The sequence below is a fragment of the Apium graveolens genome, unplaced genomic scaffold, assembly GCF_009905375.1.
Source record: "Apium graveolens cultivar Ventura unplaced genomic scaffold, ASM990537v1 ctg451, whole genome shotgun sequence".
Classification (NCBI taxonomy): domain Eukaryota; kingdom Viridiplantae; phylum Streptophyta; class Magnoliopsida; order Apiales; family Apiaceae; genus Apium; species Apium graveolens.
Window position 1 is genome coordinate 124,872 of NW_027418573.1, and position 72,089 is coordinate 196,960.

The window sequence follows — 72,089 nt, forward strand, 5'->3', positions numbered from 1 at the left end:
CCATTAAATCGTAAAATTCTAGGTACAAGATTAAATTTAGACAGTTAGACTGGATAAATATAAGTCTGTAGGGATGAACACAACATTAATTCATAACCTAGGGAAAGGCAGTGATAAAAGAGAAGCCAACAATCACCTAAAATACACTTTATAATCAGCCATGCAAATAGATACACCAAAAATCTAATCCAGATTGATCATCATACAAAGTCATAATGCATGTACATCTTCAATCCAAGCCTCCTTAAAATATGTTTAGTTAATTGAAACTGGGTCATTGGATTCAACTTCCAACCAAGGGAATATAAAATCATATTTTTCCACTCTCTAAATTATGCTCTTAACATCAAAAATTTACTTAATTTATCTACTTGAAATACCCATCAATAAAATTAAATTAACATTAACATTAAAAATAAATTAAACATATCCATATATATCTCCCTCATTGAAACCACCACATTACAATGCTCAGAGAAAAATAAACGAGAAACTTACCTGAAATTAGTTCTCTTCAACTATAGAAGCTAACATTAAAGCGGAAATCAGGTCCTTAAATCAAAGTGAGAACCCCAATTCATTTTTTAGCAACCATGGACTTTTTGAGCTAATCTTTTACCTACATAAAAATGAGAAATTGAATAATTGAAACTTAAATAAATAAATACCTAAGTGAGAACTCAAAATAAAGAACCCTCAATTTGAAGACTGGACAAGATCTAAATATTCATAAACCGAGAAGAACCGAAGTACGAGATTTGAAGAAGCAAATTAAATCTCTAGTTGAAGAACCCATTTAAAGTGACGATGAGAACTATAGAGACAATTAAATCTCTAAGTGAAAAACTCATTTCAACCCGTTTTACTGAAAGTGTGAACGAATAAGGAAAAGTCCCAGATAAGAAGAATCGGAATAAGATAAACAAGAGAATTGAAAGAAAAATGAAAGTAAGAAGAGAATAGAGAGAGCATCCAGAGAGAGGGTAACAAGAGAATAGGAGAAGTGAATGAGACTTGGTGGGTTGAAACTTGAAATGGGCTGAAAAATTGGGCGGCTTTTACCTAAAAATTTGCCGCTCATGTAAAAACTAGGCGCCGGGTTTGAAACTTTTGATGTATTTCCCGTAGTTACATATAGAAATTGTAATAAATGAATACTTAATTTTTTTCAGAAAATAAATAATTTTTTTATGTGAATTTTTACTTTTATATCATAGATTTATAGTTTAATATTTGTATTTTGAAAAAAATATCTATAAACACTCATTTTAATATGGGAGGTAGATTTTACTATATTTATTTTTATTAAGACATCTTGAAATTGGAAATTCAATTAGTATTATAAAATTCCTTTTTTAATTTTATCTATGTGGAAAATACTTAGATCATCATGTATTTTATTTATTGAAATTAATTCGTCTATCTCCCCAAATTCTTTTAAATTAATATTTAAACTTAAAACAATATTATATTTTTCATTTTAATACTCTAAGCCAACATTTATCAATGATGTTGCAAACTTTAACACTTTGTAGCTAATGCAACACCAATTTTTTGGCTAAGCTAACACAAAAAATATAACGTTATATTAGGTCTTAAGTAGCATACCTAAGGTAACATATTTGGCTAACATTTGTAAGGAGGGGGTTGTGATATGTCATTTATGGTGTAGTGTCATTTACTTTCTCAAGATGAGGTCTATGTAGATTGCATAGAGAGAGGCCCTCATGTACCAATGAGAGCTGCAACTGGAAATGAGCCATCAGTCCCCAAGCCAATGCATGGATGGTCAGATCCTAATATTGAACAAGTCAGGAAGGACAAGAAGGCCATGAATATTCTGTTCAATGGAGTTGATGGTGACATGTTTGACAACATCATCAATTGTAAAATTGCCAAGGAAGTTTGGGATACAATACATATTATCTGTGATGGCACTGAACAAGTCAGGGAAAATAAGATGCAGCTGCTAATTCAGCAATATGAGCACTTTCATAGTGAAGATAGTGAGTCTATCACTGACATTTTTAGTAGATTTCAAAAACTACTAAATGCTCTGAAGTTGCATGAAACAGTCTATCAGACAAAAGACTCCAATCTTAAGTTCCTTAGATCTCTTCCAAAGGAATGGAAACCAATGACAGTCTCATTGAAAAACTCTCAAGATTACAAGGAGTTTACTTTGAAGAGACTGTATGGCATCCTGAAAACTTATAAGCTTGAAATAGAGCAAGATGAGAGGATGGAGAGAGGAAAGAAGAAAGGAGGATCCATTACACTGATTGCTGAGTTGGAAAAAGAGAAGGAGATGAAGATAGAAGCTGTTGAGTCAACTTCAAAGGTCTGTGAAAAAAAGGGCAAGGGGCTGGTAGCAGAAAATGAAGATTCTTTGAGCCAAGATGACATGGAGGATATTGGTGAACATCTTATATTTCTTTCCAGAAGATTTTCCAAGCTCAAGTTCAAGAAGAACTTTGGAGCAGCTAAGCCATATAGAAACATGGTGGATAAGTCAAAAATTCAAATGTTTCAAATGTGGCTTGGCAGGGCACTTTGCTAGTGAGTGTAGAAAGTCAGATTCTAGCAAGAAGAAGTCTGTGGATTATAAACAGAAATATTTTGAGTTGCTCAAATAAAAGGAAAGGGCTTTCATTACACAAGAAAATGACTGGGCAGCAGATGGTCTGGATGAGGAAGAGGATGTCAGCTATGTCAATCTAGCCCTAATGGCCAAGTCTGATGAAACAGAGACAAGTTCTTCAAGTAATCAGGTAATCACCACTAACCTTGCATATTTATCTAAAGCTGAGTGTAATGATGCAATAAATGATATGTCTACAGAATTATATCATTTGTGTGTTACACTTAATTCTCTTACTAAGGAAAATCATAAAATCAAAGAAAATAATTTGTTTTTAAGTGAGAGGAATAATGTGCTAGAATCTCAGTTTATTGAATTTGAAAAATTAAGAATTGAGTGTAAAATTACTAAGGATGAATTAACTGAGTCCTTGAAGAAAGAAGAGATCTTGAAGAAGCAGCTTGAACAAGAACAGGAGGTGATGAAGGCATGGAAAATGTCTAGAGATATTCATGCTCAAATCACCAAAGTTCAAGGTATTGAGTCCTTTTGTGATGCAGCCTGAAGAAGAATAAGGAGAAGCTGGAATCCAATTTGGTTGAAGGATTGCTTACAGATGTGGACTCGACGGATGATGAGAGTCATCCGTCGGATAACTAAAAGGATTATCCATCGAGTGACATAAATCCTCATCCGTCGGCTGTGAGAAAACCTGTGAGTAAAGCCAAACTCGCCAAGTTAAATGAAAAATATGGATCAGTTTCCAAAAACTTTATTTCAGGAGAATCTAGTCAAGTGAGGAAGGAGAAGAAAGTGAACGTTGGTCATCTGTCTATCAAGCAATTGAATGACAGACTAGAAAAGATTGATGTTAAAACAGAGGCTAAAAGGAAAAATAATAGAAATGGTAAAGTAGGGATTAAAAAGCATAACAACTACACACCTGATAAGTATGCTCTAAGATAATCTGTGTTAAGTGTGGTAGTGTAAATCATCTGTCTGTTAATTGCAAAACTGCCATGCCTACTTCCATATATGTGCCACCCCCTTATCCCAACATGAATGTCATGTCTTCTATGCCTATGAATGTTATATCTACACAGAATATGAATGCACAATTTGCTAATATGCCATTTGCACCTAATCCTTATTATGCTGCAATTAGTATGCCTCAAATGCCATTTAGCATGCCCTACTGGAATAACATGTTTACTAATAGCATGCCATTTCCCGTTAATCAAAATGTGCATGATAATTCTGTTGCAATGAATGGTTTCAAAGGTCCAACTCAAATGACTAAGGATGAATCTGATATCCCCAAGTCAAATGAGATCAAACCTAAGAAACAGAAAAAGAAAGCTAAAAAGGCAGGACCCAAGGAAACTTGGGTACCAAAATCAACTTGATTTGATTTTAATGTGTGCAGGGAAATAGAAAGAATCTATGGTACTTGGATAGTGGCTGTTCAAGACACATGACTGGTGATTCTACCCTGCTCACAGAGTTCAAGGAGAGAGCTGGCCCAAGTATAACTTTTGGAGATGACAATAAAGGTTATACTGTGGGATATGACTTGATTTCAAAAGACAATGTCATCATTGAGGAGTTTGCCTTGGTGGATGGTCTCAAGCATAATTTGTTGAGTATCAGCCAGCTGTGTGATAAGGCAATTCATTAACCTTCACCACAGAAGCCTGTATTGTGACAAACAAGAGAAGCAACAAAGTGGTTCTCACTGGTGTGAGAAAAGGAAATGTGTACTTAGCTGACTTCAACTCATCAAATGCATAATCTGTTACTTGTCTTCTCAGTAAAGCAAGTCAAGATGAAAGTTGGCTATGGCACAAGAAGCTATCCCATCTAAACTTCAAAACCATGAATGAACTTGTAAAGAAAGAACTGGTTAGAGGCATTCCTCAAGTGGAGTTTTCTAAGGATGGACTGTGTGATGCTTTCCAAAAGGGAAAGCAAATTAAAGCATCATTCAGAAAGAAGCTTGATTCAACAATTAAAGAACCTTTACAACTGCTACACATGGATTTATTTGGACCAGTCAATGTGTTGTCAATCTCAAAGAAAAGATTTTTCCCAGTAATTGTAGATGATTTCTCAAAATTCTCTTGGACATATTTCCTTAAGTCTAAAGATAAGGCTAGTGAAATCATCATCAATCACATAAGGCAAGTCAACAATCATCCTGATTTCAAAGTTAGAAGAATCAGGAGTGAATATGGAACTGAGTTAAAGAATTCTGTCATGAGGGCATTTTGTGAAGAAAATGGGATTTTGCATGAGTTTTCAACAGCAAGAACTTCACGACAAAATGGAGTAGTGGAAAGAAAGAATAGATCACTTATTGAAGCTGCAACGACAATGCTTGAAGAATCCAAGTTACCAACATATTTCTGGGCCAAAGCTGTAAATACTGCATGCTACACTCAGAATATTTCTCTAGTTAATCAAGCAAAATGCATGACTCCCTACCAATTGTTCAAGGATAAGAAACCAATTCTAAATTTTCTTCATCTCTTTGGCTGCAAATGTTATATCTTGAGAAATCAAACTGACCAGAATGGGAAGTTTGATGCTAAAGCAGATGAAGGAATTTTTGTTGGATATGCTGTTGGTAAAGCATATAGAGTCTATAATCTGAGAACCAATATTGTTGTGGAATCAATACATGTTGTGTTTGATGATAAAAATATTGAAGGACTGCAAGATGGAGATCACCATGAGAGCCTCAAATTTAATAATGTGGAGATGGTTAGTGATGAAAGTGATGATGAAAGTGATCAAGAGACAGTATCAAAGGATAATGCAGAAAAATCCACTACCAATGAAGCACAAAATTCAACATCTGTCGAGTTGCAAAATGCTTCATCCATCAGGAGACAATCTGCTTTATCCGTCGAGAGACAACCAGCTTCATTCGTCGGTACTCAAAATTCACCATCCGTCGGGTCATTAAAAGAAGCTGAAAGTCAGAGTAAATCACTTACAGAAAGTTCCCCTTTCTCAAATCAAAGATCCATAAACTCAGGGGGATTTTCTAATAATCAAAACTTAATCACACATCAAGACAACAATGAGGCCTCTTCATCTAGAGCTAATCTACCTCAACAAAGGAAATGGACAAAGGATCACCCCTTTGAGCTCATCATTGGTGATGCATTTTCCAGAGTTCAAACAAGGAGAACAACTCAAGAAAAATGTCTATATAGCAGCTTCCTCTCTAAGGAAGAACCAAAGAAGGTAGAAGAAGCTTTGTTGGATCCTGATTGGATTTTGCCTATGCAGGAGGAGCTAAACCAATTTGAAAGGAATAAGGTATGGAAACTGATACCCAAGCCTAAAGGGAAGAATCCAATAGACACCAAATGGGTATTCAGAAACAAGATGGATTAAAATGGCATAGTAGTCAGGAAAGATTTTTTTTTTGAGTGTGTTCATTCAGTTGGATCAGTTTTTATAAATAAATGTACCATTTTATATCCGGAATGATCCAACGGGATACTAATTTTCCGTAAATATAAATAGCCTTTTACATATTTTATTTCGTATCAAAATCATTTGCAGACAGATAACTATATAATTTTCCAGAGAAAAACACTAATTTCATAAACTGTTCTAAAAATCAAATAGCAAAACGAAGGCGTTACCGATCTCTGTTTTCAAAGCTTGAGTAACCAAAACGAAGGATTTGAAGTGTTCTACCAGATTCTGAGCTTCGTTTTACTGCAGAAATCAAGGTTTATTTTGTATATTTTTATTTATTTTCGAATTTATTTTATTAAAAATATGAATTTTTGTTCGGATGATTGTTTGTGTGATTTGATGATTGCATGTTGTAGAGCTTGTTTTCCTGATGACTTTGATATATTATACGTCTAATTTGGAGTTCAATAACATGTTCAAAATTGAGTTTGATTTTCGAATTTTAAAATTAGGGTTTATAACCCGTATGAATGTTCTTAATTGAAATTTGGGGGTTTCTTATTTTTGAATAGATAGACGTTGTGGTATAGTGGGTTGTGCTCTCTGTGAAATTTGCAATCCAGTCATATAAGTTTCATGAATCAACGAGGTCTGTAGAGAAGGGAGTTGTGTTTTGAAGTTTACGTCGAGCTCGCCGGAAACCGGCGAACTTCTTGGCCAAATTCCGGCCAACTCAGGGATTGTTAGGTTGATTTGATGGTATGGTTAGATTCCTGGTGAATTGTAGATTTAATCTGGAGTTTGTGGTGGTGGAAGGATGCCGGAGTTGAGTTCTCCAGCGAACCCACTAAGGGCTACTGTCAACAAGAAGGAATAGATTTTGATGAAACATTTGTGATTGTTGCAAGACTCGAAGCCATTAGAATCTTCTTGGCCTATGAAGCCCATGCCAATTTCAAGGTCTATCAAATGGATGTCAAAAGTGCCTTTCTGAATGGAGATTTGGAGGAGGAAGTCTATGTCAGTCAACCTCCTGGATTTGAAGATCCAAACTTTCCAGAATATGTTTACTATCTTTTAAAAGCACTTTATGGACTGAAGCAAGCACCTAGAGCCTGGTATGACACTTTATCAATGTTCCTTTTAGAGAATCATTTCACAAGAGGTATTGTTGAAAAAACCTTATTCTTTAGAAATGTTAATGGCTCTAGTATACTTGTTCAAATTTATGTAGATGACATTATTTTTGGCTCTACAGATGAAAAACTTTGCAAAAAGTTTGCCAAATTGATGCAAAATAAGTATGAAATGAGCATGATGGGAGAACTAACTTACTTTCTTGGTTTACAAGTTAAGCAAGTTAGTGATGGAATATTCATTAGTCAAACTAAATACATTTATGATCTTTTAAAGAAGTTTGATCTAATGGATTGCACATCTGCAAAAAATCCCATGGCCACTGCAACACTACTGAAAAGTCTGTGGATATTTCAAGTTATAGGGGCATGGTTGGCTCACTTCTGTACTTAACGGCTAGTAGGCCAGATAAAATATTTGCTACATGTCTTTGTGCTAGATTTTAGGCTGATTCTAGAGCATCTCACTTAGTAGCTATTAAGAGAATTTTCAGATATCTCAAGGGAACACCAAAACTTGGCATTTGGTACCCTAGAGATTCTGGTTTTGATCTAATTGGTTATTCAGATACAGATTATGCAAGTTATAGAATTGATAGAAAAAGTTCAACAGGAACCTATCAATTTCTAGGAAACAAGCTTGTGTCCTGGTTCAGTAAAAAGCAAAATTCAGTTTCTACTTCTACAACTGAAGCTGAATATATTACTGTTGGCAATTGTTGTGCACATATTTTGTGGATGAAAAACCAATTGCTAGACCATGGTCAGCAAGTTGAAAGGATTTCTATTTTATGTGATAACACAAGTGTAATTGCCATCACTGAAAATCCAGTACAGCATTCATTGGCTTGGCTGCTCCAAAGTTCTTCTTGAACTTGAGCTTGGCAAATCTTCCGGAAAGAAATGCTAGATGTTCATCAATATCTTCCATGTCATCTTGGCTCAAAGAATCTTCATTTTCTGCTACCAGCCCCTTGCCCTTGTTTTCACAGACCTTTGAAGTTGATTCAACAGCTTCCATCTTCATCTCCTTCTCTTTTTCTAACTCAACAACTAGTGCAATGGATCCTCCTTTCTTCTTTCCTCTCTCCATCCTCTCATCTTGCTCTATTTCAAGCTCATAAGTCTTAGGATGCCATACAGTCTCTCCAAAGTAAACTCCTTATAATCTTGAGAGTTTCTTAATGAGACTGTCATTGGTTTCCATTCCTTTGGAAGAGATCTAAGAAATTTCATATTGGAGTCTTTTATCGGATAGACCCTTCCATGCAGTTTCAGAGCATTTAGTAGTTTTTGAAACCTACTAAAGATGTCAGTGAGAGACTCACTTTCTTCACTATGAAAATGCTCATATTGCTGAATCAGTAGCTGCATCTTGTTTTCTCTAACTTGCTTAGTGCCATCACAGATGATCTGTATAGTATCCCAAACATCCTTAGCAATTTTGCAATTGATGAAGTTGTCAAACATATCACCATCAACTCCATTGAACATGATATTCATGGCCTTCTTATCTTTCCTGACTTGTTCAATATCAGGATCAGACCATTCATGCCTTGGCTTGGTGACAGATGGCTTATTTCCAGTTGCAGCTCTCATTGGTACATGAGGACCTCTTTTTATGCAATCTACATAGGCCTCATCTTGAGAAAGTAAATGAAGATGCATCTTTACCTTCCAGTGATGGTAATTATCTTTATCCAGAAAATGAATCTTGACTGCAACATCCTTCTTGTTCATCTTGCTGTTTTGTTGATCTTTAAAACTCTTTGTTTATCAAGAGCTTGCTCTGATACCAATTGTTAGTCCCTTAAAAATTCAACAAGAATTAAAGAAGGGGGGTTGAATGGAATTCTTGAAACTTTTTCTTAAATAAAATTGTTCTAACTTAAATATATATATCACTGTGAATTTGCAGAGTGCAGAATAATGACTTCAAATGAATCAAAATACAAGTAATTAAAAATGCAAGTCTTTAAAAACTTTTTGGTGGATTTGAATGTATACACCAAAGATATATAAAATATATCGAGAGAACTCTGTGTAGCAAAAAGCTCACAGCTGCTTACAAGTGTTGAACAACTAAGAATGTAGAGAAATGATAAGAATACAACTTACAAATGTTTCTCTCCATGTATCTCAGTTACTTGTTCTATTTGCTGCTTCTTGGTTTATATATCACCAAGATTACAAAGCAATAAGACAAGATAATAAAATAAAAACTATCAAGTTTAATACTATGCTACTTCATTACTCTATTCCAGTATCTTTGAATATCTTCATATTAGCATGGGAATGGCAATGCTTCTTTGTTCTCGAAAACCCAATTGAATAGGCTACCACATTCCATTTGCATACACTCGACGCATGTGACTGTGTTGTCACTGTCAACGGATGTTTGAATTGATTATCCATTGATTACATGATCATCCATCGATGGCTTTGTTGATCATCCGTCGACAGCTTTGTTGATCATCCATCGACAGCTATATTGGTCATCCGCCGATAGCTTTCTTAATCATCCGTTGGTAGCTATTTGGCATTTGACTTCATTTCATTTATGCAGAATTACAAGACATCATCTATGTACAATTAATCAACCTATTCTGCATATCTAGTTAAAGTCAATCATGACTTATATGCTACTACATAATCTATACAAAGGTGTATGCATAAATGTGCTACAGACTTATTGTTACATAAGCTACTCACTCGATGGATAATAAATCATCATTCGTCGGGACTATATTGAGTCATCCGTCGGGACTATAATCCTTATCCGTCGAGTGCTAAATTTTTCACTAGTAAAATCTACCAAGGTGTTTTGTTAATGAAATCATCAAGTTCACAACATATACACAACAGTTTGTTCAAGATCAAATAGAATTGAAATTTCTGGAGCTCAAGCAGGGGAATTTTTCAGTGGCAGATTATGAAAGTAAGTTTGAGGAATTGTCTAGGTTTGTACCATCATATGTGGACACTGATAGGAAGAAAGCTAAAAAGTTCCAGCAAGGACTTAAGATATGGATTTGAGGGAAGGTGGCCATATTTGAATTGGAAACGTATACGGGAGTTGTGCAGAAAGCCATGATTGCGGAGACAGAAAGTGAAATGTCTCAGAAGGAGAGGGAAAGTAAGAAAAGGAAGTTTGAAGAAAGTGAAGGAAAGTCACAAGCAGGGAAGTTTCCAAATTTCAATCAGAGGAAAGGCAAGTTTTAGCCCGGAAGGAATTTCAACAGGCAGAATACAGGCAACGGAGGCCAAAGTAACCGTCCAGCCGATGGGAACCAGCCAACCCAGCAGAGGCCAGCTATACCAGATTGCCAAGTCTGCGGGAAGAAGCATAGTGGAGTTTGCAACAAGTTGAATGTGGCCTATTACATATACAACCAGAGAGGGCACTATTCAAGGGAGTGCCGTAATCAGCTAGTCATGGAGCCAGTCAACAAGGATTAGCCTACCAGGAATCAGGCAGGCAAAGTTCCAGCAATTGGGTATACCTGTTTCAATTGCAAAAATCCAGGACACATAGCAAGGGATTGCAAGCCACCAGTTCCAGTCAATAATACACTGCGAATCATGGGAGCCCCTTCAACAGTGAATGAACCTCCCAGAGCTAGAGTTTATGACATGTCTATGAAGGATGCTATCATGGACACTGATGTTGTGGCAGGTATGCTTACTGTAAATTCTTTAAGTGCTAAAGTGCTGGTAGATTCGGGAGCAACTCTATCATTTATTTCCCAAGATTTTGTTGATAAGCTGAACTGTCCAATTGAATTGCTAAGTGAAATTATGACGGTAGAACTAGCAAATTAGGAACGTGTACCTGTTAACCAAGTATGTAAGAGCTATGAGATTGAGATTTCTGGTAATAAGTTTGATGCTGACATGATACTATTTAAGTTAGGAGAATTTGACATTATTCTAGGAATGAACTGGCTATCTATACATGATGCTCAGATTGACTATCATAATAAGAAGGTAATCTTGAAGACGCCAGACGAGAAAGTGGTGACGTTTAAAGGTCAGAGGCAAGCAAAGAAATTCTGGATGATAATTCAATCTAAGAAGTTACTGCAACAAGGATGCGAGCACTTCATTACGTATGTGATAGAAAGAAGTCAGGAGCCAGCAAAACTGGAAGACATTCCTATAGTAAATGAATTTCCCGACGTGTTTCCAGACGAATTACCAGGAATTCCTCCAAATAGAGAAATTGAGTTTGCGATCGACTTAGCACCTGGAACGGAACCAATATATAAAGCCCCATATAGAATGGCACCTGTTGAAATGAAGGAATTGGCAAAACAATTGCAAGAATTATTAGAAAAAGGAGTAATTCGACCCAGTGTTTCCCCATGGGGTGCACCGGTATTATATGTTAAGAAGAAAGATGGAAGCATGAGGTTATGCATCGACTATCGAGAACTCAACAAGCTTACAATTAAGAACAAGTATCCGTTACCTCGAATCAACGATTAGTTTGATCAGCTGAAAGGAGCTAAGTATTTCTCAAAGATTGATTTGAGATCCGGATATCATCAGTTGAAGACTAAACCCAAGGATATACAAAAGACATCTTTCAGAACAAGGTACGGTCATTATGAATTCTTAGTAATGTCTTTTGGATTGACCAATACCCCAGCTGTATTTATGGACTTAATCAACAGAATTTTTAAGGAATATTTGGACAAGTTTGTAATTTTGTTTATCGATGATATTTAGATCTACTCAAAGTCAAAGGAAGATCACGCAGAACATCTAAGGATATCTTTGGAAATTTTAAGAAAGAAGAAGTTGTATGCAAAGATTTCAAAGTGTGAGTTTTTGTTACAAGAAGTTCAATTCTTAGGACACGTAGTACGTCATGAAGGAATCAAAGTGGACCCAACGAAGATTAAAGCTATTATGAATTGGGAAAGGCCAAGAACACCAACAGAAGTGAGGAGTTTCTTGGGATTAGCGGGATATTATTGAAGATTTGTTCAAGATTTCTCGAAGATTGCGACGCCTTTAAAAAAGCTTACTAGGAAAAGTGAGAAGTTTATATGGAACGAGAAGTGTGAAGAAAGTTTCCAGGAATTTAAGAAGAGATTAATCACGGCACCTGTTTTGTCACTTCCAGATGATCAAGGGAATTTCGTAATCTATACTGATGCTTCTCATAAGGGATTAGGTTATGTTTTGATGCAGCATGATAAAGTCATTACATATACGTTGTTATTCCCAGTGGACTAACAATGAGATTTACAGAAGGGGGGTTGAATGTAAATCTCAAAACTTTTTCAAGTTTTGAGTAGTTTCTAAGGCTAAGTGTTTTAGTGAGCAAATATGTGTGAATTGCTTGAAGCTAATGCAGATAGATATATATTCAAACACAAATGTAAAGAACACAGAGAACTTAAAAACTTTTCTGGTGGATTTGTTGTTCCACCAGAGATGTGTTATTTCAGAAAATCTGTGATTCAAAGAATTAAATCACAGCAGCTTCCTAGTACAAACTAGATGATTTTCTCTCTGGATTTTTCTAAACAGCTCTGGAAAATTCACATCTAATTACTAGCTGCTACTTGGTTTATATATCACCAAGTTTACAAGTGAAGACAAAACTGTAAAATATAATTAAAAAGGCTCTTCACATGTTTCTTCTTCATTTCTCTATCCAATGCAATTTAGGCTTAGCTTTTAATCTTTGAATACTTCCTTGTTTGCACCAGAATGGAAATGCTGCATTTTCTTGATTCCTCCTAGAGGCTTCCATATTCCAGTTTGTCTCTGTCAACCCATGTGCCTCTGTCAGCTTATGAATTGTCACTATCAACTGCTAATGAACTAAGCATCCATTGAAGCTTTCATCCGTTGATGCCTTATCCGTTGAGGCTTTATCCATTGAAGCTTTATCCGTTGATGCATTAGCAGTTGAAGTCTTTATCCGTTGAAGCACTTATCCGTTGATGGATATTATCCGTTGAAGCTTTAGAGACATCCGTTGAAGCTTTGTTTCTTATCCGTTGAAGGTCTTCAATATCAGTTGATACTTCTTCACTTATATAAAATTACAAGGCATGAAATATTTACAATTAGCCCTCCTATTTGCATATCCACTAGTAGTCAACATGACTGATAATTTCCTACAACATCTAAGAATTACAACTTGAATCCAGAGAATGAAATGTGCTACAATACTGAACTTATTGCTAAGTAAAGCTACTCCTTCAACGGATAGCCAAGATGGTCTTATCCGTTGAGGCTACAAACACTATATTTCTACTTAAGTGTTTTATTTAACTCATCATCAAACTAATACACATATTCCTAACAATATCCCCCTATTTATGTCTACTAGAACTGTAGGCATAAATTTGGGTTTAGCTTGATGATAACAAAACACTTGACAAATATATTAACTGTAATAAAGCAGAAATTCAAAAGTGCTGCAAAAATGTGTATGCTGAGATGGAATTGAAGAATTACATTGTTTCCAAGGGTGCTCCTTTAGCCTGAGCAGATTAATTTCTTTTCCTTTGATCCCTTGTTTTCTTTCCTAGCCTCCTGTCATTCTCCTCTATTTGAAGTTGATGTTGTCTATAGAACTCAGCTTCATCTTCTTCATTGATGTCCAACTTAGATTGCATATCCTTGAGAGTTTCATTATTGGCAATCTTGAGCTGATCTTCAAGTCTGAAAAATCTTCTGACTCCTTTGTTGTCTCTGAACTCCATCAACCAATGAGGTGATTTGTGAACTGTAATTCCTCTTTCTTGAATGAGTAATGTTCTAGGCAAGGCATTGGGCTCCCACCAAGTTTTCCTTATGTTGGCAATCTTGTTGAGAATCTCAGTCTTGGCAGTCCTGGTAAAGCCAGAATCCCTTTGTATGGCTGAGTAGACTCTAACCAAGGTAGAGTAGCCTTCATTCAGAATCCTGTAGAGAGGCCAAGTTCTTTCCCCACTTCCTTTGTATTTGAACACTAGTCTTTCTGGTAGCTGTATGTAGGCAGCTATTCCCCTTACTTCCTCCAGCTCATCTAGATAGAGTTCAATTTCTGAAAATTCTTTTATGTCACAAATGTGAACATAATCATCCTTAGAGGCTTGTGGCTTAGGCTTAAGCTTCTGAGTGAATTTGATTGAGGTTTTAGGAGGTGTTGATTTGATTCTTCTTTTCTGCTTCTTTGATAGTGGAGAAGAGGTTAAGAAGGTGGGCAATTTGATGGTGTCCCAATCAATAGGTTCCTCCTTAGGAATGATTGTTTCACCATGAATGTTTATGAAGGGGTCAGGCACAATGGGTTCAGGAATAGAAGGTAGTGGTTTGGATTTTGATTGGGTTTCTTCAGTCTCATCTACCATCTTTCTCTTTGCATTGGCCTTCTTTCTATTCCCTTTCTGCCATTCCTCTCTTTCCTTACTTCTTTCTTCTATATCATTATCAACCATGTCCCCCATACCTTCATCTTCACTTTTTTCTTTAATTTCTTCCTTTTCTTCAGCTGGACTTGACTTTAGCTGTTTTTCAAGCTTTGCTTGTGCTCTTTTGTCAGCCTTTAGCTTTTTGGCTTCTTCCTTCAACCTTCTGGTTTCTTCCCTCTTGGCTATTAAGAATTTGGGATGTCCTTGCATCACACAGATGCTCTTTCCCTCTCTAAAGATAGTAGCCATGTTCCTCCTTTCAACAACATCCATGGTATCTTTGTGCTTTATGATACTTCCACCCAAAACCTTGTCTTCATCAGGCTTTGGAAGAGGAAAATCCACTTCTTTCATCTGAGCAAGGCTTAGAGGATTCTTTGTAGAGTCCTTAATGGATTTGTTGTTGGGCTTGAGAACCATAGGTTTCAGATTCTTGGAAGAAGTCTCTCCAACCTTATTCCTCCTTACTGGCTTGATCTCCATAATAATTGGTTCCACCTTTGTGCTATGCTTCACAGATTGTGATTTAGAAGTTGTAGAACCAAAAATTTGTTGCATCTTTTCATCAATTTTCCTCCTTTGCTCTTTGACTTGCAATTCAGCTGCTGCTATCTGGATTAGATCAATTTCATCAAGCTTTCCTTTGATTTGAATAGGTGGAGAAGTGGTGATGGCAGGAACTAGCACTTGAGATATTTGAACTGTTGTTGATGGCTCTCCTTCCCCTTCCCCTTTATTCTCCCCCTTTTTGTTATCATCAAGGGTAGGGGTCAAGCCTAGTGCTTTTGCCAGCTGCATGAGTAGATTTGTCTGAGTTTGTTAATTCTGAAGAATGGTGACCATAGAGTCTTCAATGATCTGAACTCTGTCTTCCAACCTGGCCAGCCTCTTGTCAGCATCAGATGCTTTCCTCAGTCTCCCCAACAAATCTTGCATAGTACCATAAGGCATGACTGAATCCATCTTCTCAGCATTGTAGGATTTCAGATCAGCAATGTCCTGCTTGAGTTCATCCACACTTATATCCTGTTTGAAATGCTGCAACTGCAAGAGATGCAGAGATTCCAGATGAGCTTGAAGAATTGCCTTGGTACCAGCATTTGTAGTCTCCTGAAGGGCCTTCTGAATAGTCATTACTTGCCTGACCAAAGTTACACCAAACTCTCCTGGTGTAGATGCCTTTGCCCATGCCCAATCAGGTAGATCTGGAACAGAACTTGGGTCTGCTTCTCCCCCTAAGTTCATGCTCTCATCCAAAGAATTAGAGTCATCATCATTAGAATTTACTCCAAATTCTTCAGATGGCTCACCAGCTTGAGAAGGCAGCCTGTTAACAGCAGCTTTGTCTTTGAGAAGAGATTCTGAAGTGTGTACAATGTTTAAAGTCTGTTCTGCCTCCACATTGCCCTGAGCAGCCAATAATTGATAAGCTGGAATAGGGTGAGTAAAAGTGTCAGCATCCAAGGAAATGTTATCAATTACAGCTTTATAATGTTGCTGAAATTGTCTTTCCTTTTCTGCATCATCCACTATCATTGACTCACTAGCAATGGCTGGATCCACCCTTATAGCTTCTGTACCTGCCTTTCTCTCATTTTCTCTATTTCCTTGCATCAGGGACTCCCCCTGGCTCACACACACCCTCACACCCTCACCCTCACCTTCTAAGGTGGCACTCCCCTCACTCAGTTTTGCCATGCTGGAAGAAATAGCATGCATATGATGACTTTCAAGCTCTCCTTTTGCCTGGGAGCAACCCAGCCTCTCACTCAAATTATCACTCCCTTCCCTCAAACCTAAGAGTGATTGTACAGTAACCATGTCCTCTACAGTTGAAAGTGTTTCTGTTATATGTGTAGAGACCATCAACGGATAGGGAGTATCCGTTGAAGTGGAAACTGATGGTATCAATGGATAACTGCTGTTAAGCTTATCCGTCGAAGAACAACCACTTGTCAATGGATGAAAAATATCCATTGAAGAAGAAAAAAATGTAGATATTGAAAGTGACATAATTGTTGAATCTGTGTGAATTGATTTTAAGTGAGATGACATAGATTATTCAACTATATCTAAAAAAATTGGCTGATGATCCAACAAATCATCTAAAAGATGATGATCATCAGGTTTTGGGTGGAGCTCCTCCCTGAGTTTTAATGAGGGAGAATCAGGAAGTGATGTGAATATCATATCCACATCCAGAGAGGGTGATGGAGAGTTTGATGATGAATGTGTTTCTATTATGAGAGAATGGGGATGTGACTCCACATTTACCGGAGTCACATCAAGCTGAATTTGAGAAGGCAAAGATACAGGTGGATGTATCTGTGCTGTGTGTGCCCCTTGTATGGAAACTAGGGTCTTGGCCTTCTTCTTTCTTGAAAAGGCTTTGATTGGTGAATTTGTGGCTTCAGTGTCCCTCCCTCTTTTGTTCTGTGTCCCTGGTTGGGGACTATTTTCAATAGTTGCACCCTTTTGGGAGGATGCAACTAGGGATGTGTTTGACTCCTTTTGAACCACCACAGTCTTTTGAGAGACTGTGGCTTGGCTGGCTGGGGTACCACTCACCTCTCCCACCTTATCCTGGGGGGTTTCTTGATGTTCACCCCTCCCCTCACCACTCACACCCTGTTCACTCCCTTCAGGGTTTATGGTAGTTGTTACAACTGTTGTCTTTTGAGAGACAACAGAGGTGGTTTTCTTTGACTTGTGTTTTGAAATTTTAGTTTTGGTGGCTTTGGTAGGAACCTGTTTGGACAAAGACACATATTCCATTGCCACACTGGAAGGCAAAGAAACAATGGGGTTGGAAACAGTAGGAGTTATAGAAGTGTTTACCTCACTTACCTGTGGTGCATTTATGATTGGCAAATATACCAATGGCACCTGGCTGTTGAGGTTCATTCTCAAAAGGTCTGCAAGGACCCTTTTCTCTTGTGCCCAGCATTTGAGTTTATTGTTCTCATTAGATATAACCAATCCTTCAGCAACATGGTTAGCCAATAACATAAAGAATCTAGCATAGTAGATGTTATGTGGTCTATTAGCTTTGTTACCTAATCTGTAACCTAATTCTAGCATGACATGGTTGCTAAAATTAAAGTACCTATCAGAAACTAGCATATTGAGCATATTAACAAGAGATGAAGTTATGGCATCAAAATTGCTAATCTTCCCAGAGAAAACCTTGATAAAGGCATCTCCAAGAAAACTCCATTCTTTCCTAAGGCCCTTCCTTCTAATATTACCTAAACTAGCAGAATCAAAAGCATAGCCTATGGAATCTAACATAGCAGATACATCTTTATCAGTGTGTGGTGTCATGGCATTATTCTCAGGTAACTTAAAGCAAGACTGTATATCATCACAGTTAATACAATAATCCTTACCTTTGAGAGAGAAGACAATAGTCATATCTGTGGAATTGAACTCTGCAGTTGTCCAAATCTCCTCAATCACCTCACAGTAGATGGTTGGGGCTTCCAGCATTGCATAGCTTAGTTTGCAGTTTTTGATGAAGTCCATCATCTTGTGATAATCAGAATGGGCTTCATTCTTTTCAACCAAGGCTACGAAATTATTCTTTTCATAAACAAATCCAGATTGAGACATAATTTTGACTACTGGTGCCATTGTTGTGAGTAGAGGTTACAGAGAAAAACTTGAGAATTTTGGGAGAGAAGGAGAATAAAAATTGCAAGAAAGCGTAAAGTGAAAATAAGAATTCAATGGGCTTTTATACTTTCTTGAATTAAAATGTAAATAAAATGATTAAATGATACTTTTAAATAAAGTACAGCCGTTTAAGAATAAAGAAAACTGTAGAAATTCTGAAAACTGCCTTTAATACAAATACATACAACAATGTATATTTGTATCAACGGTTAAGGAAAAGAATCAACGGCTGTGACTCACTTAAAGTAACTGATGTGACACTTCAACGGATAAGGTAAATAGTTATCCGTTGATGATCAACACTATTTTATCCATTGAGGGATAAAATTACCAGAAATGTATTTGTCTTTCAACGGATAATGAACATCCGTTGATAGAACAATTTTGGCTTTCAACGGATAGGGAATATCCGTTGATAGGATAAGTCTTACTTAAAGCCAACTTTGTTCTTGCAACAAATTCATTTCAGGCTTTAAGGCAGATTATAAAGAGGACATAGATTTATGAATAATTAAGCATACCTAGTTCACTTACTAATCTTGTGAATGTTGATTCATCAAGTGGGTTGGTAAATATGTCTGCAATCTGCTTTTCACTTGGAATAAAATGAAGTTCCACTGTACCTTTCATCACATGTTCCCTAATGAAGTGGTACTTGATATTAATGTGCTTGGTTCTTGAGTGCTTCACTGGATTTTCAGTAATGGCAATGGCACTGGTGTTGTCACAGAATATTGGAATTTTGTCAACAGTTAAACCATAGTCAAATAGTTGATTCCTCATCCATAGCATCTGTGCACAGCAACTACCAGCAGCAACGTACTCAGCTTCAGCTGTTGATGTAGAAATAGAATTTTGCTTCTTGCTGAACCATGACACAAGCTTGTTCCCTAGAAATTGACAGGTTCCAGTTGTGCTTTTCCTGTCTATTTTGCAGCCTGCATAATCTGCATCTGAGTAGCCAATTAGTTCAAAACCAGAATCTCTAGGGTACAAATTCCTAGATTTGGAGTCCCTTTGAGATATCTAAAGATTCTTTTAATAGCTACTAAGTGAGATTCTTTAGGGTCAACTTGAAATCTAGCACAGAGACATGTAGAAAACATTATATCAGGTCTACTAGCAGTTAAATATAAAAGTGAGCCAACCATGCCTTTATAACTTGAAATGTCCACAGACTTTTCAGCCTTGTTTAATTCAAGCTTGGTGGCAGTGGCGATGGGAGTTTTTGCAGGTAAACAATCCATTAAGTCAAACTTCTTTAAAAGATCATAAATATATTTAGTTTGACTAATGAAAATTCCACCACTAACTTGTTTAACTTGTAAACCAAGAAAATAGGTTAGCTCTCCCATCATGCTCATTTCATATTTACTTTTCATTAACTTAGCAAACTTTTTACAAAGCTTATCATCTGTAGATCCAAATATTATATCATCTACATAAATTTGAACAAGTATTGTAGAGCCATTAACATTTCTAAAGAAGAGAGTTTTGTCAACAGTACCTCTTGTAAAGTGATTATCTAGAAGGAATTTTGACAAAGTCTCATACCAGGCTCTAGGTGGTTGCTTTAGTCCATAGAGTGCTTTCAACAGATAATACACATAGTCTGGAAAGTTTGGATCTTCAAACCCTGGAGGTTGGCTTACATAAACTTCTTCCTCCAATTCCCCATTTAGAAATGCACTCTTGACATCCATTTGATAGACTTTGAAATTGGCATGGGCTGCGTAGGCTAGAAAGATTCTGATGGCTTCAAGTCTGGCAACTGGAGCAAATGTCTCATCAAAATCTATTCCTTCTTGTTGAGAATAGCCTTTAGCAACCAGTCTGGCTTTATTCCTTATGACAATGCCATTTTCATCCATCTTGTTTCTGAATACCCATTTTGTGTCAATAGAACTCTTGTTCTTTGGCTTGGGTACCAGCTTCCATACTTTGTTTCTCTCAAATTGGTTTAGCTCCTCTTGCATTTCTAAAATCCAATCTGGATCCAATAGAGCTTCTTCTACTCTCTTAGGTTCCTCCTGTGATAGAAAGCTACTATACAGACATTCATCTTGAGTAGCCCTTCTAGTTTGCACTTTAGATGTAGCATCACCAATGATCAGTTCAAAAGGGTGATTCTTGGTCCATTTCCTTTGAGGTGGTAGATTAGCTCTAGATGAGGTTGCCTCAGTATTGTCACGATGTGAGATAGAATGTTGATTGGTTGACACTCCCCCTGAGTTGCTGATCCTTTGAAAGGAGTTGGGAGCTCTATCAACTGATGAAGTGAATTGATTATCCATTGACAGACTGTGATCAACGGATGCTTCATTATGAACTTCAACGGATGATGCACTTTGTCTTTCAACGGATGCTGCATTGCCTCTTTCAACGGAAGCTGAATTATGACTTTCAACGGATGCAACATTCTGTGCATTATCCAAAGGCAGATTTTGAATTCTTCTTGAGATGCCTTCTTCATCATTCTCATCTTCACTATTATCACAATATATCTCAATATTGTCAAATTTGAGTCCTTCATGATGTCCCTCATCTGTTAGTCCATCAATCTTTTTATCATCAAACACAACAATGACAGATTCCATGACAATGTTAGTTCTTAGATTGTAGACCCTATATGATTTTCTAGCAGAATAACCAACAAATATTCCTTCATCAGCCTTTGCATCAAACTTCCCTTTGTGATCAGATTGATTCCTTAAGATGTAGCATTTGCAACCAAAGACATGCAGAAAGTTTAAAGTTGGTTTTCTTCTCTTGAATAATTGATAGGGAGTCATGCCTTTTGCCTGATTGATTAGAGAAATATTCTGAGTGTAACATGCACAGTTAACAGCCTCAGCCCAAAAGTAAGTTGGGAGTTTTGACTCTTCAAGCATTGTCCTTGCAGCTTCAATTAGTGATATGTTCTTCCTTTCTACCACACCATTTTGTTGTGGGGTCCTTGGAGCTGAGAACTCATGCATGATCCCATTTTCTTCACAGAACAACTTCATGGTTGAATTCTTGAACTCAGTTCCATTGTCACTCCTAATATTCCTTACTTTGAAATCAGGATGATTATTGACTTGCTTGATATGATTGATAATGATTTCACTAGCTTCATCCTTTGATCCAAGAAAATAAACCCATGAAAACTTTGAGAAATCATCTACAATCACTAGGCAATATCTTTTACTTGAAATTGACAATACATTGACTGGTCCAAAAAGATCCACGTGTAGCAGTTGTAATGGTTCATCAATTGCAGATTCAAGCTTCTTACTGAATGATACTTTCTTTTGCTTTCCTTTCTGACAAGCATCACACAGTCCATCCCTTGTGAATTCTACTAGAGGCATTCCTCTAACTAAGTCCTTTTTGACTAGATCATTCATTGTCTTGAAATTCAAATGGGACAGCTTCTTGTGCCATAGCCAACTTTCAACTGGACTTGCTTTGCTGAGAAGACAAGTAATGGATTCTGCATCTGTAGAGTTGAAGTCAGCTAAGTACACATTCCCTTTTCTAACTCTAGTTAGAACCACTTTATTGTCCTTCTTACTTGTGACAATACAGGCTTCAGAATTGAAGGAAACAATATTCCCTCTGTCACATAGTTGACTGATGCTCAATAAATTATGTTTGAGACCATCAACCAATGCAACTTCATCAATGATGACATTTTCTTTTGAAATCAAGCCATATCCCATAGTGAATCCTTTGCTGTCATCTCCAAAGGTTATGCTAGGGCCAGCTCTCTCCTTAAACTCTGTGAGCAGGGTGAAATCTCCTGTCATGTGTCTTGAACAGCCACCGTCCAAGTACCATAGATTCCTTCTTTTTCCCTGCACACAACAAAATCAATCAAGTTGATTTTGGTACCCAAGTTTCCTTGGGTCCAGCCTTGTAAGTCTTTTTCCTAGACTTCATTCCTCCTGTATCTTTTGACTTAGGTAATTTTGGGTCAACCTTGATCTCAGATGTGGTTGGTTGAAGTGTAGGGTTAGTCACAGAATCATTTAGCACATTTGATTGAATTTGATAAGGCATAGATTGTGCAAACATGTTATTCCACATAGGCTTGTATGGCATTTGAGGCATACTAAATGCAGTAAAATAAGGATTATTAATATATGGCATGTTTGCAAAATGTGCATGGGGATTCTGATGAGACATAACAGGCATAGCATGCAGAGGTGACATAGACATGTTAGGCATGGAGGGATTTGAAGGCATGGGAGCATTTTTAACAGATTTGCAATTATCAGATAGGTGATTAACACTTTTACAATGCACACAACTTTTACTAGGAGCATACCTATCAGGTGTGTAATTGTTATGTTTATTAATCCCTACCTTCCCATTTCTTTTAGATTTTCTTTTAGTTTCCTTCTTATCCTCAACCAACTTAAGCCTATTTTTCATCTGATCTAAAGTCATGTGTCCTATATTCACCTTACTGACATCTTTGGATGTGCTAGCTCCTTCTTTGACAAAGTTCTTGAAAGTTGAATCATCCTTCTTATTGAGATTTTTATTTTTAAAATTACTTGCCTGTTTTAATTGATGAGCCTTCAACGGATGCTCTTTTTCTTCCTTCAACGGATAACTTTCATCATCCGTTGATTCCACATCCGTTGACAATCCATCAATTAATTCTAACTCCTTTTTGTTTTTCTTCCAGGCATCCTCACAGAATGATTCAATTCCCTGAACCTTGGCAATCTGAACACTAACATCCCTATATGTTTTCCAGGCCTTGATTACCTCTTGCTCACTTTCTAACTGTTTAGAAAGAATTTCTACTTTCTTAACAGCTTCTTCTAGTTCACTCTCAACAATCAAGCATTTAAGTTTAATCTTTTCAAGCTCAATTACCTGATCCTCTAACACAGCATTCCTATCACTTAAAAACATATTATTCTCTTTGATCCTAGTGTTTTCCTTGGCTAGTGATTTAAGGGAAACTCGCAAATGATATAATTCATTTGACATATCATTTATGGCTTCATTGCATTCATTTTTAGAAAGCTGAGAGAGATCAGTAGTAATTACCTGGTTGCTTGATGAACTAGTTTCATTTTCATCAGAATTAGCCATCAGGGCTAGGTTGACATATTCCATATCATCATCTTCATTGACTCCATCTGCTGCCCAATCATCTTGAGTGAGAAAAGCTCTTTCCTTTTGTTTGAGCAAATCAAAGTACTTCTTTTTGTAATCAACTTGCTCAAATTTCTTCTTATCAGAGGTTGGCTTCCTACACTCACTTGCAAAGTGTCCACTAATGCCACAGTTATAACATTTGAACTTGGATTTGTCCACCATGTTTTTGTTTGGCTTAGTGAATTTTGTATTTTTCCTGAACTTCATCTTTGCAAACCTCCTGGACAGAAAAGCCAGATGTTCATCAACATCATCAGAGTCATCCTGACTGGAATTGTTTTCATCCTCAGCTACTTGCTCTTTACCCTTGCTTGATTCTGATTTGCTTGTGCCAATTTTGAGACTTGACATTGTCTTCTCCTCATTCCTGGTTTCAACTTCTCACTGTCAGCTACAAGTGCAACTGATCCTCCTTTTCTCTTCCCCTTTTCCAATAGCTCATCTTGCTCCATCTCAAGTTCATATGTCTTTAAAATTCCATATAATCTTTCAAGTGTGAAGTCCTTATAATCTTGAGAATTTCTTAGAGAAACAGTCATAGGCTTCCATTCCTTTGGTAGATACCTTAGAAATTTTAAATTGGAGTCCTTGACTTGGTAAACTCTCCCATACAACTTCAATCCATTCAACAGTTTCTGAAATCTGTTGAAGGTATCATTCAATGATTCTCCTTCTTCAAAATGAAAATATTCATACTGTTGAATGAGAAGCTGCATTTTGTTTTCTCTAACTTGCTCAGTGCCTTCACAGATAAGCTGCACAATATCCCAAATTTCCTTAGCAGTTTGGTTGTTAATGACATTGTCAAACATATCTTGATCCAGGCCATTAAACAGAATGTTCATGGCTTTCTTGTCCTTGTGAACCTCTTCAATATCTTCAACAGTCCATTCTGCTTTTGGCTTGGGAATAGACTGTCCAACAGCAACTGTTGCAGTAGCAGCTGTGGCCACCTTATGAGGGATGTGAGGACCATTTTCAATGCAGTTGATGTAGCTTTCATCTTGAGAGAGAAGATGTAAATGCATCTTCACCTTCCAGTGATGATAGTTATCTCTTTCCAAGATTGGAATCTTTACACCAATATCCTTCTTACTCATGTTGTTAGTAGAATAGATCTTTAAACTCTTTGTATGTTAAGAGCTCGCTCTGATACCAATTGTTATTCCCAGTGGACTAACAATGAGATTTATAGAACGGGGGTTGAATGTAAATCTCAAATTTCAAGTTTTGAGTAGTTTCTAAGGCTAAGTGTTTTAGTGAGCAAATGTGTGTGAATTGCTTGAAGCTAATGCAGACAGATATATATTCAAACACAAATGTAAAGAACACAGAGAACTTAAAAAGTTTTCTGGTGGATTTGTTGTTCCACCAGAGATGTGTTATTTCAGAAAATCTGTGATTCAAAGAATTAAATCACAGCTGCTTCCTAGTACAAACTAGATGATTTTCTCTCTGGATTTTTCTAAACAGCTCTGGAAAATTCACATCTAATTACTAGCTGCTACTTGGTTTATATATCACCAAGTTTACAAGTGAAGACAAAACTGTAAAATACAATTAAAAAGGCTCTTCACATGTTTCTTCTTCATTTCTCTATCTAATGCAATTTAGGCTTAGCTGTTAATCTTTGAATACTTCCTTGTTTGCACCAGAATGGAAATGCTGCATTTTCTTGATTCCTCCTAGAGGCTTCCACATTCCAGTTTGTCTCTGTCAACCCATGTGCCTCTGTCAGCTTATGAATTGTCACTATCAACTGCTAATGAACTAAGCATCCGTTGAAGCTTTCATCCGTTGATGCCTTATCCGTTGAGGCTTTATCCGTTGAAGCTTTATCCGTTGATGCATTAGTAGTTGAAGTCTTTATCCGTTGAAGCACTTATCCGTTGATGGATATTATCCGTTGAAGCTTTAGAGACATCCGTTGAAGCTTTGTTTCTTATCCGTTGAAGGTCTTCAATATCAGTTGATACTTCTTCACTTATACAAAATTACAAGGCATGAAATATTTACAATTAGCCCTCTTATTTGCATATCCACTAGTAGTCAACATGACTGATAATTTCCTACAACATCTAAGAATTACAACTTGAATCCAGAGAATGAAATGTGCTACAATACTGAACTTATTGCTAAGTAAAGCTATTCCTTCAACGGATAGCCAAGATGGTCTTATCCGTTGAGGCTACAAACACTAGATTTCTACTTAAGTGTTTTGTTTAACTTATCATCAAACTAATATACATATTCCTAACATACGTCTAGACAACTGAAACCTCATGAGCAGAAATATCCTACTCATGACTTGAAACTAGCAGCAATAGTATTCGCCTTGAAGATTTTGAGACATTATCTATATGGAGAAAAATGCGAGATCTATACGGATCATAAAAGTTTAAAGTATATGTTCAAGTAAAAGGAACTTAACATGAGACAACGAAGATGGTTGGAGTTGATCAAAGAATATGATTGCACAATTAACTATCATCCAAGAAAAGCGAATGTGGTGGCAAACACGTTAAGCAAAAAGGAAAGACTTAATGTGTTGACAGTTTCTGAAGAATTATACAAGGAATTTCAGAAATTAGAATTGGAATTCGGAATTTGCAAGCCTAATGAAGTAGAGATGTATAGCATGACTTTTCAGCCAGATTTGTTAGATAAGATAAGAAATTTTCAAGAGGAAATAATGGATCAGGATATCAATCGTTTGGTTAGAGAAGAGTTATGCACTCAAAAGGATGAATAAGGTATCACTACAAGAAAAATGTCCACAGACATCGGTTTTTGGCCGATGTCTATGCTGTTTGGCAACCGATGTTGATGTCAGTAATGTCTATTCTAGACATCGGCCATAACCCGATGTCTTTTACTTGCTTAGACATCGTTTCTGGAAAACTGGCTGATGTCCATGCATTATTTTTTTATAAAAATTGTTAGAAATAAATAATTTAATTAATAAATTACACCTATTACATCAGATTAAACATATAATGAGCTATGTTTTTTGCCACATAGACATCATATATTTTCTTTTAGGTGATGTAAAATCAAATATTAAACATCGATTTATTCAGTAAAAGGTGATGTCTATATTTGCATATAGACATCAGTTTTATCCCAAACAAAGTGATGTCTATGTTCAATTTAGACTTGAACATGTCAGTCTTTGACAAAAGTTTTTTATCAAAAAGCGATGTACATTAATTTTTTTTACATCAATTTTTCTTATTTAAAAGTGATGTACTATTTCTTTTGAGAGATTAGTATTTATTCATTAAAAGTGATGTACAATTGTTTTTTTGACATCAGTATTAATTCATTAAAAGTGATGTATAAAAAGTTTATAGACAAAGTGTGTAAATTTCCATTTCTTATGAAAAGACCTAACATAGCAAATAAAATAAACTGTATTAACTGCAAAAATAAACAAACATCTGGACAAACATCTGGACTTCGATCAATTTTAGATGGAAAAGTCGTTGAAAATATTTTTACATTTTTACAATTTTAGCCAAAGTATACCCAAGCAAAACCCCTCATTGAGGTAAAAATTAGAATGATGGAAGCCAAAGTGTTGGTCATTAATCTTTATCTGAATAATTAAAGTTTATAGAGTGAGATTGCAGATCTATCATTCCTCCTCTATAGCTACCACGTTTCTTCGTTGTCTTCTCGTGTCAAAAGTCCCTGTCAACAGGCACATAATTGAAGAGTTGTTAAATACAAAGAACAAATTTAATGGTATGTTTACAAAGTTGGCAATTTTGATCACCAGTTCACCACACAAGAATGTCTACATATAAGGCCCAAAAGAATAAAGTCCAAGACAAATACACACAACTTTCATCTCTACATATGAAAAAGCTTTAGTCATATTAATTTTTTAAGAACATGTCAAAAATAACCTAATACTTGTGCATATATTGGAATTTAAATTTATATCTTCCCAATCGACCACCATAAAAAACCAACATTACACATACTATGTAGCAAATTTAAAGCGCGTTTGACAAGAAAATTCCACTCCTAAAACATCTTACTTGATTGTTATGTACAATGTACATCAGGAGAGAAACTGGTTTTTATAAAATGTACTCCCTTGGGTCCTTATAACAGATCGTATGACTTTTTGTACACACTTCAAAGTATCTAGACCACATAGTTAAAATTATTATTTTTGTAATTTTTTTGTTAATAAATGCTAGATATTTTTAATTTGAAAAAGTTGTGTGTTCTTACCTTGAGTTTTGTGTCAGAAGTCAAACTACCTATACAAAGGACTAGAGGGAGTTTATAATATAGCAATGTTATTCTTGAAGAATTAAATCCTTTCATTTGTAAAAATATCTTATCCTGCAAAGCTATAATTGTTCTTCCCCTAAAGAATGTACTTATGTACCAGAAAATGTACAGCATATTGAGGAGCAAATAATTTTAGAAACATAAGCATGCCTTTCAATTGGTTCAAGGTAAATAAGTAACACTAATAAACGGATTTGAAAGGTATAACAAACTATGCAAGTAACTTCAAATGGACACAACTACATAATTTATCATGGAATAAAATTCAACCATTTATTATGTGTTTCAGGGGGAGGGGGCTAAAATTTGAAACTCCGAAAACATGAAAGACCAAGTTGCAAAAATATTCCAATTCCATCAGCTTCCACATTGTTATTAAAAAAATTAATTCTATGTAAAAGTAAGGGAAATAAGTGGACAAAACAAATTTTGTTTGTCTCTTCATACAAATTACTTTTTGGTTCTTCTTACATATTCAAAAAGAAAGAAAGAAAGGGCAATGAGATAGAATCGATTTGATCCTGTTTGTGCATATTACAGTGGTAGACATACCTTCCTCTAACCTGCCCCAAAACTTCTTGTGCTTTAGCACTGTATCCAATTTTAGCACCACTCTGCAGACTATTTGATATAGAAAAATACTGGTAAATATATACATGAACAATGATAAAATTAAGCTAATAGTTTATGTAAAAAGTAGAAGGATTTTGTGATACCTTTGCCCAGTAAGAATTATCTTGCAGCATCTCGTCAGAAAATTCCACATTCACAAGTCCAGGGGGTATCATGACCAAATCTTCAAGTGCCTCCACCTTCTCCAGCGGTAAAGAAATATAAAGTTCATCAACATCACTGAACTCGTCAAAGTCCTCCTAAAATTTAGTACAAAGAAAAAAAATAAGCTTTATTATGCCGCCAACATAATTGAGCAACTGTTCTTTAAAACGAGTGAATCTAAATCAGCACATGCTTCAAAGTTCTAATAATGCTATGTAAAAATTTGAATGATAAAAATACTAGGGAATGTCAAAAAAGTATTCAACAATCGAACTAAAATAATTATAATGCAAAAGTAGAGAAGCTGGCTTAGGTAGACCTGATTATGTTCCGCATAGTCATCAAAGTAATCCTTGACATTATTAACCTGATCAGGACTTAATTCATCATTATCCAATAGCCTAAGGATCAGTTATTCAGTTCTAACTTCTTGATATGAGCTTTGTGCTAAGTTATAGAAGCTTTCAAATGTGTCTGAAGTGAACATAATCTGTAATAAGTAACCAATATAACAAGACAAAAAAGCTAATATACAAAGGAACATCTTTATGTTGCCAGTTAAACCAGAAAATTCTGGAAAGACAAATTACCCAGGAGGAATTACCCACTCTGGAAGCAACTAACGCATGAAGTTATAAAACATCCAGTCCGTCCCACAAGTGCCATAAACAGAATTGCTCCTCCACATGCTAACAATAACCGCATCAATTTTAAATGTCTAACAATGAAATTTTAAGTGAATTTAAGAAGTCCTTGTAAAAAATAATATACTGGCACACTACTAACAGTTACAATGGATTATATCAATTTTTTATATCTTTAACCACATACTATTATGTCAGGAACTGGCAAATCATTATGTCCATCGTACGATTAAACCCTTAACTCATACAATTTCAGTTCAAATATTACTAAATTTTACAAACTTCTAGTTTGAAAGTGTATAAACAACTTTCATTATTTAATAAACAACTAATAAAGTACTTAAACCCTCCAAATTCTTAGTTCAACACATGACTTAATTCTGAGTTTCAGAATTCCTGGGTTCCGGGTTCCAATTTAACTCAATAATTTTATTTATATAATTTTTTTAATACTTATCCTAGTTTCTATCTTTTTAATATGCACTTATCATTATGAATCAAATTTATATACAGGTACATGTATTTTCAAAAACCCAAGTGCAACTTATCTTTAATAATAATTTAAAGTATCACCATCAACCATTCTTATAAAACTCATATTGTTCCAAATTTCATCCATAAATAAAATAATACTAATAAAATAAAAAATTTAGATTCCTATAAATTTATTTAGTAATTTACACAAGGATCACATATTAAATGTAAATTTATTTTATAAAATAGTCTGCCTTTTATTCTTTTCACCTGGTTAGAGATGTTACAAAAATAGTCTGCCTTTGCTCCGTGCCTTCTGCATTATGTTCCTAGTACAATCTGTTCCCTGAGAGGAGTGAGTATATATTACGATTATGCAGCATACTTATGACTTGTAATAATTAAAACAAAAAGAAAAGAGTAATAAGTTACCTTAATCATGAGAACAGGGAGACATAATCTCACATCCAAGAAATAAATTATACTAGTTTCATTAAAGATTCAATGTAAGCCATCTACTAGAACAACTCAACATAACTTAACTCTCTTTCATTTATTTAATAAAAATACAACCTGTTATTCCTAGTGGACTAACAATGAGATTTACAGAAGGGGGGTTGAATGTAAATCTCAAAACTTTTTCAAGTTTTGAGCAGTTTATGAAAGTTGTGTGTTCAAGAAGAACAAGTGTGTGAATTGCTTTAAGCTAATACAGACAGATATATATTCAAGCACAAATGTAAAGAACACAACAGACCTTAAAAACTTTTCTGGTGGATTTGTTGTTCCACCAGAGATGGTATTTTAGAAAATCTGTGATTAAACAATGTTGATCACAGCTGCATCCTAGTACAAACTAGATGAATTTTCTCTCAATATTTTTCTAAACAGCTCTGGAAAATCTCTCTTCTAATTACTAGCTTCTACTTGGTTTATATATTACCAAGTGTACAAGTGAAGAACAATATAAAATACAGTAATAAAATAAGATCTTCACTTGCTTCTTTTCCTGTTCACTCCAGTACTTTGTTGACTATTGCATCTTTGTACTAGAGAAGAACGGCTGCTTTTTCTGTTGTTCCTGAAATTCGGCTACCACATCTCAGTTGTCTCTATCAACCCATGTGCCTCTGTTTGTAGGTACAACTACCCCTTATCAACGGCTAATCATCAGAACATCCGTTGAAGCTTTCATCCGTTGATGCACTCATCCGTTGAAGGATGTTATCCGTTGAAGCTTTCATCCGTTGATGCACTCATCCGTTGAAGGATGTTATCCGTTGATGACTTTATCCGTTGAAGCTTTAGAGACATCCGTTGAAGCTTAGCTTCTCATCCGTTGAAGGTCTTTAAGTCATCCGTTGATACCACTTCACTTATACAAAATTACAAGGCATGAAGTATTTACAATTGGCCTTCCTATCTGCATATCATCTAGTAGTCAACATGACTCATAGTTTCTCTCAACTTCCAAGAATTACATTTTAAATACAGAGACTGAAATATGCTACAACACTAGACTTATTTCTAAGTAAAGCTACACCATCAACGGATAGCCAAAGTGGTCTTATCCGTTGAGGCTACAGACACTAAATTTCTACTTAAGTATTTTGTTAAACATATCATCAAACTAATGCACATACATTCCTAACAATCTCCCCCTATTTATGTCTATAAGAATTGTAGGCATAAATTCAGGGTTAACTTGATGATAACAAAACACTTAACAGATATATGAATTGAAACTAAGTAGAAATTTAAAAATGCTGCAAAAGTGTATGTACTAGGAGATAATTGAAGATTTACAGTGTTTCCAAGGACACTCCTTTAGTCTGAGCAAATCATCTTTTTCTTCTTTGTTCCCTGGTTTTCTTTCCTAGCCTTTTGTCATTTTCCTCAATTTGGAGTTGGAGTTGTCTGAAGAATTCAGCTTCATCTTCAACACTGACATCCAACTTAGATTGCATTTCTTTGAGAGTTTCATTGCTGGCAATCTTGAGTTGGTCTTCAAGTCTGAAAAATCTTCTGACTCCTTTATCATCTCTAAATTCCATCAACCAATGAGGTGATTTGAGAATTTTCATTTCCCTTTCTTGAATGAGTAAAGTCCTGGGTAAAGCATTGGGCTCCCTCCAAGTTTTCCTTATATTGGCTATCTTGTTGAGAATTTCAGTCTTGGCAGTTCTGGTAAAGCCAGAATCCTTTTGTATAGCTGAATAGACTCTAATCAAGGTAGAGTAGCCTTCATCCAGAATCCTGTGGAGAGGCCATGTTCTTTCCCCAGCTCCTTTATATCTGAACACTAATCTCTCTGGTAACTGTCTGTAGGCAGCTATTCCCCTTACATCCTCCAGCTCATCCAGATAGAGTTCAATGTCTGAAATTTCTTTTATGTCACAGATGTGAACATAATCATCTTTAGAAATGGGTGACTTAGGCTTAGGTTTTTGTTTTTGAGTGAATTTCTTAGAGGTTATGGGAGGTGTAGATTTTGGTTTTCTTTTCTGTTTCTTTGGTAGTGGAAGAGTGGTTAGAAAGGTAGGCAATTTGATAGTGTCCCAATCAATAGGTTCCTCTTTTGGAATGATTGGTTCACCATGGATGTTTATTGTGGGATCAGCAACAAGGGGTTCAGGTATGGAAGGTAGTGGTTTAGATATAGATTTGGTTACTTCAGTGTTATCTCCACTCCTTCTATGTGCCTTGGCCTTTCTTCTGTTTCCCTTCTGCCATTCCTCTCTTTCTTCCACACTCTCACCAAATATACTCCCTAAAACCTCATCTAGGTTTGTAGTCTTGTCTTCACCCCTGACTTCAATCCCTTTTTCTTTTTCAACTAGACTTGACTTTAGCTGTTGTTCAAGCTTTGCTTGTGCTCTTTTGTCAGCCTTTAATTGCTTGTCTTCTTCCTTCTTGGCTATTGAGAATTTGGGATGTCCTTGCATCACACATATGCTCTTTCCCTCTCTAATGATAATAGCTCTATTTCTCCTTACAGCCTCATCCATGGTCTTTTTGAGATAAGCAATACTTCTGCCTAAAATCTTGTTCTCATCAGCTTTTGGAGGAGGAAAGTCCACTTCTTTTAAAGGATTCTTTGTTGAGTCCTTATTGGATCTTTCATTGGGCTTGAGAATTATAGCTTGTAGTTCTTTGGAAGAAGCTTCTCCATCCTTATGACTCCCTACTGGCATGAGCTCCATGTTGATTGGTTCAATTTTTGTGCTGTATTTCACAGATGTTGATTTGTCTTGTGTAGAACCAAACAACAGTTGCAACCTTTCATCAATTCTCCTCCTTTGCTCTTTCACTTGAATTTCAGCTGCTGCTAGCTGAATCAAATCAATTCCATCAGGCTTGCCCTTGATTTGAATGATTGGAGAAGTAGTGATGGCAGGAACTAGCACTTTAGATATGTTGACTTTTGTAGATGGCTCTCCTTCCCCTTCCCTTTTACTCTCCCCCTTTTTGTTATCATCAAGGAGAGGGGTCAAGCCTTGTGCTTTTGCCAGCTGCATTAGGAGACTGGTTTGAGATTGTTGATTGTGAAGAATGGTGGCCACAGAATTTTCAATAACTTGAACTCTGTCTTCTAACTTGGCCAACCGTTTTTCAGTAACAGATTCTTTCTTCAATCTCAAAACCAAGTCCTGCAATGTACCATAGGGCATGACTGAATCCAATTTTTCTGAAGTATAGGTTTTCAAGTCAGCAATATCCTTCCTGAGATCATCCATACTCAGATTCTGCTTCACTTGCTGCAGCTTCATGAGATGCAGTGAGTCCAGGTGAGCTTGAAGGATAGCCTTGATACTTGCATGTGAAGTATTCTGAATGGCCTGTTGAATAGTGTTGATTTGTTTGACTAAAGAGACATTGAATTCCCCTGATCTGTACTCCTTAGTCAAGGCCCATTCAGGTAGATTTGGAATTGAACTAGGGCCTTCATCTCCCCCTAAGTTCATGCTTCCATCAAAAGAAATAGAGTCATCATCATCAGAATTTGCTCCAAATTCCTCAGATGGCTCACCAGCTGTAGAAGGCATTTTGTTAATGGAAGCTTTATCCCTTTGAAGAGATTCTGTTGTGTGCACTAGATGTAGTGACCTTTCTGCTTTCTCATTGCCCTGAGCAGCCAACAGTTGATAGGCTGTCACAGGATGAGTAAAAGTGTCAGCATCCAAGGAAATGTTATCAATTACAGCTTTGTAATGTTGCTGAAATTGTCTTTCCTTTTCAGCATCATCCACAATCATTGACTCATTAGCAATGGCTGGTTCCACCCTTGTATCTACTGTACCTGCTTTTCTCTCTTTTTCTCTATGTTCTTGCATCAGGGGCTCCCCCTGGCTCACACAACTCACTCCCTCACCTTCACCTACTAAGGTGGTACTCCACTCACTTACTTTTGCCATGCTGGAAGAAATAGCATGCATTTTTGAGCTCTCAATCTCTCCTTTTGCCTGGGAGCAACCCAGCCTCTCACTCAAATTGTCACTCCCTTCCCTCAATCCTAAGAGTGATTGCACAGTATTCATGTCTTCTACACTTGGGATTAATTCAGTTATTTGTGTAGAGACTGTCAACGGATGTGGAATATCCGTTGAAGGTGAAACTGATGTTATCAACGGATAACTGCTGTTAAGCTTATCCGTTGAAGAACAACCACTTGTCAACGGATGAGTGATATCCGTTGAAGAAGGAAAAGAAGTTGAAATTGAAAGTGATATAACTGTTGAATCTGTGTAGATTGATTTGAGATGTGGTGACACAGATCCTTCAATTATATCTGAAAGAATTTGCGGGTGATCCAACAAATCATCCAAGAGATGATGATCACCTGTATTTGAGTGGGGCTTCTCCCTGAGTTGTAAAGAGGGAGAATCAGGAATTGATGGGAATAACATATCCACATCCAGAGATGGTGATGAAGTGTTTGGTGATTGATGTGTGATTATTGTGAGAGAATGGGGCTGTGACTCCACATTTATTGGAGTCACATCAAACTGAGTTTGAGAAGGCATAGATACAGATGGATGTATCTGTGTAGTGTGTGCACCCTGTGTAGAAGATTGGGTTCTAGCCTTCTTTCTTCTAATAAAGGCTTTTGTTGGTGAGTGTTTGGCTTTAGTGTCCCTCCCTCGTTTGTTCTGTGTTCCTGGTTTGGAACTATTTTCAATAGTAACATCCTTTTGGGAGGATGCTACTAGGGATGTGCTAGATACCTTTTCAACCACCACAGCTTTTTGAGAAACTGTGGCTTGGCTAGCTTGGGAAGCACTCAACTTTCCTTCCTTATCCTGGGGGTTTCTTTGATGTTCACCCCTCCCCTCACCACTCACACCCTGTTCACTCACCTCAGGGTTAATAGTTGGTGTTACAACTGTTGTCTTTTGAGAAACAACAGAGGTGGATTTCTTTGTCTTTGATTTTGAAAGTTTAGTTTTGGTGACCTTGGTAGAAATCTGTTGGGGCATCACAGATTTCATGGCCACACTAGAAGATAAAGAAATAGAGGGGTTGGAAGAAGTAGGAGTTGTAGAAGCAATTACCTCACCTACCTGAGGTGCATTCATGATTGGTAAATATACCAATGACACACTGCTGTTAAGATCCATTCTCATCAAGTCTGCAAGAACTCTTTTCTCTTGTGCCCAGCACTTGAGTTTATTATTCTCATTGATTATGACTAAACCTTCAGCAACATGGTTAGCCAATAACATAAAGAATCTAGCATAATAGATGTTATTAGGTCTATTAGCTTTGTTACCTAATCTAGTACCTAATTCTAGCATCACATAGTTGCTAAAGTTAAAATACCTATCAGAAACAAGCATATAGAGCATATTAACCAGAGATGAAGTTATGGCATCAAAATTACTAATTTTCCCAGAGAAAACCTTTATAAAGGCATCCCCAAGGAAACTCCATTCTTTCCTAAGGCCTTTTCTTCTAATACTCCCTAAATTAGCAGAGTTAAGAGAATAACCTATGGAATCTAACATGCTGGATACATCACTGTCAGTGTGTGGTGTCATGGCATTGTTCTCAGGCAATTTAAAACATGCTTGTAAATCATCACAATTAATACAGTGAGTTTTACCTTTGAGAGTGAAGGAGATAGTCATATCCATGGAGTTGAACTCAGCAGTTGTCCAAATCTCCTCAACTACTTCACAGAAAATTGTTGGGGCTTCCAGCATTGCATAGCTAAGTTTACAGTTTTTGATGAAGTCCATCATTTTGTGATAGTCTGAGTGGGCTTCATTCTTTTCTACCAAAGCTATGAAATTGTTCTTTTCATAGATGAACCCAGATTGAGACATAATCTTCACGACTGGTGCCATTGTTGTGAGTAGAAATTGCAGAGAATAACTTGAAGTTTTTGCAGAGAGAAAATGGTAAATGCTTGAAATTTTAAGAAAGCGTAAAGTAAAAATGAACAATCAGAAGGACTTATATGCTTTCTCAAATTAATAAACAAAAATATAAAATAAAGATTTATCAATAAATATGCGTTAGTGAATTTCAGCCGTTTTAAGAATAAACTGTAAGTATTCTAAAAACTACCTTTAAAATCAATACATACAGATGTATGTATGAGTATCAACGGTTAAGAGAATAGAATCAACGGCTGTTAAACACCTGAATCGATTGATGTGACATTTCAACGGATAAGGCAAATTGTCATCCGTTGAAAGGTACTTCAGTTTTATCCGTTGACGGATAAAAATTCCAGAAATGTATTTGTCTTTCAACGGATAATGATTATCCGTTGATAGAGCAATTTTGACTTTCAACGGATAGGGAACATCCGTTGATGGAATAAACTATGTTAAAAGTCAAATTTGTTCTTAGCAACTAATATATTTTAGGCTTCAATTCAAATTGCAATAAAGACATGAATTTTAAGAGTAATTAAGCATACCTAGCTCACTTACCAATCTTGTGAATGTTGATTCATCCAGTGGCTTGGTAAATATGTCAGCAATTTGTTGTTCACTTGGAACAAAATGTAGTTCCACTGTACCATTCATGACATGCTCCCTAATGAAGTGGTACTTGATATCAATGTGCTTGGTCCTTGAGTGCTGCACAGGATTCTCTGTTATGGCTATGGCACTTGTGTTGTCATAAAAGATAGGAATTCTATCAACATGAAGTCCATAGTCAAGGAGTTGGTTCCTCATCCATAACACTTGAGAACAGCAACTTCCAGCAGCAATGTATTCAGCCTCAGCTGTAGAAGTAGAGACTGAATTTTGCTTTTTGCTAAACCATGATACAAGCTTGTTTCCCAGGAATTGGCAGGAGCCTGTTGTACTTTTCCTATCTATTTTGCAACCTGCATAGTCTGCATCTGAATAACCAATTAGATCAAAGCCAGATTCTCTAGGATACCAAATACCTAAATTTGGTGTACCCTTGAGATATCTGAAAATCCTTTTGATAGCAATTAAGTGAGACTCCCTAGGATCAGCTTGGAATCTAGCACATAGACATGTAGCAAACATTATATCTGGTCTGCTAGCAGTTAAATATAAAAGTGAACCAACCATGCCTCTATAACTTGTAATATCCACAGACCTTTCAGTCTTATTTAATTTAAGTTTGGTGGCAGTGGCCATGGGAGTTTTTGCAGATGAACATTCCATTAAGTCAAACTTCTTTAAAAGATCATAAATATATTTAGTTTGACTAATGAAAATTCCATCACTAACTTGTTTAACTTGTAAACCAAGAAAATAGGTTAGTTCTCCCATTAGGCTCATTTCATAATTACTTTGCATTAGCTTAGCAAACTTTTTGCAAAGTTTATCATCTATAGAGCCAAATATTATGTCATCTACATAAATTTGAACAAGTATACTAGAGCCATTAACATCCCTAAAGAAGAGAGTTTTATCAACAGTACCTCTAGTGAAGTGATTCTCCAAAAGAAATTTTGATAAGGTTTCATACCAGGCTCTAGGTGCTTGCTTCAGTCCATAGAGTGCTTTCAACAGATAATACACATAGTCTGGAAAATTTGGATCTTCAAATCCTGGAGGTTGACTTACATAGACTTCTTCCTCTAATTTCCCATTTAGAAATGCACTCTTGACATCCATTTGATAGACTTTGAAATTGGCATGGGCTGCATGGGCTAGAAATATTCTGATGGCTTCAAGTCTTGCAACAGGAGCATATGTTTCATCAAAATCTATTCCCTCTTGCTGAGAATAGCCTTTAGCAACCAGTCTGGCTTTATTCCTTATGATAATGCCATTTTCATCCATCTTGTTTCTGAATACCCACTTTGTGTCAATAGGACTCTTGTTCTTTGGTTTGGGTACCAGCTTCCATACTTGGTTTCTCTCAAATTGGTTCAGCTCTTCCTGCATAGCTAATATCCAATCTGGATCCAATAGAGCTTCTTCCACTTTCTTAGGTTCCTCCTGAGACAGAAAACTACTATACAGACATTCATCTTGAGTGGCTTTTCTTGTTTGCACTTTAGATGATGCATCACCAATGATCAGTTCAAAGGGATGATTCTTTGTCCATTTCCTTTGTGGTGGAAGATGTGCTCTAGATGAGGTGGCCTCAGTATTGTTATGATGTGAGACAGAGTGTTGACTAGTTGAAACTCCCCCTGAGTTGTTGGTCCTTTACAGGGAACTTGGAGTTCTATCAACTGATGATGTAAATCGATTATCTGTTGATGAACTATGATCAACGGATGCTTCATTTTGTACTTCAACGGATGATGCACTATGTCTTTCAACGGATACTGCATTGCCTCTATCAACGGATGCAGTATTTTGTGCATTATCCAAGGGCATGTTTTGAATCCCTTTTGAAGTGTCATCTCCATCAGTCTCCTCTTCACTATCATCACAATATATCTCAATGTTGTCAAATTTGAGTCTCTCATTATGTCCCTCATCTGTTAGTCCATCAATCTTTTTATCATCAAACACAACATGCACAGATTCCATAACAATGTTGGTTCTTAGATTGTAGACCCTATAAGATTTTCCAGCTGAGTAACCAACAAATATCCCTTCATCAGCCTTTGCATCAAACTTCCCTTTATGGTCAGATTGATTCCTCAGTATAAAGCATTTACATCCAAAGACATGAAGAAAGTTTAGAGTTGGTTTTCTTCTCTTGAACAACTGATAAGGAGTCATGCCTTTAGCTTGATTGATCAAAGAAATATTCTGAGTGAAGCAGGCACAATTAACAGCTTCAGCCCAGAAATATGTTGGTAACTTTGATTCTTCAAGCATTGTTCTGGCAGCTTCAATTAAAGATCTGTTCTTTCTTTCAACAACCCCATTTTGCTGAGGTGTTCTTGGAGCTGAGAACTCATGCATGATTCCATTTTCTTCACAGAACAGCCTTAATGTCAAATTCTTGAATTCAGTTCCATTGTCACTCCTGATATTTCTAACCTTCAAGTCAGGATGATTGTTGACTTGCCTGATGTGATTGATAATGATTTCACTTGCTTCATCCTTTGATCCAAGAAAATAGACCCATGAGAACTTTGAGAAATCATCTACAATCACTAAGCAATATCTTTTTCTTGCAATAGACAATACATTGACTGGTCCAAACAAATCCATATGTAGCAGCTGTAATGGTTCATCAATTGTTGTTTCAAGCTTCTTTTTGAATGATGCTTTCCTTTGTTTGCCTTTCTGACAAGCATCACACAAACCATCCCTTGAGAATTCAACTAGAGGGATTCCTCTAACTAAGTCCTTTTTGACTAGATCATTCATTGTCTTGAAATTCAAGTGAGATAGCTTCTTGTGCCATAGCCAACTTTCAACTGTGCTTGCTTTGCTGAAGAGACAAGTAATGGATTCTGCATCTGTAGAGTTGAAGTCAGCTATGTACACATTTCCTTTTCTAACTCCAGTTAGAACCACTTTGTTGTCTTTCTTACTAGTGACAACACAGGCTTCAGAATTGAAGGAAACTGTATTCCCTCTATCACATAGTTGACTGATGCTCAGTAAATTGTGCTTGAGACCATCAACTAATGCAACTTCATTAATGATGACATTCCTTGTTGAAATCAAGCCATATCCCATAGTAAACCCTTTGCTGTCATCTCCAAAGGTTATGCTAGGGCCAGCTCTCTCCTTGAACTCTGTGAGCAGGGAGAAATCTCCTGTCATGTGTCTTGAACAACCACTGTCCAAGTACCATAGATTTCTTCCATTTCCCTGCACACCATAAAATCAATCAATTTGATTTTGGTACCCAAGTTTCCTTGGGTCCATTCTTGTTAGCCTTTCTCCTAGACTTCATTCCTCCTGCATCTTTAGACTTAGGTAAGTTTGAGTCAACCTTGGTCTTAGATGTAGTTGGTTGAGGTGTAGGGTTAGTCACAGAATCATTTAGCACATTTGTAAAATTATTAGGCATTGATTGTGCAAACATGTTATTCCATATGGGCATATTGTATGGCATTTGAGGCATACTAAATGCAGCAAGATAAGGATTGTTAAAATATGGCATGTTTACAAAATGTGCATAAGGATTTTGTTGAGACATAACAGGCATAGCATGCAGAGGTGATGCAGACATATTAGGCATAGAAGAGGGTACATTTATGGGAGTCTTCTTAATGGATTTACAACTAGCAGATAGATGATTAACACTACTACAATGCACACAGCTTTTTCTAGGAGCATACCTATCAGGTGTGTAATTGTTGTGTTTATTAACTCCTACCTTCCCATTTCTGTTGGATTTTCTTTTAGATTCCTTTTTATCCTCAACCATCTTGAGCCTATTATTTAACTGTTCTAAGGTCATGTGCCCTACATTCACCTTACTGACATCTTTGGATGTGCTTGCTTCTTCTTTGTCAAAGTTCTTTGAAGTTGAACCAAACTTTTTGTTGAGTTTCTTTAGATTCTCTCTTTTAGAAACATCTGCCTGTTTTGATTGAGGAACCTTCAACGGATGCTCCTTTTCTTCCTTCAACGGATAACTTTCATCATCCGTTGATTCCACATCCGTTGACAGCCCATCAATTAATTCCAGTTTCTTTTTATTTTTATCCCAGGCAGTTTCACAGAATGATTCAATTCCTTGGACCTTAGCAATTTGAGCACTTACATCCCTAGATGTCTTCCAGGCTTTAATCACCTCTTGCTCTTTCTCTAATTGATTGGAAAGTATTTCTACTTTCTTAACAGATTCAGCTAGTTCATTTTCAACAGATATACAATGCAACTTTGTTTTCTCTAGGTCAATCATCTTATCTTCTAACAAAGCATTTCTATTACTTAAAAATAGATTGTTCTCTCTAATCCTACTATTTTCTTTAGCAAGAGATTTAAGAGACACACGCAAATGATACAATTCGGTAGACATGTCATTAAAAGCATCATTGCACTCTTCTTTAGTAAGCTGTGTTAAGTCAGTAGTGATTACCTGATTGCTTGATGAACTAAATTCATTTTCTTCAGAATCAGCCATGAGAGCAAGGTTGACATACTCCACATCTTCATCCTCTTCATCTCCATTAGCTGCCCAGTCCCTTTCTTGAGTAATGAAAGCCCTCTCCTTTTGCTTGAGTAGATCAAAATATTTCTTTTTGTAATCTACTTGTTCAAATTTCTTCTTTTCAGAAGTTGGCTTTCTGCACTCACCTGCAAAGTGTCCACTTATACCACAATTGAAACACTTGAACTTGGATTTGTCCACAGTGTTTTTGTGAGGTTTAGTGGCTCTAGTGTTTTTCTTGAATTTCATCTTTGCAAATCTTCTGGACAGAAATGCAAGATGCTCATCAATACCATCTGAGTCATCTTGGCTGGAGTTGTCTTCATTTTCAGCAACTTGCTCTTTCCCCTTGCTTGATTCCTGATTTCTTATACCATCTTTGGAGTTTGATGTAGATCTCGCAGTTTCTTGTCTGCATTTCCTCTCATCTTCAGCTACCAATGCAACTGAACTTCCTTTCTTTCTCCCCTTCTCCAATACCTCATCCTGTTCCAGCTCTAGTTCATAAGTCTTCAAGATTCCATACAATCTTTCAAGAGTGAAGTCCTTATAATCTTGAGAGTTTCTTAAGGAGACAGTCATGGGTTTCCATTCCTTTGGCAAGGATCTTAAAAATTTAAGATTTGAATCCTTCACCTGGTACACTCTTCCATACAGCTTCAGTCCATTCAACAGCTTTTGGAACCTATTGAATGTTTCATTTAAAGATTCATTTTCTTCAAAATGAAAGTATTCATACTGTTGAATGAGAAGCTGCATTTTGTTTTCTTTCACTTGTTCTGTACCTTCACACAGTAGTTGAACTGTGTCCCAAACCTCTTTGGCAGTTGTGCAATTTATCACATTATCAAACATATCCATGTTAAGACCATTAAACAAAATGTTCATAGCCTTCTTATCCTTGTGGACTTCTTCTGTGTCTTCCATTGTCCATTCTGCTCTAGGTTTTGGAATGGATTGACCAACAGCAACTGTGGCTGTAGCAACTGTTGCTACTTTGTGGGGAATGTGAGGACCATTCTCAATGCAGTTTACATAACCTTCATCTTGGGAGAGTAGATGAAGGTGCATTTTCACCTTCCAATGGTGATAACTGTCTTTGTCAAGAACTGGGATCTTTACTCCAATATCCTTCTTACTCATCTTTGTTAGATTCCAAGATCTTTAAACTCTTTGTATGTCAAGAGCCTGCTCTGATACCAATTGTTATTCCTAGTGGACTAACAATGAGATTTACAGAAGGGGGGTTGAATGTAAATCTCAAAACTTTTTCAAGTTTTGAGCAGTTTATGAAAGTTGTGTGTTCAAGAAGAACAAGTGTGTGAATTGCTTTAAGCTAATACAGACAGATATATATTCAAGCACAAATGTAAAGAACACAACAGACCTTAAAAACTTTTCTGGTGGATTTGTTGTTCCACCAGAGATGGTATTTTAGAAAATCTGTGATTAAACAATGTTGATCACAGCTGCATCCTAGTACAAACTAGATGAATTTTCTCTCAATATTTTTCTAAACAGCTCTGGAAAATCTCTCTTCTAATTACTAGCTTCTACTTGGTTTATATATTACCAAGTGTACAAGTGAAGAACAATATAAAATACAGTAATAAAATAAGATCTTCACTTGCTTCTTTTCCTGTTCACTCCAGTACTTTGTTGACTATTGCATCTTTGTACTAGAGAAGAACGGCTGCTTTTTCTGTTGTTCCTGAAATTCGGCTACCACATCTCAGTTGTCTCTATCAACCCATGTGCCTCTGTTTGTAGGTACAACTACCCCTTATCAACGGCTAATCATCAGAACATCCGTTGAAGCTTTCATCCGTTGATGCACTCATCCGTTGAAGGATGTTATCCGTTGAAGCTTTCATCCGTTGATGCACTCATCCGTTGAAGGATGTTATCCGTTGATGACTTTATCCGTTGAAGCTTTAGAGACATCCGTTGAAGCTTAGCTTCTCATCCGTTGAAGGTCTTTAAGTCATCCGTTGATACCACTTCACTTATACAAAATTACAAGGCATGAAGTATTTACAATTGGCCTTCCTATCTGCATATCATCTAGTAGTCAACATGACTCATAGTTTCTCTCAACTTCCAAGAATTACATTTTAAATACAGAGACTGAAATATGCTACAACACTAGACTTATTTCTAAGTAAAGCTACACCATCAACGGATAGCCAAAGTGGTCTTATCCGTTGAGGCTACAGACACTAAATTTCTACTTAAGTATTTTGTTAAACATATCATCAAACTAATGCACATACATTCCTAACACAACCCAATTGAAATCCCTTAAATCCTTTATCTATCTCCACCTCCTGCCCCAAGTGTATTATCAGCATAACAATCATATGCTAGTCATTCAAAATTGATTGAGAAAATTCCTCTGTATCAAAAATAAAATATACTTTAACACTAAATTGTATAGAAACAGTTTTATCAAGAAAGGGATTACAAACACTTCACAATCAAAAATGGACCAACTGCAGCGCATAAATAATTCACTGAGCTTATTCTTGCAGCATATCTTATACCTGAACATAAAGAATTAAGTAATCAATATCGCAATTAATAAAAGTTGAGCTATTTAATTTGAAGAATAATTTAAGAAACAAATAACACATGCCCTTACATAATACAAACTCTTGCACAAATTGACACGCCACAAGCACAACTAGAAACAAGCAACGATTTTCCTGTAAAAAACAAATTCAAAATAGTTAGTAACTAAATCATACAATGCTCCTTATAACAAATAAAGGTTTCAATTTTATAAAACCTCCAATTTTAAAACTAGGGTTTCAATTAGAAAAACCCCAATTTGAAAAATTAGGGTTTTCAAGCTTAGATTTTGAAGATGAGAAGATGAGAGTAAAGATAGCTGAAGACCAATTCCAGTTTTTTTTAAAAAGCTGGGGAGAGATAAACCTAATTCAAGCAAAAAGATGAGAGTAGAGAGAGCTGATATGAGATGAGCCGAGCGGCGAGATGATGGTGAGACGATGGTAAACAATGCTCGTTGACGAAGAGAGGGATTAGAGAGTGGGAGAGTTTGAGAGAGAGAGAGTCCATGGTGAGAGAGATTAGAGATAAGAGAGACTTTGAGAGCCTCGAGAGAAAATATTGAGAAAGTGGGGGGTTTAGTTTTTTATTTCTCTCAATGATAAATGAAAGATGATAGATGAAAGAGGGGGAACAAAATGATTATGGGAGGGAGTAAAATTTGGTTAAAGAGGGAATTTTTCGGCTAAGGGGGAAAAGAATTGGGGTTGCCGCGCATTCAATTTTTTTATGGAATTTAAGACATCGGTTTTAAAATAAACGATGTCATAAAATTAGAAAGAAATCACATTTACACTGGATGATGTCTATTAAACATTAGACATCAGTGGCATGACTGGACGATGTCTAATGTGTGATGTCTATTAACCTTTTTCTTGTAGTGTATTCTCAGATTTTCTTCCAGAATTTGGATTCCACCTGTGACAGAGTTGAAAAATGAAATTCTACGAGAAGCTCACAACTCAAAGTATTCCATCCATCTAGGAAGTACCAAGATGTACAGAGATTTAAAGGAGAATTATTGGTGGCCAGACATGAAAAGAGAAATTGCGGAATGGGTTAGCAAATGTTACACGTGTCAGAGAGTTAAAGCGGAGCACCGGAGACCCAGCGGATTATTGCAACCACTAGAGATTCCAGAATGGAAGTGGGAGCACATTGTTATGGATTTTATAGTCGGATTACCAAGAACAAAAGAGAACTACGATGCTATTTAGGTTATAGTGGACAGACTAACCAAATCAGCTCATTTCTTGCCTATCAATGAAAGAATTTCACTGGATAAGTTGGTTCACATGTATTTGAAGGAAATAGTAGTGCGTCATGGAGTCCCTGTGTCTATTATATCTAATCGAGACCCACGATTCAATTCAAGATTCTGGAAAAGTTTTCAAGAATATTTGGGAACTAAGTTAAACATGAGTACGGCTTATCATCCGTAGACGGACGGCCAAAGCGAGAGAACAATCCAAACAATTAAAGACATGTTACGTGTATGTGCCATTGATTTCAAAGGAAATTGAGATAAGCATTTGCCCTTAGTAGAGTTTGCTTATAATAATAGTTATCATGCCAGTATCGGAATGCCTCCATATGAAGCTCTTTATGGACGCAAATGTCGATCACCAGTGTATTGGGATGAAGTTTGAGAATGTAAGATACTTGGACCCGAATTTGTACAGCAGACAAAAGAAGTTGTGAAAGTCATCCAGAAAAGGTTAATTGCAGTAAAAAATCATCAAAGGAAATATGTAGATCAATCCAGAAAAGATGTGGAATTCGAAGAAGGAGATCTAGTGTTACTGAAAGTGTCACTGTGGAAAGGATTATCGAGATTCGGAAAGAAAGAAAAGCTAAGTCCTAGATACGTTGGATCTTTTGAAATTATGAAATGTGTCGGCAAGGTAGCATATGAATTGGCGTTACCCCGCACATGGAGCACATTCATAATGTATTTCACGTATCGATGCTTAAAAATTATAATCCAGATTCTAAGCATATAATCGAGTATGAGCCGATAGAACTTCAGGCATATTTATCATATGTAGAGAATCCAATAGAGATTCTAGAAAAGAGAGAAAAGGTATTGAGAAATAAAGTTATAAATTTGATAAAAGTATCGTGAAGAAACCCAAAGGTTGAAGAGTCAACCTGGGAGTTAGAAAGCGATATGCGAGAAAAGTACCCTCAGTTGTTTACTTAGGAGATTTTGAGGACAGAATCCTTTTAAGGGGGAAGGATGTAATATCTGGGATATCGCGTGTAATTATTTTATCAATAAATGATTATTATGAGATTATTATGTGAATTTTTGATGAATTATCTGATGATTGATAATAATATTTGGATGTTTATATATGATAAGATATGAGTATGTTAATTTTAATATGTCCAGAATAAAATATAGATAAGTGTGGCATTTTTCTGGTAATTTTTGAAGTATTATATGATTTTATAATGATTTATAGATTTAATAATTATTTTATGAATAATCACCGAGAATCGTCTAACTTCGACCGTTTTTACGTTTTTACAACCCGAAACTCTTCCGAGAACTCCTTTCTTACCTAATCTGGTAATTCCGGACATTTTCCGTGTTTTGATTTTTTCAATCCGGATTACGGTTTGGACCGTACGCGTCCTATCGTACAATTTTCGATACGAAAATCATTTCGATATATTAACAAAACCCGTATTTTCAAAAGACGGGATACTATTACATTATTTTATATAAAGTGTTTTATAAGAAGTCCGGTTTGGGTAATTATCCAATATGGGTATCAAATCGGATCATTTTTGTAGTTACTTAGCGGCTAAGTAACTAATTTATCGATCCAAAATGATCCAACACGAATCAATATTACATATATATAGCCCTTTTATTATTTCATTTTATTCATATAATCATAAACAACCAGTTAAAACCATTAATTCAGAGAGAAAAACCCAAAAAATATTGCATTCTTCATAATCAAACCCACGAACGAAGGCGTTATCGAATTCCGATTCAAGCGTGCGATATATCAAATCGAAGCTCTCGAAAAACTCTTCCTGAATCAATCAACTATTTTGGTGCAGAAATCAAGATATTTTTCTTATTTAATTGTTTTATTTTGAATTAATCAAAGATTAAATTATGAAAAAAAATTCTTGATGTTGTTGATGTGATTTGATGATTCCATCGTGTAGATAATCTTTTTCTGGTCATTTTGGTATATTATACATCGAATTTGGAGTCCAATAACATATAGAAATTGATGTTTGATTCTGGAAAATTGAAATTACGGTTTATGTTCTTGAATAATTTCAATTGAAAATTGGGAACTTTTAATCTGTTGATTCTGGGTATAATTGGTTAATATAAGCTTGTAGATCGTTTAACAACAATTCGAATGGTGTGTACAAGATGAACCAAGGACGCCTGGAAGTTGCTCGCCTGGAAAAATAACTCGTGGCGGCGTCGGAAAACTTCGATGAGGTTTTCCGGCCGAACCACGAGTTGTTGATTTATTTGAGTGTAGCAACAGGTTCCTGGCTGGTAGAGCTACTGATCTGCTCGATTTCACGCAATTCTGGGCAGGGGAGGACGACGACCCCCGAACTTTTCCTTGAACTTTTGGCCCCCGAACTTTTGTTGAATTACATATTCAGTATTTTAGTTTTAAAAGTTTGGAAAAACCAAATTATTGTTTTATTTATTTTCAAAAACAATATTCTGTTATTTTTAAAAATAAGAAAATGTTTATTTATTTATTTTAAATTCAGAAAATTCATTTAATTATTTATTTACTTAAAAATAATTCTGATTTATTTTAATAATTAATTTTAATTAGTTTTTAATTATTTTAATTAATCAATTAATTTGATATTAATTGATTAATTAATTTAATTAATTATTAATTAATTTTAATTGATTATTTAATTAGATTTAATTATTTATTTAGATTTAAAAATCCTGAAAAATAGTTTTGAGCTTTAAAATATTATTTAAAATTATTTTCAAAGCTCGATAAATAGTATTAAATCATTTTAAAGTCAGAGTCAGGTATTCGAACCCTGTTATTTAATTATAAAATGATTCGGAGACCGCTTTTAATTCCGAAAAATATTCAAAAATTTGTAATAAATACTTGGAAAATCATTTTAACCCCGAATCTTTTTCGAATAATCATTTTAACTGAATATCTTACGTGTTACGTGTTATATGTGATCTGATTGACTATTTTTGTTATAACTTTCAATCCGTACGTCGGATTTGGGTGAAACGAAGGGTAGTTAGAAGCTTGTAACGAATAGAATGAGTTGGGCAGTAGTATTGATAAGTACATGTGATGTTTAACAGAGAAAGCGAGACGTAGAAAAGGAAAGCAGGTAGTCAGTGAGTGGGAACCAATTGACAAGTGCTAGTAAAGTGAAAGCTAATTGATAAGGCAAGTGTTCTTATTTTTCTTGATTATATTGCAAGTATTTTGAACTCTCTTCATTATGTTGCGATTATTCCAAATAGTTCTTATTCTATATTGCAAGTACTTTGAAGTACTTAACCCCAAACCCTGATTCTTATTGATCTTGAGCCATACGCCTGATTCTTCATAAATTATTGATTATTGAATTCTCAGATACGAACCACACCTATACGATACTACTCCACAAATACATATATACCACATACTGATTCTTGATATTGAATTGTTCAACATACGAACATTTGTGCTTTGTATAATAGAAGACCAATCCTTTTAACCCTTGAACCCTTGGTCTTCTACTTTTTGATTCTTTTTTTGATTGAAAGCCAACCTTTATGATTCCATTGTTATACCTTCTTGGAATTATGAATCACCCTATGCTTTCGAGATAAATGTTGTTTATAATTCAGCTTATTGATTTACATTGTTTATCATATTGTTATTCTGAAATTGGATTGTTTTTAAATATGGACCGGATTCATGGTCGGACCAGATTCGTGGTCATAATAGGCCTGAGTGTGCCTTGGATCCAGTATATAGAGCAAAGCTGGGAGCCTTAATCGGGGTTAGTGCGTGACTGATCAGCAACTTAATCTTGGTTTTTAAAATAAAAGTGAATATCCAATTCTAATCATTGCTTATCAGTAAACTTGATTCCTTATATCATTTCAATTGATCATTATTTCATCTCAGTGTTGTCAGTGTGAGTTGCTGAGCTAGTTAGCTCACTCTTGCAAATCTGTTTATATTCTTTTCCAGTGAAAAGGGAAACTGGTGGTAACGAGGATCCTCAGACAAGTGTGCGAGCTAGGTACCCAGGTTGAGATGGAATAAGCTAGCAGTTGATGTCTGGCTTAGTTTGTGTTAATAGTTTGTAATAAAGTTTACTTCAGTTGTAAGATAAATGAACTGGGATTTGGAACGTTGTAATATAAATAAGGTTGTGGCTTGTAGGCATACTTTAAACTGCATTGATCCATGGAATATGGTAAGTAGGGTCATTATATATATATTATTATATTCATAAATAGGTCTAAATATGGTGTGTGTGTGTGTGTGTGTTGTGAACCCTAAACTTCTGACCCGGATTTGGAGGGCGTTACTTTATTTCTTTATCATTACTTGCCCGTTTATATAGGAACAAGGGAGCTTTGAATGCATGGTAGTCTAATTCCCATATCTCTAGTATGATACCGTAAAATGTCAAATTACTTTCTACGGGGTTCAAGTCCTTGGCACTAGACACTTGGACCGCTTTAGCAATGACAAACACCCCGCTGTTTTTAGCAACGCGTATGTCATCTCGTTCCTTTGTAAAATATCGCACTTCGTTCACTAGATAACCTTGATAAGTTAGTATTAAAAATGATGGCTTGGCTGCGAGCCATCTTATCATTTTTGAAACACCTTTGTTGTTCTCCCTTAGTTCATCATTCACCTAAAAATATGATAAGTAATTTTAAATCCTAAATAGCTAATAGTCGTCGTTACACTACATATCAAAGAACCTAATACAACACTGACTTTATTTTGAAACCAATCAGCAAAGAGCCGATTGTGCTCTCTCCTGAGCCAATGTAAGCTTTTCCTTTTCCTTCGGTGAATTTCTTCAAGATATTCCTTATGCATTCTGAAAAATGCATATGGAATGATATATTAAAGACACATTATAAGACTAATTATTGGATAATGAGGAATTGAAAACAAGAAGTGAATAAACTCACAGAATGTATGGAAACACTTTAGCGTTGTTTAGAAGGACATATAGATGTGCTTCATCTCGTCCTTCTCTTTCACTGATTTTATTATCACAACGGATAATGGACCAGATATCTTATTATCTTGGTCCTTTGGAAGACCGACAGTGGAGTAATTCTGACTAAGAAACTCGGTGCAGAATTTTACGGACTCTTCTCCAAGGTAACTCTCTGCCATACAACCTTCGGGATAATAACAGTTTCGAACATAACTATTTAGTACTTTATTAAACCGTTCAAACGCATACATCCACCTATAAAATACTGGTCCACATAAGCGTAGTTCCTGAACCAAGTGGACTACTATATGTACCATTACATCAAAAAATGACGCATGGAAAACCTTTTCTAGATCGCACAAGGTCAGTATGATATCTGACTGTAGCTTATCCAATTTTGACACGTCTACTACTTTGTTGCATAAAGCATCAAAAAGAAACACAATCTAATAATTATGACCCTAACATGCTTCGAAAGAACGGAGCGTATTACAACGGGGAGTAATTATTGGAGAAGGATATAGCAATCATGTGACTTCGGCCCGAAAATATTCAAATCAGGCATGGAAACACAATTTTTGATGTTCGATGCATGTCCGTATGGAAGTTTCATCGACATTAATGATGACAAAAAAGTATTTTTTTCTTCCTTTGACAAAGTAAAGGGAGAAGGAGGCAAATAGGTTTTCTTTACTCCTACTTGGGGAGCCAAATCAGATCTAACGCCCATTTTCATCATATCACGACGGGCTGCCACACTATCTTTTGTCTTATGGCACATATTTAGTAATGTGCCAATCAGAATATCACATACATTTTTCTCAACATGCATTATATCAATACAGTGCCTAACATGGTGAAATTTCCAGTATTCTAACTCAAAAAATACTGACTTTTTCTTCCATGGACTTTCAACCTTCTTTGCCTTCTTCATTTTCTTCCCAAACTCAAATTTGATTTGTTCTTGCTATGCTAACACTTCTTCTCCGGATAGGGTCCGACGCGGCTGCCCAACTCTTGTTGTTCATTAAAAGCGGCCCTTTTCCTTCTATAAGGATGATATAGAGGCAAATATCGGCGATGCCCTTGGTAGCACATTTTCCTACTATGATTCAAATATTTAGCTACAGTGTCATCTCCACAAACTGGACAACACTTATAACCCTAATTGACGCAGACAGATAAATTTTGGTAAGCAGGGAAGTCATTTATCATCCACATTAAAACTGCTTTTAAAGTGAAAAATGATTTGTTATACGCGTCATACAGATTTGGTTCCCCTTCCTCCCAAAGCTTTTTCAAATTATCAATCATCGGTTGTAAGTAGATGTCGATGTTATTACCAGGCTCATGCGGGCTAGGGACCAACATCGACAACATCATAAATTTTCTTTTCATACATAACCAGGGAGGAAGATTGTAACTCACCAATATGACTGGCCAACAATTATATCTATTAGATAAGCCATTATTGTGCAGGTTTACACCATCCGCCGACAAAGCCAAGCGAAGGTTTCTCGGTTCACTACCAAAGGAGGGCCACTTATAATCTATATTTTTCCAAGATGGAGAGTCGGCTGGATGTCATATTTTACCATCTTGTGTCCGCTGTTACGCATGCGGAAGATTAAAACATACATTTAAATCTAGGAATTATTCGAAAATACCACATGACTTTGGCTGGAAGATTAACCTTCTCTTCACCTTTCTTTGTCAATTTCCACCGAGAAAGTCGACACTTTGGACACTTGGTTGCATCAGCATGACACCTCTGTACAGTACACAGTCATTCGGACATGAATGGAATTTTATATACTCTAGACCTAAATTGGAGAGGGTTTTTTTGCTTCATATACACTACTAGGTAACACATTATCTTTGGGAAGTAGAGACCCAATAGAAGAAATGAGGTCAGTGAAGGCACTATCGGTAATACCAAACCTAGATTTCTAGTTATACAACTTCAACATTGACTCTAACTTAGTACAGTCACTACCCTCATATAAATAAAAATGATGAAATATTAGTTAAGACGCGTGGGTTGTAAAAGTATAAACTATAATAACCGGGGTATAATTTGGTTAAACAGTTAGTCCCATGGGTTACAAAAATTAAAATAAATAGTGTTATACACGTTCCAAACTATAAATTGCTAAACTACTAAATATTGTCTTCTGATCCCCTTAAACTCCGACAATAATTTAGCCTACTAAATTACGACCTATAAATGTATTAAAATTACTATGAAAACAACTTATCTTACTAAATTACGACCTATAAATATATTCAAGTTATTGTTAGGAATATGTTGTATACTTGATGATAACTTGAATAAAACACTTAACAGATTTTAGTTAAGTGAAATTGTAGCTTTCAACGGATGATAACTTTCAACATCCGTTGAAAGAGTAGCTTATGTAATAATAAGACTTGTTATACATTTCTGCATAATTGGATAGCTTAGTGAACTAGATGTTGTAAATTGTCTAAGTTATGTTAACTACTAGATTGATATGCAAGATAGGATGGTGAATTATAAATATTAGATACCTTTTAATCTTGTATAAATGAAATAGAGTTAACTGCCAAAAAGACAGTCTCAACGGATGATTCACAAAGCTCCAACGGATGATCAACATAAGTCTCGACGGATGATCAAACAGAGTTTCAATGGATGATCAATCTGAGTTCCAACGGATGTTTAAATTCAAAAGAGCAGTTGATAGAGACTTGACAGTCACATGCATTGGATAGATGCAAATGGAATGTGGCAGCCTGTATGAAGATTTTAGAGAACAAGTAAGCATTTCCATTTCCATGCTAAACATATAATATTCAAAGATGCTAGAAAGCGGAGTGTGGAAGCATGAAGTTAGACTAGATATAGTTTGTCTTATTATCTTGTCTTATTATCATATAACTTGGTGATATATAAACCAAGTGTAGCAAGTTGAAAGTTAATAGAATTCAAGTTAGTAAGCTTTTTATCAGAGAAATAGATAAGACAAAATTTGTTAAGAATTTCTCTGTTCTTGTATTCTCAACTTGTAAGAAGCTGTGAACAATTCTGTTACACAGGGTTCTCTACTTAATATATAACTCTGGTGTAAAAGTTCAATCCACCAGAAAGTTTTTAAATACTTATATTTAATTGCTTTTTGATTTGATTTCTGTTATATTCTTATTCCGCACCATCGCAAATCACACACAGTTATTATTGGTAGAAGAATCACTCTTAAAATTGGAAAAGAAGCCAGAATTACATTAACCCCCCTTCTGTAATTTTTTTTAGATTGTTTGTGAATAAAAATTGGTATTAGAGCAAGCTCTTGAATAAAAATTGGTATCAGAGCAAGATCTTGAAGAACAAAAAGTTTAAAGATCACAACAACTAACAAGATGAACAAAAAAGATGTTGGAGTAAAGATTCCATTTCTGGACAAAGACAATTTTCACCATTGGTAGGTGAAGATGCACCTGCATCTCCTATCTCAAGATGAAGCATATGTGGACTACATTGAGAAAGGTCCACATGTCCCTATGAGAGCTACTACAGGAAATGAAGCATCAGTCCCAAAGCTACAAGCAGAATGGTCTGATCCAGATAAAGAACAAGTTCAAAAGGATAAAAAGGCCATGGTATTCCATTTAATGGTGTTGACAGTGACATGTTTGACAACATCATAAACTGCAAAACTGCTAAGGATGTCTGGAATACAAATCAAGTTATATGTGGTGGAACTGAGCAAGTAAGGGAGAACAAAATACAACTTTTGATTCAGCTATATGAGCATTTCCATAGTAAAGAAGGTGAGTCACTCACTAACATTTTTAGTAGATTCGAAAAACTACTAAATGCTCTGAAACTGCATGGAAAGGTCTATCAAACAAAAGACTCAAATCTCGAATTCCTTAGATCTCTGCCAAAGGAATGGAAGCCTATGACAGTCTCATTGAGAAATTCTCAAGATTACAAGGAGTTCACCTTGGATAGATTGTATGGTTTTCTAAAAACCTATGAGCTTGAAATAGAGCAAGATGAGAAGATGGAGAAAGGAAGAAAGAAGGGAGGGTCCATTGCATTAGTTGTTGAGTAAGAAAAGGGGAAGGAGATAAAGGTTGAAGCTGTTGATTCTACACCAAACCTTAGATTTTGTGAAGGCAAGGGAAAAGGGCTAGTAGCTGAACATAAAGACCATCTTAGTCAAGATGACATGGATGACATAGATGAGCATCTAGCTTTTCTATCCAAGAGATTTTCCAAGCTCAAATTTAAGAAGAATTTCAGAGCAGTTAAGCCAAACAGAAACATGGTTGATAAGTCTAAATTCATGTGTTTCAAGTGTGTCTTGGCAGGTCATTTTGCTAGTGAGTGCAGAAAGCCTGATTCCGGTAAAAAGAAGTTTGAGCATGTTGATTATAAGCAGAAATACTTTGAGTTGCTCAAGCAAGGAAAGGGCTTTCATTACATAAGAAAATGACTGGGCTGTAGATCGATTGGAAGAGGATGAAGATACAAGCTATGTCAATCTAGCACTTATGGCCAAATCAGATGAAACAAGACAAGTTCATCAAGCAATTAGGTAATCACTATCAACCTAGCTCATTTATCTAAAGCTGTGTAATGATGCCATAAATGGCATGTCTACTAAATTATATCACCTGCGTGTTACACTCAAGTCTCTCACTAAAGAAAATAATAAAGTTAAAGAGAACAATGTGTTTTTAAGTGAAAGAAACAATGTGCTAGAGACTCAATTTGTTGAGTTTGAAAAATTGAAAATAGAATGCAAGATTGCTAAGGATGAACTTACTGAATCCTTAAAGAAAGAGGAGATTTTAAGAAAGCAACTTGAACCAGAACAATAAGTAATTAAGGCATGGAAATCATCTAGAGATGTCCATGCTCAAATTACTAAAGTCCAAGGTATAAAATCTTTCTGTGATACAGTCTGGAAAAAGAATAAGGAGAAGCTTGATTCCAATCTGGTCGAAGGACTTCCAACAGATGTGGATTTGACGGATGATGAAAATTATCTGTCAAATAATCAAAAAGATTATTCGTCGAAAGATAATGAGCCACATCCGTTGAGTATAAGTAAGCCAGTTAGCAAAGCTAAGCTAGCTAAGTTGAATGAAAAATATGGATCAGTCTCTAAGAGCTTTGTTCCAGGAGAAACAAGTCAAGTGAAACAGAACAAAAGAGTCAATATAGGTCATCTTTCTATCAAGCAATTGGATGACGGATTGGAGAAAATTGAAGTGAAAGTAGAGTCAAAAAGGAAAAACAATAGAAATGGGAAAGTAGGGATTACCAAACATAACAACTAAACACCTAAGAAATATGCTCCAAGAAAAATTTGTGTTAAGTGTGGTAGTGTTAATCACTTGTATGTTAATTGTAAACTTGTTTTTCCTACTCCCATGTCTGCACCCCCTCCATTTTCCAGCATGCCTACAATGCATGTAAATGTTATGCCTGCACACAATTTGAATGTGTAGCATGCTAACATGCCATTTGCACAAAATCCATATTATGCTGCATTTAGTATGCCACAAATGCCATTTAGCATGCCTTACTAGAATAATCTGTGCAAGTAGATGAAGGCATCTGTGTTGGATATGCTGTTGGAAAAGCATATAGAGTCTATAATCTAAGAACCAACATTTTTATGGAATCTGTACATGTTGTGTTTGATTATAAAAATATTGAAGAACTGCAAGATGGAGATTTCCATGAAATCCTCAAATTTGACAATGTTGAGATAATTTATGAAGACAGTGATGATGAAAGTGATCAATAACCAATTTCTAAGGAAAATGCAGAAAAGTCCACAACCAATAAAGCTCATAATTCAACATTCATCGAGAGAAAAAGTGCATTATCCGTTGAAAGGCAATCTGCATCATCTGTTAGAAGGCAAAATTCAACATCCGTTGAATCATCAATAGAAATTAAGGGCCAAATCAGATCACAATTAGAAAGGACCCCAACTACAATTCATAGATCCACAAACTCAGAGGGGGAGTTTCTTCTAATCAAAACTCTATCACACATCAAGACAACAATGAGGCCTCTTCATCTAGAGCTAATCTACCTCAACAGAGAAAGTGGACTGGGGATCACCCATTTGAACTGATCATTGGTGATGCATCTTCAAGAGTGCAAACAAGGAAAGAAACTCAAGATGAATGTCTATATAACAGCTTTCTATCTCAGGAAGAGCCTAAAAAGGTAGAAGAAGCTTTGTTGGATCCTGATTGGGTTTTATCTATACAAGAGGAGCTAAATCAATTTGAAAGAAATAAAGTATGGAAGCTGGTACCTAAACCTAAAGGAAAGAATCCTATTAATAATAAGTGGGTATTCAAAAACAAGATGGATGAAAATGGCATAGTTGTCAGGAACAAAGCAAGATTGGTTGCTAAGGGCTATTCTCAACAATAGGGAATAGATTTTGATGAAACCTTTGCTCCTGTTGCAAGACTTGAAGGCATCAGAATTTTCTTACCCTATGCAGCCCATGCCAATTTCAAAGTCTATCAAATGGATGTTAAAAGTGCCTTTCTAAATGGTGATTTGGAGGAGGAAGTCTATGTCAGTCAGCCTCCTGATTTTGAAGATCCAAATTTTCCAGAATATGTCTACTATCTTTTGAAAGCACTTTATGGACTAAAGCAAGCACCTAGAGCCTTGTATGATACTTTGTCAAAGTTTCTCTTAGAAAATCACTTCATTAGAGGTACTGTTGACAAAACCTTATTCTTTAGGAATGTTAATGGCTCTAGTATACTTGTTCAAATTTATGTAGATGATATTATATTTGGCTCTACATATGAAAAACTTTGCAAAAGGTTTGCCAAACTAATGCAAAATGAATATGAAATGAGCATAATGGGAGAACTAACTTACTTTCTTGGTTTACAAGTTAAGAAACTTAGTGATGGAATATTTATTAGTCAAACTAAATATATCTATGATCTTTTGAAGAAGTTTGATCTAATGGATTGCACATCTGCAAAAACTCCCATGGCCACTGCAACTAAACTTTAATTAAATACTACTGAAAAGTCTGTGGACATTTCAAGCTATATGGGCATGGTTGGTTCACTTTTATATTTAACAGCTAGTAGGCCAGATATAATCCTAGAGAATCTCATTTAATAGCTATTAAGAGAATTTTCAGATATCTCAAGGGAACACCAAAACTTAGCATTTGGTACCCTAGAGATTCAGGCTTTGATCTAACTGGTTATTCAAATACAGATTATGTGGGTTGTAAAATTGATAGAAAAAGTACAACATAAACCTGTCAATTTCTAGGATACAATATAGTATCCTGGTTCAGTAAAAAGCAAAATTCAGTTTCTATTTCTACAGCTGAAGCTGAATATATTGCTGCTGGTAGTTGTTGTGCATAAATTTTGTGGATGAAAAATCAATTGTTGGACTATGGTCTACAAGTGAATAAGATTCCTATTTTCTGTGATAACACAAGTGCTATTGCCATCACTGAAAATCCAGTACAGCATTCAAGGACCAAGCATATTGACATCAAGTACCACTTCATCAAAGAGCATGTTATGAATGATACTGTGGAACTTCATTTTGTTCCAAGTGAAAAATAACTTGTAGACATCTTGTTAGGAATGTATGTGCATTAGTTTGATGATATGTTTAACAAAATACTTAAGTAGAAATTTAGTGTCTGTAGCCTCAACGGATAAGACCACTTTGGCTATCCGTTGATGGTGTAGCTTTACTTAGAAATAAGTCTAGTGTTGTAGCATATTTCAGTCTCTGTATTTAAAATGTAATTCTTGGAAGTTGAGAGAAACTATGAGTCATGTTGACTACTAGATGATATGCAGATAGGAAGGCCAATTGTAAATACTTCATGCCTTGTAATTTTGTATAAGTGAAGTGGTATCAACGGATGACTTAAAGACCTTCAACGGATGAGAAGCTAAGCTTCAACGGATGTCTCTAAAGCTTCAACGGATAAAGTCATCAACGGATAACATCCTTCAACGGATGAGTGCATCAACGGATGAAAGCTTCAACGGATAACATCCTTCAACGGATGAGTGCATCAACGGATGAAAGCTTCAACGGATGTTCTGATGATTAGCCGTTGATAAGGGGTAGTTGTACCTACAAACAGAGGCACATGGGTTGATAGAGACAACTGAGATGTGGTAGCCGAATTTCAGGAACAACAGAAAAAGCAGCCGTTCTTCTCTAGTACAAAGATGCAATAGTCAACAAAGTACTGGAGTGAACAGGAAAAGAAGCAAGTGAAGATCTTATTTTATTACTGTATTTTATATTGTTCTTCACTTGTACACTTGGTAATATATAAACCAAGTAGAAGCTAGTAATTAGAAGAGAGATTTTCCAGAGCTGTTTAGAAAAATATTGAGAGAAAATTCATCTAGTTTGTACTAGGATGCAGCTGTGATCAACATTGTTTAATCACAGATTTTCTAAAATACCATCTCTGGTGGAACAACAAATCCACCAGAAAAGTTTTTAAGGTCTGTTGTGTTCTTTACATTTGTGCTTGAATATATATCTGTCTGTATTAGCTTAAAGCAATTCACACACTTGTTCTTCTTGAACACACAACTTTCATAAACTGCTCAAAACTTGAAAAAGTTTTGAGATTTACATTCAACCCCCCTTCTGTAAATCTCATTGTTAGTCCACTAGGAATAACAATTGGTATCAGAGCAGGCTCTTGACATACAAAGAGTTTAAAGATCTTGGAATCTAACAAAGATGAGTAAGAAGGATATTGGAGTAAAGATCCCAGTTCTTGACAAAGACAGTTATCACCATTGGAAGGTGAAAATGCACCTTCATCTACTCTCCCAAGATGAAGGTTATGTAAACTGCATTGAGAATGGTCCTCACATTCCCCACAAAGTAGCAACAGTTGCTACAGCCACAGTTGCTGTTGGTCAATCCATTCCAAAACCTAGAGCAGAATGGACAATGGAAGACACAGAAGAAGTCCACAAGGATAAGAAGGCTATGAACATTTTGTTTAATGGTCTTAACATGGATATGTTTGATAATGTGATAAATTGCACAACTGCCAAAGAGGTTTGGGACACAGTTCAACTACTGTGTGAAGGTACAGAACAAGTGAAAGAAAACAAAATGCAGCTTCTCATTCAACAGTATGAATACTTTCATTTTGAAGAAAATGAATCTTTAAATGAAACATTCAATAGGTTCCAAAAGCTGTTGAATGGACTGAAGCTGTATGGAAGAGTGTACCAGGTGAAGGATTCAAATCTTAAATTTTTAAGATCCTTGCCAAAGGAATGGAAACCCATGACTGTCTCCTTAAGAAACTCTCAAGATTATAAGGACTTCACTCTTGAAAGATTGTATGGAATCTTGAAGACTTATGAACTAGAGCTGGAACAGGATGAGGTATTGGAGAAGGGGAGAAAGAAAGGAAGTTCAGTTGCATTGGTAGCTGAAGATGAGAGGAAATGCAGACAAGAAACTGCGAGATCTACATCAAACTCCAAAGATGGTATAAGAAATCAGGAATCAAGCAAGGGGAAAGAGCAAGTTGCTGAAAATGAAGACAACTACAGCCAAGATGACTCAGATGGTATTGATGAGCATCTTGCATTTCTGTCCAGAAGATTTGCAAAGATGAAATTCAAGAAAAACACTAGAGCCACTAAACCTCACAAAAACACTGTGGACAAATCCAAGTTCAAGTGTTTCAATTGTGGTATAAGTGGACACTTTGCAGGTGAGTGCAGAAAGCCAACTTCTGAAAAGAAGAAATTTGAACAAGTAGATTACAAAAAGAAATATTTTGATCTACTCAAGCAAAAGGAGAGGGCTTTCATTACTCAAGAAAGGGACTGGGCAGCTAATGGAGATGAAGAGGATGAAGATGTGGAGTATGTCAACCTTGCTCTCATGGCTGATTCTGAAGAAAATGAAGTTAGTTCATCAAGCAATCAGGTAATCACTACTGACTTAACACAGCTTACTAAAGAAGAGTGCAATGATGCTTTTAATGACATGTCTACCGAATTGTATCATTTGCGTGTGTCTCTTAAATCTCTTGCTAAAGAAAATAGTAGGATTAGAGAGAACAATCTGTTTTTAAGTAATAGAAATGCTTTGTTAGAAGATAAGATGATTGACCTAGAGAAAACAAAGTTGCATTGTATATCTGTTGAAAATGAACTAGCTGAATCTGTTAAGAAAGTAGAAATACTTTCCAATCAATTAGAGAAAGAGCAAGAGGTGATTAAAGCCTGGAAGACATCTAGGGATGTAAGTGCTCAAATTGCTAAGGTCCAAGGAATTGAATCATTCTGTGAAACTGCCTGAGATAAAAATAAAAAGAAACTGGAATTAATTGATGGGCTGTCAACGGATGTGGAATCAACGGATGATGAAAGTTATCCGTTGAAGGAAGAAAAGGAGCATCCGTTGAAGGTTCCTCAATCAAAACAGGCAGATGTTTCTAAAAGAGAGAATCTAAAGAAACTCAACAAAAAGTTTGGTTCAACTTCAAAGAACTTTGTCAAAGAAGAAGCAAGCACATCCAAAGATGTCAGTAAGGTGAATGTAGGGCACATGACCTTAGAACAGTTAAATAATAGGCTCAAGATGGTTGAGGATAAAAAGGAATCTAAAAGAAAATCCAACAGAAATGGGAAGGTAGGAGTTAATAAACACAACAATTACACACCTGTTAGGTATGCTCCTAGAAAAAGCTGTGTGCATTGTAGTAGTGTTAATCATCTATCTGCTAGTTGTAAATCCATTAAGAAGACTCCCATAAATGTACCCTCTTCTATGCCTAATATGTCTGCATCACCTCTGCATGTTATGCCTATTATGTCTCAACAAAATCCTTATGCACATTTTGTAAACATGCCATATTTTAACAATCCTTATCTTGCTGCATTTAGTATGCCTCAAATGCCATACAATATGCCCATATGGAATAACATGTTTGCACAATCAATGCCTAATAATTTTACAAATATGCTAAATGATTCTGTGACTAACCCTACACCTCAACCAACTACATCTAAGACCAAGGTTGACTCAAACTTACCTAAGTCTAAAGATGCAGGAGGAATGAAGTCTAGGAGAAAGGCTAACAAGAATGGACCCAAGGAAACTTGGGTACCAAAATCAAATTGATTGATTTTATGGTGTGCAGGGAAATGGAAGAAATCTATGGTACTTGGACAGTGGTTGTTCAAGACACATGACAGGAGATTTCTCCCTGCTCACAGAGTTCAAGGAGAGAGCTGGCCCTAGCATAACCTTTGGAGATGACAGCAAAGGGTTTACTATGGGATATGGCTTGATTTCAACAAGGAATGTCATCATTAATGAAGTTGCATTAGTTGATGGTCTCAAGCACAATTTACTGAGCATCAGTCAACTATGTGATAGAGGGAATACAGTTTCCTTCAATTCTGAAGCCTGTGTTGTCACTAGTAAGAAAGACAACAAAGTGGTTCTAACTGGAGTTAGAAAAGGAAATGTGTACATAGCTGACTTCAACTCTACAGATGCAGAATCCATTACTTGTCTCTTCAGCAAAGCAAGCACAGTTGAAAGTTGGCTATGGCACAAGAAGCTATCTCACTTGAATTTCAAGACAATGAATGATCTAGTCAAAAAGGACTTAGTTAGAGGAATCCCTCTAGTTGAATTCTCAAGGGATGGTTTGTGTGATGCTTGTCAGAAAGGCAAACAAAGGAAAGCATCATTCAAAAAGAAGCTTGAAACAACAATTGATGAACCATTACAGCTGCTACATATGGATTTGTTTGGACCAGTCAATGTATTGTCTATTGCAAGAAAAAGATATTGCTTAGTGATTGTAGATGATTTCTCAAAGTTCTCATGGGTCTATTTTCTTGGATCAAAGGATGAAGCAAGTGAAATCATTATCAATCACATCAGGCAAGTCAACAATCATCCTGACTTGAAGGTTAGAAATATCAGGAGTGACAATGGAACTGAATTCAAGAATTTGACATTAAGGCTGTTCTGTGAAGAAAATGGAATCATGCATGAGTTCTCAGCTCCAAGAACACCTCAGCAAAATGGGGTTGTTGAAAGAAAGAACAGATCTTTAATTGAAGCTGCCAGAACAATGCTTGAAGAATCAAAGTTACCAACATATTTCTGGGCTGAAGCTGTTAATTAGTGCCTGCTTCACTCAGAATATTTCTTTGATCAATCAAGCTAAAGGCATGACTCCTTATCAGTTGTTCAAGAGAAGAAAACCAACTCTAAACTTTCTTCATGTCTTTGGATGTAAATGCTTTATACTGAGGAATCAATCTGACCATAAAGGGAAGTTTGATGCAAAGGCTGATGAAGGGATATTTGTTGGTTACTCAGCTGGAAAATCTTATAGGGTCTACAATCTAAGAACCAACATTGTTATGGAATCTGTGCATGTTGTGTTTGATGATAAAAAGATTGATGGACTAACAGATGAGGGACATAATGAGAGACTCAAATTTGACAACATTGAGATATATTGTGATGATAGTGAAGAGGAGACTGATGGAGATGACACTTCAAAAGGGATTCAAAACATGCCCTTGGATAATGCACAAAATACTGCATCCGTTGATAGAGGCAATGCAGTATCCGTTGAAAGACATAGTGCATCATCCGTTGAAGTACAAAATGAAGCATCCGTTGATCATAGTTCATCAACGGATAATCGATTTACATCATCAGTTGATAGAACTCCAAGTTCCCTGCAAAGGACCAACAACTCAGGGGGAGTTTCAACTAGTCAACACTCTGTCTCACATCATGACAATACTGAGGCCACCTCATCTAGAGCACATCTTCCACCACAAAGGAAATGGACCAAGAATCATCCCTTTGAACTGATCATTGGTGATGCATCATCTAAAGTGCAAACAAGAAAAGCCACTCAAGATGAATGTCTGTATAGTAGTTTTCTGTCTCAGGAGGAACCTAAGAAAGTGGAAGAAGCTCTATTGGATCCAGATTGGATATTAGCTATGCAGGAAGAGCTGAACCAATTTGAGAGAAACCAAGTATGGAAGCTGGTACCCAAACCAAAGAACAAGAGTCCTATTGACACAAAGTGGGTATTCAGAAACAAGATGGATGAAAATGGCATTATCATAAGGAATAAAGCCAGACTGGTTGCTAAAGGCTATTCTCAGCAAGAGGGAATAGATTTTGATGAAACATATGCTCCTGTTGCAAGACTTGAAGCCATCAGAATATTTCTAGCCCATGCAGCCCATGCCAATTTCAAAGTCTATCAAATGGATGTCAAGAGTGCATTTCTAAATGGGAAATTAGAGGAAGAAGTCTATGTAAGTCAACCTCCAGGATTTGAAGATCCAAATTTTCCAGACTATGTGTATTATCTGTTGAAAGCACTCTATGGACTGAAGCAAGCACCTAGAGCCTGGTATGAAACCTTATCAAAATTTCTTTTGGAGAATCACTTCACTAGAGGTACTGTTGATAAAACTCTCTTCTTTAGGGATGTTAATGGCTCTAGTATACTTGTTCAAATTTATGTAGATGACATAATATTTGGCTCTATAGATGATAAACTTTGCAAAAAGTTTGCTAAGCTAATGCAAAGTAATTATGAAATGAGCCTAATGGGAGAACTAACCTATTTTCTTGGTTTACAAGTTAAACAAGTTAGTGATGGAATTTTCATTAGTCAAACTAAATATATTTATGATCTTTTAAAGAAGTTTGACTTAATGGAATGTTCATCTGCAAAAACTCCCATGGCCACTGCCACCAAACTTGAATTAAATAAGACTGAAAGGTCTGTGGATATTACAAGTTATAGAGGCATGGTTGGTTCACTTTTATATTTAACTGCTAGCAGACCAGATATAATGTTTGCTACATGTCTATGTGCTAGATTCCAAGCTGATCCTAGGGAGTCTCACTTAATTGCTATCAAAAGGATTTTCAGATATCTCAAGGGTACACCAAATTTAGGTATTTGGTATCCTAGAGAATCTGGCTTTGATCTAATTGGTTATTCAGATGCAGACTATGCAGGTTGCAAAATAGATAGGAAAAGTACAACAGGCTCCTGCCAATTCCTGGGAAACAAGCTTGTATCATGGTTTAGCAAAAAGCAAAATTCAGTCTCTACTTCTACAGCTGAGGCTGAATACATTGCTGCTGGAAGTTGCTGTTCTCAAGTGTTATGGATGAGGAACCAACTCCTTGACTATGGACTTCATGTTGATAGAATTCCTATCTTTTGTGACAACACAAGTGCCATAGCCATAACAGAGAATCCTGTGCAGCACTCAAGGACCAAGCACATTGATATCAAGTACCACTTCATTAGGGAGCATGTCATGAATGGTACAGTGGAACTACATTTTGTTCCAAGTGAACAACAAATTGCTGACATATTTACCAAGCCACTTGATGAATCAACATTCACAAGATTGGTAAGTGAGCTAGGTATGCTTAATTACTCTTAAAATTCATGTCTTTATTGCAATTTGAATTGAAGCCTGAAATATATTAGTTGCTAAGAACAAATTTGACTTTTAACATAGTTTATTCCATCAACGGATGTTCCCTATCCGTTGAAAGTCAAAATTGCTCTATCAACGGATAATCATTATCCGTTGAAAGACAAATACATTTCTGGAATTTTTATCCGTCAACGGATAAAACTGAAGTACCTTTCAACGGATGACAATTTGCCTTATCCGTTGAAATGTCACATCAATCGATTCAGGTGTTTAACAGCCGTTGATTCTATTCTCTTAACCGTTGATACTCATACATACATCTGTATGTATTGGTTTTAAAGGTAGTTTTTAGAATACTTACAGTTTATTCTTAAAACGGCTGAAATTCACTAACGCATATTTATTGATAAATCTTTATTTTATATTTTTGTTTATTAATTTGAGAAAGCATATAAGTCCTTCTGATTGTTCATTTTTACTTTACGCTTTCTTAAAATTTCAAGCATTTACCATTTTCTCTCTGCAAAAACTTCAAGTTATTCTCTGCAATTTCTACTCACAACAATGGCACCAGTCGTGAAGATTATGTCTCAATCTGGGTTCATCTATGAAAAGAACAATTTCATAGCTTTGGTAGAAAAGAATGAAGCCCACTCAGACTATCACAAAATGATGGACTTCATCAAAAACTGTAAACTTAGCTATGCAATGCTGGAAGCCCCAACAATTTTCTGTGAAGTAGTTGAGGAGATTTGGACAACTGCTGAGTTCAACTCCATGGATATGACTATCTCCTTCACTCTCAAAGGTAAAACTCACTGTATTAACTGTGATGATTTACAAGCATGTTTTAAATTGCCTGAGAACAATGCCATGACACCACACACTGATAGTGATGTATCCAGCATGTTAGATTCCATAGGTTATTCTCTTAACTCTGCTAATTTAGGGAGTATTAGAAGAAAAGGCCTTAGGAAAGAATGGAGTTTCCTTGGGGATGCCTTTATAAAGGTTTTCTCTGGGAAAATTAGTAATTTTGATGCCATAACTTCATCTCTGGTTAATATGCTCTATATGCTTGTTTCTGATAGGTATTTTAACTTTAGCAACTATGTGATGCTAGAATTAGGTACTAGATTAGGTAACAAAGCTAATAGACCTAATAACATCTATTATGCTAGATTCTTTATGTTATTGGCTAACCATGTTGCTGAAGGTTTAGTCATAATCAATGAGAATAATAAACTCAAGTGCTGGGCACAAGAGAAAAGAGTTCTTGCAGACTTGATGAGAATGGATCTTAACAGCAGTGTGTCATTGGTATATTTACCAATCATGAATGCACCTCAGGTAGGTGAGGTAATTGCTTCTACAACTCCTACTTCTTCCAACCCCTCTATTTCTTTATCTTCTAGTGTGGCCATGAAATCTGTGATGCCCCAACAGATTTCTACCAAGGTCACCAAAACTAAACTTTCAAAATCAAAGACAAAGAAATCCACCTCTGTTGTTTCTCAAAAGACAACAGTTGTAACACCAACTATTAACCCTGAGGTGAGTGAACAGGGTGTGAGTGGTGAGGGGAGGGGTGAACATCAAAGAAACCCCCAGGATAAGGAAGGAAAGTTGAGTGCTTCCCAAGCTAGCCAAGCCACAGTTTCTCAAAAAGCTGTGGTGGTTGAAAAGGTATCTAGCACATCCCTAGTAGCATCCTCCCAAAAGGATGTTACTATTGAAAATAGTTCCAAACCAGGAACACAGAACAAACGAGGGAGGGACACTAAAGCCAAACACTCACCAACAAAAGCCTTTATTAGAAGAAAGAAGGCTAGAACCCAATCTTCTACACAGGGTGCACACACTGCACAGATACATCCATCTGTATCTATGCCTTCTCAAACTCAGTTTGATGTGACTCCAATAAATGTGGAGTCACAGCCCCATTCTCTCACAATAATCACACATCAATCACCAAACACTTCATCACCATCTCTGGATGTGGATATGTTATTCCCATCAATTCCTGATTCTCCCTCTTTACAACTCAGGGAGAAGCCCCACTCAAATACAGGTGATCATCATCTCTTGGATGATTTGTTGGATCACCCGCAAATTCTTTCAGATATAATTGAAGGATCTGTGTCACCACATCTCAAATCAATCTACACAGATTCAACAGTTATATCACTTTCAATTTCAACTTCTTTTCCTTCTTCAACGGATATCACTCATCCGTTGACAAGTGGTTGTTCTTCAACGGATAAGCTTAACAGCAGTTATCCGTTGATAACATCAGTTTCACCTTCAACGGATATTCCACATCCGTTGACAGTCTCTACACAAATAACTGAATTAATCCCAAGTGTAGAAGACATGAATACTGTGCAATCACTCTTAGGATTGAGGGAAGGGAGTGACAATTTGAGTGAGAGGCTGGGTTGCTCCCAGGCAAAAGGAGAGATTGAGAGCTCAAAAATGCATGCTATTTCTTCCAGCATGGCAAAAGTAAGTGAGTGGAGTACCACCTTAGTAGGTGAAGGTGAGGGAGTGAGTTGTGTGAGCCAGGGGGAGCCCCTGATGCAAGAACATAGAGAAAAAGAGAGAAAAGCAGGTACAGTAGATACAAGGGTGGAACCAGCCATTGCTAATGAGTCAATGATTGTGGATGATGCTGAAAAGGAAAGACAATTTCAGCAACATTACAAAGCTGTAATTGATAACATTTCCTTGGATGCTGACACTTTTACTCATCCTGTGACAGCCTATCAACTGTTGGCTGCTCAGGGCAATGAGAAAGCAGAAAGGTCACTACATCTAGTGCACACAACAGAATCTCTTCAAAGGGATAAAGCTGCCATTAACAAAATGCCTTCTACAGCTGGTGAGCCATCTGAGGAATTTGGAGCAAATTCTGATGATGATGACTCTATTTCTTTTGATGGAAGCATGAACTTAGGGGGAGATGAAGGCCCTAGTTCAATTCCAAATCTACCTGAATGGGCCTTGACTAAGGAGTACAGATCAGGGGAATTCAATGTCTCTTTAGTCAAACAAATCAACACTATTCAACAGGCCATTCAGAATACTTCACATGCAAGTATCAAGGCTATCCTTCAAGCTCACCTGGACTCACTGCATCTCATGAAGCTGCAGCAAGTGAAGCAGAATCTGAGTATGGATGATCTCAGGAAGGATATTGCTGACTTGAAAACCTATACTTCAGAAAAATTGGATTCAGTCATGCCCTATGGTACATTGCAGGACTTGGTTTTGAGATTGAAGAAAGAATCTGTTACTGAAAAACGGTTGGCCAAGTTAGAAGACAGAGTTCAAGTTATTGAAAATTCTGTGGCCACCATTCTTCACAATCAACAATCTCAAACCAGTCTCCTAATGCAGCTGGCAAAAGCACAAGGCTTGACCCCTCTCCTTGATGATAACAAAAAGGGGGAGAGTAAAAGGGAAGGGGAAGGAGAGCCATCTACAAAAGTCAACATATCTAAAGTGCTAGTTCCTGCCATCACTACTTCTCCAATCATTCAAATCAAGGGCAAGCCTGATGGAATTGATTTGATTCAGCTAGCAGCAGCTGAAATTCAAGTGAAAGAGCAAAGGAGGAGAATTGATGAAAGGTTGCAACTGTTGTTTGGTTCTACACAAGACAAATCAACATCTGTGAAATACAGCACAAAAATTGAACCAATCAACATGGAGCTCATGCCAGTAGGGAGTCATAAGGATGGAGAAGCTTCTTCCAAAGAACTACAAGCTATAATTCTCAAGCCCAATGAAAGATCCAATAAGGACTCAACAAAGAATCCTTTAAAAGAAGTGGACTTTCCTCCTCCAAAAGCTGATGAGAACAAGATTTTAGGCAGAAGTATTGCTTATCTCAAAAAGACCATGGATGAGGCTGTAAGGAGAAATAGAGCTATTATCATTAGAGAGGGAAAGAGCATATGTGTGATGCAAGGACATCCCAAATTCTCAATAGCCAAGAAGGAAGAAGACAAGCAATTAAAGGCTGACAAAAGAGCACAAGCAAAGCTTGAACAACAGCTAAAGTCAAGTCTAGTTGAAAAAGAAAAAGGGATTGAAGTCAGGGGTGAAGACAAGACTACAAACCTAGATGAGGTTTTAGGGAGTATATTTGGTGAGAGTGTGGAAGAAAGAGAGGAATGGCAGAAGGGAAACAGAAGAAAGGCCAAGGCACATAGAAGGAGTGGAGATAACACTGAAGTAACCAAATCTATATCTAAACCACTACCTTCCATACCTGAACCCCTTGTTGCTGATCCCACAATAAACATCCATGGTGAACCAATCATTCCAAAAGAGGAACCTATTGATTGGGACACTATCAAATTGCCTACCTTTCTAACCACTCTTCCACTACCAAAGAAACAGAAAAGAAAACCAAAATCTACACCTCCCATAACCTCTAAGAAATTCACTCAAAAACAAAAACCTAAGCCTAAGTCACCCATTTCTAAAGATGATTATGTTCACATCTGTGACATAAAAGAAATTTCAGACATTGAACTCTATCTGGATGAGCTGGAGGATGTAAGGGGAATAGCTGCCTACAGACAGTTACCAGAGAGATTAGTGTTCAGATATAAAGGAGCTGGGGAAAGAACATGGCCTCTCCACAGGATTCTGGATGAAGGCTACTCTACCTTGATTAGAGTCTATTCAGCTATACAAAAGGATTCTGGCTTTACCAGAACTGCCAAGACTGAAATTCTCAACAAGATAGCCAATATAAGGAAAACTTGGAGGGAGCCCAATGCTTTACCCAGGACTTTACTCATTCAAGAAAGGGAAATGAAAATTCTCAAATCACCTCATTGGTTGATGGAATTTAGAGATGATAAAGGAGTCAGAAGATTTTTCAGACTTGAAGACCAACTCAAGATTGCCAGCAATGAAACTCTCAAAGAAATGCAATCTAAGTTGGATGTCAGTGTTGAAGATGAAGCTGAATTCTTCAGACAACTCCAACTCCAAATTGAGGAAAATGACAAAAGGCTAGGAAAGAAAACCAGGGAACAAAGAAGAAAAAGATGATTTGCTCAGACTAAAGGAGTGTCCTTGGAAACACTGTAAATCTTCAATTATCTCCTAGTACATACACTTTTGCAGCATTTTTAAATTTCTACTTAGTTTCAATTCATATATCTGTTAAGTGTTTTGTTATCATCAAGTTAACCCTGAATTTATGCCTACAATTCTTATAGACATAAATAGGGGGAGATTGTTAGGAATGTATGTGCATTAGTTTGATGATATGTTTAACAAAATACTTAAGTAGAAATTTAGTGTCTGTAGCCTCAACGGATAAGACCACTTTGGCTATCCGTTGATGGTGTAGCTTTACTTAGAAATAAGTCTAGTGTTGTAGCATATTTCAGTCTCTGTATTTAAAATGTAATTCTTGGAAGTTGAGAGAAACTATGAGTCATGTTGACTACTAGATGATATGCAGATAGGAAGGCCAATTGTAAATACTTCATGCCTTGTAATTTTGTATAAGTGAAGTGGTATCAACGGATGACTTAAAGACCTTCAACGGATGAGAAGCTAAGCTTCAACGGATGTCTCTAAAGCTTCAACGGATAAAGTCATCAACGGATAACATCCTTCAACGGATGAGTGCATCAACGGATGAAAGCTTCAACGGATAACATCCTTCAACGGATGAGTGCATCAACGGATGAAAGCTTCAACGGATGTTCTGATGATTAGCCGTTGATAAGGGGTAGTTGTACCTACAAACAGAGGCACATGGGTTGATAGAGACAACTGAGATGTGGTAGCCGAATTTCAGGAACAACAGAAAAAGCAGCCGTTCTTCTCTAGTACAAAGATGCAATAGTCAACAAAGTACTGGAGTGAACAGGAAAAGAAGCAAGTGAAGATCTTATTTTATTACTGTATTTTATATTGTTCTTCACTTGTACACTTGGTAATATATAAACCAAGTAGAAGCTAGTAATTAGATGTCAGATTTTCCAGAGCTGTTTAGAAAAATATTGAGAGAAAATTCATCTAGTTTGTACTAGGATGCAGCTGTGATCAACATTGTTTAATCACAGATTTTCTAAAATACCATCTCTGGTGGAACAACAAATCCACCAGAAAAGTTTTTAAGGTCTGTTGTGTTCTTTACATTTGTGCTTGAATATATATCTGTCTGTATTAGCTTAAAGCAATTCACACACTTGTTCTTCTTGAACACACAACTTTCATAAACTGCTCAAAACTTGAAAAAGTTTTGAGATTTACATTCAACCCCCCTTCTGTAAATCTCATTGTTAGTCCACTAGGAATAACACATCTTCACCAAACTACTTGATGAATCTACCTTCACTAGGTTGGTAAGTGAGTTAGGTATGCTTAATTACTCCTAATCTACTTTGATGTCTAAGCAAATTAAAATACGGCCAGAGTAAAAGTTGATATTTTCTTTCTTAGACAAAATTTTGACTAAGTCAGAATTTGTATCCCAACGGATGTTCATTATCCGTTGGAAATGAATATCCGTTGAATTATATTATCCGTCAAAATATCAATTATTACTCTGGGTAAGTTTATCATCATCTATCGAATTGTACTCAATCTTAGCCGTTAATTTTAAGCATTATCCGTCAAATTTACTTACAGTCTGTATGTATAATTCAACGGATAATCTTAGAATTTTGACAGTTTTCTTTATTTAAAACGGCTATTTTGGGTTAATTTGATTGGTCACTTTATTTTAATTTTAATTTTTGACAGTTTTATTTTTGAGTAAGTATAAAAGCTAATTTCATTTTTATTCTCCACTTTTATCTTTCTCAGGCAATTTCCCTAACTATTTCTTCTCCAAAAAAAAATCTTTTTCGCTGCAAACTACTCTCATTCTCAGAAATGGCACCATGTAACACCCCCAAATCTGGGGTCGGGGATCCAGGTTGTCACGAGTTCCATTTCCCTTAATAACACCCAATCTTAATAAATAATCAACTACTCTGTACTGTGACCCCATAATAAACACACAAACCACAAGTTATAGTCTCAGAGATGAATATCCAAAAATAATCACAAGTCATTTTATTCCACAATTATCTGCCAATACACCTTAAAAGGGTTTCTGAATAAATTTACATTTCTTTGCCATTATTACAATTCATAAATATACATAATTCTGGTACATCAAAAGTTGAAAGCCTAGCCTATTGGTAGTTCCTACCTCAGCTACAGCGACATCAACGCCTATAGGAAACTGCGGAACGTTTCCTATCCGCTCGCGAATTGGGAGCTTGGTCCTGTTCATCTTGTCTATCTGATGTTGTGTGATGAAAGAAGAAAGCAAGGGTGAGCAGCAATCCCACCAAAATAATATGTATAATGATTAACAATATATGAGCCTTCTCATAGTACTCATGAAACTCTTGGTCAAAAGAAATGAACCAAGTTTGATATCTTAATGCGATGAAGTCGCAAAATATTCAGTATATATACATATATACTTTTCAAATATGGGAAGTCCTCTTCCATGCATAATACACACAGAGTTCTAGTGTATAACTGTATAAAAATATCGTTGCAAGGTGATCTCATATATCTAACCTTGTCTCAACATTTTTCTGAAAATCTTTGT

General features: G+C 36.2%; 2 long non-coding RNA genes across 2 annotated transcripts; both read right to left on the minus strand.

The window, feature by feature from the left end:
* Positions 1–26,938: 26,938 nt before the first annotated feature.
* LOC141701997 (uncharacterized) lies at positions 26,939–29,164 on the minus strand. The gene is made up of 4 exons (XR_012566970.1): positions 29,081–29,164; positions 28,430–28,964; positions 28,266–28,334; positions 26,939–27,098 (listed from the first exon to the last, which is right to left on the minus strand). It is a non-coding gene; the product is annotated as an uncharacterized LOC141701997 (long non-coding RNA).
* Positions 29,165–43,486: 14,322 nt separating this feature from the next.
* On the minus strand, positions 43,487–44,196 carry LOC141701998 (uncharacterized). The gene is made up of 3 exons (XR_012566971.1): positions 44,060–44,196; positions 43,764–43,827; positions 43,487–43,665 (listed from the first exon to the last, which is right to left on the minus strand). It is a non-coding gene; the product is annotated as an uncharacterized LOC141701998 (long non-coding RNA).
* Positions 44,197–72,089: the final 27,893 nt, after the last annotated feature.